The sequence below is a fragment of the Dryas octopetala genome, chromosome 6, assembly GCF_963921425.1.
Source record: "Dryas octopetala chromosome 6, drDryOcto1.1, whole genome shotgun sequence".
Taxonomy (NCBI): Eukaryota; Viridiplantae; Streptophyta; class Magnoliopsida; order Rosales; family Rosaceae; genus Dryas; species Dryas octopetala.
The window spans coordinates 17,473,619-17,528,577 of record NC_141371.1 but is presented as its reverse complement, the minus strand read 5'-3'; the positions used below and the strand labels follow the sequence as shown (position 1 = coordinate 17,528,577).

Here is a 54,959-nt window from a genome sequence, read left to right as displayed (position 1 = left end):
TGGTCTACTTAATGTCTGTGGGTACCTTTTGTAGCTTTACGAAAAATTTGATACACCTAATTTTAATAATAGTGCTACACATAGTAGATTAACATTCATCGTGTCAAAAACTTAAGTGTATCAGATAATTGATACACCTAAATTTAGATACCTTAAAATAAAGACATATTCAAAATTACGTATATAACATAATCTACGAATTTTTTATTTTTGTATGAATTAAAATGAAAATACTCAAAATATTGCTAGCGAGCATAACTAATATTATAGAATTGAGTGTGGCTTTGGGTTTTGGTGAGGGAGTGATTTTCTCAATGATGTTAGAACATCTCCAACAGACTTTAACAAATTTACTATTCAATGAGCCAATGACACCTAACAGAAGGAGAAAATAACATAAATGCTATTAAAATAAGCAATCACAAGCTAATAAATAGGGTTTGAAAGGCTATCGCGAGAGAATCGAGACAAAAAATGTTGGAGTACAGTTCATTTTTTGTTGGTAAAACAACTTAAACAATGAAATTTAATGCATAAGTTGACTTATTGATAAAGTCCAAAAAGCTACAAATTTTCATGAAAGAAGCTTATGAATTCTGCCTTCTGTATATATGACTAGGTAGAGGTAGGTAAGTTATGAATTCTAATAGTCTGTCGATATCGTTGTAATTATAAAAAAAATATATATTTATATATTTATATATATAGCCCATTTTATTGAAGGATCGCTTAAATAAATTTATTTTAAAAAAAATTTGTGAAATTCTTTATATTGTGTTTTAATAATCGAAATCGTTTATTTATTGTTTTGGTTAAATAAAAAGAGCTAATCCATTATTTCAGATTGATGGAAGACTCTCTTTATGACTTGTCTCCCCCTTTTGCCCCTTCTGTTAGGCTAAGGGCTGTTAAGTGTTTTTTTTTTTTTTTTTGACTCTCATTGGCCCAGTTTTAATTTGTCCTGTTTGTTTGTCTGGGCCTCAAACCGCTCTTTGTCTGGAAGAGTTCATGATCGAGTTCATCCACCTGGCCACTGCATGCATTAACAGGGAGTAATTTATTTCAAGCTTCCACGTTTCTCTCATGCCACCATCTCTCTCTGCACCACCTTTTCTCTTTGGCCACGTTCTATACATCTTGGCATTTACTAATCATGCAATATTATCTCCATCACCACCATTACTTTATATATATCATGTTCACCCAGAAACAAACTATGAGGTAGGCTATAACCAAACAATCGATTTCAAGAAAATAATGGATTCTAGACATAAGAAAATAAGTGTTCTGATGCTTCCATGGTTAGCTCATGGTCACATATCTCCCTTCCTAGAGCTAGCCAAGAAGCTCTCTACCAGAAACTTTCACATCTATTTTTGTTCCACACCTGTAAACCTCATCTCCATCAAACAAAAGCTCTCTCAAAAATACTCTCATTCCATTGAATTTGTGGAGCTACATCTTCCACACTTGCCTGAACTCCCTCCTCACTACCACGCATGCACACCACCAGTGGCCTCCCACCCCATCTCATGTCCACTCTCAAGAAGACCTTTGACATGTCCAGCCTCAACATCTCCAAAATCCTCAAAACCCTAAACCCAGATTTGGTCATATATGATTTTCTTCTACCATGGGCAGCCTCTCTGGGTTCCCTGCAAAACATTCCAGCCATCAAGTTCTTCACCACCAGTGCTGCCATGATTTCATTTTCTAATCATCATCTCAAGATCCCCAGTGTCAAATTTCCTTTCCCAACACTCTATCTTCGGGATTACGAGATTAGTAAGTTCAACAATCTGTTACAATCTTCGCCATCTTGCCATGGCCCCAGCAGTGATCGATCGTGTAACATCATTTTTATAAAGACTTTCAGAGAGATTGAGTCAAAATATGTTGATTATCTCTCTGATTTACTGGATAAGAAGATTGTGCCTGTCGGTCCACTTGTTCAGGACCCCATAGCTCAAGAAGATAATGAGGAAGCAGAGATCAACAAGTGGCTGAACACAAGGGAAAGATCTTCGGTTGTGTTTGTTTCGTTTGGGAGTGAGTACTTTTTGTCAAAGGAGGATATAAAAGACATAGCTCATGGGTTAGAGCTTAGCAGGGTGAGTTTTATATGGGTTATTAGGTTTCCTGTGGGTGAGGAAATTGGGGTTGAAGAAGTACTACCACTAGGGTTTGTAGAGAGAGTAGGAGATAGGGGATTGATAGTGGAGGGTTGGGCCCCACAGGCAAAAATATTGCAGCACTCTAGCATTGGAGGGTTCGTGAGTCACTGTGGATGGAGCTCTGTGATGGAGAGCATGAAGGTTGGTGTTCCAATTGTAGCCATGCCTATGCATCTTGACCAGCCATTGAATGCTAGACTAGTAGAGGAGGTCGGTGTTGGTGTGGAGGTTAAGAGAATGGGAGTAGATGGGAGGCTGCAACAAGAAGAGATAGCAAAAGTGATTAGGGATGTGGTGGTGGAGAAAATTGGAGAGGGTGTGAGAAGAAAGGCAATGGAATTGAGAGAGAACATGAAAAGGAAAGAGGATGAAGAGATAGATGGGGTTGTAGAGGAGTTGTGCAATTTTGAAGGACAAGGAATTAAGTAGCTTGCAAAAAAATAAAATAAATAAATAAATAAATAAGGAGAGCATCCGAATCCCACGTACTGTAATATATATAAGATGTTTCTCCCTTTTTTTTTCTGTATTTTCTTTTTGTACTTTTTCAGAATTTTCTATTAGAATTTATGTTATTTTTATCATTTAAAAAGATTTTTGAGTGATAAAATAGGCCAACAGTCCAGTCTGGATTGATTAATTAATTTGCATCGAGAGAGTTTTCGAATGCTTGATGCGAGTGTTAAACCCCTGAACATTGTAACTGCATGTATATATATATATATATAATATATATAACAAAAATGCTCTAAAATTAACTAATTAGTAAGTTAATACAAAACTAACCACCATGTTGGGTCCACGCACAATGTAATCTCAAAATCCGAACCATTTATTTTTTAGGCCCTACTTCAAAGATCATTCATGTAAAAAATCTCCAAAATCGATCAGAAGTCATTTAGTCATTTGATTATAATAACAACTATTTCGATGCTTTTATCGAAAATACTAATCATTTATTTGATTTCAATTAGATGACTACATGATTTTTGATTTAGTTGATTTTTTGCAATGATGATCTTTGAAGTAGGGCCTAAATAATTGATAGTTCAGATTATGAAATTAGTGATGTGGTGGGCCCAAAAGCATGGTTAGCTTCGTATTAACTTGCTAACTGGTTGGTTTTAGAGCACTCTTATATATATATATATATATATATATCCATCATGCCAAAATAATATAATTGATATATGTTAATAATAAATTCAAGAGTGTATGAACATTCTTTTTATCTTGCGTCGGAGAGATTCGAATTTGATCAAGAATTCTATAATATTGTGAAAGAAATAGCACTAAGCTAATCACTATTATTATAAAGCCATATAGGCAAGAATGCTCTAAAACTAACTTATTAGTAAATTAATACAAAACTAACTATCATGTTGGGCTCACTGCACAATGTAATCTTAAAATCTGAACCGTCTATTTTTTAGGCCCTACTTCAAAGATCATCCCTGTAAAAAATCTCCACAATCGGAAGTCATATTTAGTCATTTGATTATAACAACAACTATTCTTATGCTTTTATCGAAAACACTGATCGTCTATTTATTTGATCTGAATTAGACGACTACATAATTTCCGATTTAGTTGATTTTTTGCAATGATGATCTTTGAAATATGAACTAAAAAATGAATGGTTCGGATTATAAGATTAGTTATGTGGTGGGCCCAAAAGCATAGTTAGTTTTGTATTAACTTACTAACTAGTTAGTTTTGTATTAACTTACTAACTAGTTAGTTTTAAAGCACTCTTCAGTTATAGGATCGATATCCTATGGTGTTACAGGTTTCATCAAAAATAGATTTACTTGATATACCATTAACTTCTTAAAACAATTCATTTACCAATTAAATTAAACAACTATATTTGGTAAGGATAAAACTATAGAATAAAACAATGAGATTCAAAAAAAAAAAAAAAAAACGAGTGAAATAAAATAGCAATAGTTATCAAAGCACCACGCATGTAGCCCACTCTTAGCTCTAAGCTTTAGAAACATAATGGTACCCCCTTTTGACACTACTCACTATAGAATTGAAGCTTAGTTAGGATCCTGATTAGGGATGACCATTTTACCCGTGGGTTTGGGTACCTGCAAGTACCTACTCTATTAGGGTAGTGTGGGTATGGGTAATTGGGTAATGGGATGGGTATGGGTATATATGCATGTTAATACCTGTATAAAAAATGGGCGGGTATGGATAATATTTTTGATTTACCCAAACCATCTATTTTTTATTTTTTTTTTATCATTAAATTCAAGTATAATGAACCTAAAATTTAAATTTAAATTGCAATTAAACTAATGAATGAAAAAAAAATAGGAAAACAGAAAAAACACACTACAACAAATACCCCCCTTATATATTATTGAATAACTGATGTCTTTTCATATTTTCGGGCGATATCTAATGTACTTACTTAAGATATCGGTTTTACACTGATATCTACAATGAGGTTAGACATATTTTTTGTTTAAATTCTGATGTTCAATGGGCCCTTTAGATATCAGTTCTCCAATTTTCTGGTACATTAAGATTCTGAAACTGATATTAAAGAGAATAAAGACATCGTTAATTACTATGTAAATAATCTAAATTCTGATTTAGACATCCGTTCTCATATATTTATCGATATGAAAAACCCATTAAATGTATTTTTTTATATGCTTAACAGGGTTGGGAAGACTACAACTTAGATTGATAGATTGATTTTTATAATTGTAATTTCCACATTAAAAGAGAATTTTTTAATAGCATCGATAATTAATGATTTTATTCCTGTAAAGAAACACACAACACAACTTTGTTCAATTGTTGTATTTCTATAAAGAAAATTTTGATTATAAAAAAGAAAATAGTTCGTAAGCTAAGTATAGCCACCTCACTTTGAAATTCTAGATACGTCCCTATTGGATCGTACTTTCAAAATAAAACAGAGAATTTGATCACCAAAATAAAAAATAAAACAGAGAATTTGAATCCGTCTCGATATACAATAATTTTTGCAGTAGTGGCATTAACAATCGATAATTTGTTATTATACAACATGACAATTAATTCATGCATGCATGAATATGAATGTAACAAAATTAAACAGATCGACGAAGGTGTCATTAGATATCAATCAAGAATAATATATTATATTTGTGCAAATAACATGACAACAATTAAAGCAGCTTCTGAAAGGCAATTCAAATTGCCCTACATAATTCTTCTTGTTATACATTAATTAATGGACTAAATAAAATTAAAAACGATATAATTAAATGTGTTTTGGTGTACTATGCATGTGGATCGATTAAGCTACAATTGCTATGACTGCAACAATGGCGGCCACGAAGAATTGGTATCCAGAGAATGCGATCCCAGCTGCGCGAACTGCAGAGGATGGAGCTTGTGCAGGTTCCTCGGCCATGACTGTAATGGAAAGTTTCTGGCCCAAGTCAGCACAATGGTTGGCAGCAGTACAAATGTACCATTTGTTTCCTGGTGTCTTCAACTCTATTATGTCGTTTCCAGTGGTCAGTGGTGCTTCGAGTCCTGATGGTTTAGTGCAGTCCTTGAACCCAGTTCCATTCACCTTGAACACATTGTGGGGAGGATTATTATAGTTGAACACTGTAAATCAAATGTACAAGAATAAGCCACTCATATCCATCAAAATTTGCTTGTTATATATATATATAAGCAAAAAAAAAAAAAAAATATCTACTACAAGCTAACATTTTCATTATTTAATCACATAACGGCCGGACATATGTATGTTTGATTAGATTTTCCGTTTAGGGTTTAGATTTGTAGCTAGGTTGGTAACCTAAAATCTTAGCAATTGATAAACGGATGTCAATATTAATAAACGCTTTGAAAACCATACAAATTTTAATTAATGTGCAGATCGACCAGTATGTGAGATTATTTGAAAATGCAATTAAACATACCGGAGAAATGTCTTATAAATAGAACATACAATATGATATAGTATAAATTAAGGGTGTTTTTTTTTTTTTTTAAATGAATAGTCTAAGTTTAAGGTAAATTAATTACTAAGCATGCAGTGGCATGTATATATAATAAATCAATTATTAATTAAGCTAATTAACAAATAATCAATGAAAATGTGTATACGTACCAAATGTATCACCAACACGAAATACTTTGTCTTTGGCCCAAGCTTGGTAATCAAAGTTAGTTTTCCAGACACCATCTCCGACAATGAATTCTTTTGCCATGGCGATTGTGGGAAGAAGAATCACAAAAATGGTAATGAGGGTGACAAATGTATTCGAACCCATGGGAGCTGATTAATTGTATATGATATGATATTAAAATCTTAATTATGATTAAGAAACTTTTGCTTTCAGTGGGTATAACATTATTGAGGGATGCAAAGGGTCTATTTATAACATTTTTTGTTGAAAAATTCATCGAACGGCTTGAATTAAAGACAAAGTTGAAGACCGCCTATGGCCGGCTTATTATGTTTGACTAATTAATAGGTTCGGAGAATGAAGGGAAAGAGCTGGGAATATTGATCTTTTGGTCTATTCTTCATATTCTCTATTTTTTATTATGTGCTTCCCTGTATAACAACCAGTGTTTTCAAAGGCGATCTTCAGGCGTGCCTCAAGGCGCGAGTCATGGCGAGGCGGCGGCCGATTGCGCACGACGTCGCTGGACTGTGTAAAAGGACTGAAAGGCGACGGCAAGGCGTTGAAGGCGTACGCCTCGCGACGGCAAGGCGTTGAAGGCGTTGAAGGCGGACGCCTCGCAACCACCTCTGCGGGATTTTTTTTTTCAAAAACTCAGTCCCAAAATGACCTTGTTTTGGGCTGAGAGTTTAATAAACCCCTTCAGTCCATCAGACCTTGCCCTATCAGCCATTCTCTCAACTTCTCTGTTCTAGGTTCTCTCTTCACGACGACAAGGCGGCTGGGTGGTCTCGGACGGCGGCCGATCGAGTCATCTCTATTCTGCGCAGCTAGCCAGCAAGGGGTCTCCGCCTCTTACACAGTCCGGCGAGTCGGCGACAGAGGCAAGCGATCTCCGCCTCTTACACAGTCCGGCGACAGAGGCAAGGGGTCTCCAGCTAGCCGGCCAATCAAGTTTCAATCTCTCTAACAGAGTCTCTGTGCTCAGCAAGAGGTCTCCGCCTCTTACACAGTCCGGCGACATTCATCTCTGTGGCACAGCTATCATGTATGTTTGTTTTAACTTTCTTGATTTCTTCTCATCTGTGATCTGTAATATTGAATTGAATTTGTGATTATGTGATTATGTGAATAACTGAATATTGTGAAATTCACAGAATTGTGAAGTGCAGTGAATTGTGATGTGTTTTGGGCAGAGTATTATGAATAGTGAAAACTGAGTATTGTGAATTGTTGTGAATAATGAATATTGGGAATTTTTGCTGGTATTATATTTGTGATTCTGTGAATATTGTGTGTATTCGCAGATTAATATGCTGGAATTTTTGCTGGTTTTTGTGAATGATCTTGTTAGATCAATATGCTTGTTTGGATTTCTATTTAATTTGAACAATATTATTGAATTTGATATGTAATATGGATGATTTTTATTTATGAATGACAATTAATGCTATTTTTAGTTATATAATTGTTTTTATAATTTTTTTATTATTATATTTTTTTATGCCCGAAAGGCTTACGCTATACGCGTCAAGGCTTACGCCTCGCCTTGCGAGACTGCAAACGCCTCGTGTGACGCTTTTGCGTCTAAAAACACTGATAACAACATATGGAGAAACTATGGTTCACAGTTACAGTCCGATTCATAAGATCATAGTATACCAAAGTTCATTAGTGGCAAGCTTTCTCTTTTTTTTTTTTTTTTTTTGTCAGTTTATTGGCAAATTTTAAGAGAACTACAAATTTACTTCTTTGGAAGTATAAATCTTGCCGGCTTGGTTGATTGGGCAACATGCCAAAGAATATATTATATATATTTTTTGCAACCTGCAGGGGATCTAATTAAGGTCTGCATAACAAATCTGACCCAAATTAACCTAGACCTGTTATACCTAGCATGGCCTAATTTAACTTAACCAAATTTCATATTAAGAGATACATGCTAATTGATATATATATTGTGGCATTGTGCTCATTCTCACCCAACTAAACAAAAATAGCGGGACAGTAGTCCAAATTGTTGAATTCTAGCTCTGTAATTGTAAGGGAATTAAAAAAATGGAAGAAAAATGAAATGAAGAGAAAGCAGAATTTTCGTGGGACACCAATAGTGCCTCTCACTGTATATTCATCATTGTATATCAGTTATGCGTAATAACAAAGCTTTGTAGCTGTTTCAACCAAAAAGGTGTGAGCTATGACCTCACTACACACATTTAATAGCCTATTAGACATTGACATCTGTCAACTCATTTATTAAAAGCTAACAAACTTAACACACCTACCAGCTTATTAACACTTCTAATTATCAGACAAATGCCTTAATTAATCTCAACACTCCCTTCTAAGGCTTTGGCTGATTGAACTCCAAGCATGTTTCTCAAATAGTTGAACCTGTCCTTTGCTAAGGCCTTGGTGAAGATATCTGCAATCGGATCCTCACTCTTACAGTACAACAAGTCAAGCACACCATCTTGTATAGCATTTCGAATAAAATGGAACTTCCTCTTTATGTTCTTGGATCTTTGATGAAAAACAGGGTTCTTGGACATAGAAATGGCTGATGTGTTGTCACACATTAAAGTGGCTGGTTCCACCTGCTCCTCTCCAAAGTCTTGTAACACAAATCTAAGCCAGATTGCTTGAGTTGTGGCTTCAGATGCACTCATGTATTCTGCCTCAGCTGTGGAAAGTGCTACACTCTATTGTTTTACAGAAGCCCAAGAGAATGCTCCACTTCCAAAAGAAAAAGCATACCCTGAAGTAGATTTCATATCATCTTCATTTCCACTCCAGTCACTATCACAGTAACCAATTAGAATAGCTGAGTCTCCTTTCTTGTATTGAATTCCATAATCAATGGTTCCCTGGATATATCTCAGCACCCTCTTGGCTGTTCCAAGGTGTTTGACAGATGGACAATGCATAAACCTTGCAAGAAGGCTTGCAGCAAACATTATATCTAGCCTTGTTGCAGTTAAGTATAGGAGACTGCCAACAATTTTTTTGAATTGTTCCTCATCTGCAGCTCTACTTCCATCATCTTTCCTCAGCTTGTCAGTTGTTGCAAGTGGTGTAGACACAGGTTTACAATCCTTCAGTCCAAATTTCTCAAGTAGACTTAGAGCATATTTCCTTTGATGTATGAAAATACTCCCTTCTTGCTGGATTACCCCCATTCCAAGGAAATGATGCAATAAACCAAGGTCTGTCATCTCATACTTCTTCATCATCTCACATTTGAACTCTTCAATCATTCTATCACAACTTCCTGTGTATACTATGTCATCTACATAGATAGACACAATGAGTGTCCTTTGGCCTTCCTTGTTCTTCACATATAGAGTGGCTTCACTAGGACTCTTCTTAAAACCACACTGCAACAGATATGCATCAATATTCTCATACCAAGCTCTTGGGGCTTGCTTCAGGCCATAGAGTGCCTTTTTCAGTTTATACACTTTGTGCTCTTGGTTTTCAACTATAAATCCATCAGGCTGGTCAACATACACTTCTTCTTCAAGAACTCCATTTAGAAATGCTGACTTAACATCAAGTTGATACATCTTCCAACCTCTTTTAGCTGCCAATGCAATCAGTGTCCTTATTGTATCCAATTTGGCCACATGAGCAAATGTCTCACTAAAATCCACTTCTGGCTTTTGAGTGTAGCCTTTAGCTACCAACCTTGCTTTGTGCTTCTGAATAGTGCCATTAAGGTTGAGTTTAGTCTTATAGATCCATTTCACACCAACAATAGGTTTATTACTTGGCCTATCAACCAATTCCCATGTTTGGTTCTTTTCAATCATCATAATCTCATCATTCATGGCCTTCTGCCATACTTGATCCTTAGCAGCCTCAGAATAATTTCCTGGCTCTACAACACTAAGTTTACAATGTGCAAACACTTCATTCAAACTCTTCCACTTCTTTGGAGTGTAGTCGAAAGTATCTGCCAACACGATCTCACCGCCAGTTTTAAGAGTTGAAGGATCAACATCTTGATCATATTCCTCATCCTCAATCCTCATATTATGTGAACTTGAACAAGATCCAGGTGTGCTGGATGTATCACAGGAATTTTGTGCAGTCTGAACAGGAGAAGCAGGCACAAATTCATTTCCAATATCATTAACTTCATCTTCATTATCCCAAGGTACAGATATATGAACTGTTTCCTTGGTTTCCCAATTCCACATACCAGATTCTTCAAATATAACACTTCTTGAAACAATGACTTTGTTGCTTTTCAAATCAAAAACCATGTACCCCTTCTCTCTTGTTCCATAACCCACAAATACTCCTTTCTGGCCTGTTTCATCCAGCTTGTGTCTTTGTTGAGATGAGATATGTGTATAACACACAGACCCAAAAATCCTCAAATGCTTTACACCTGGTTTTCTCCCACTGAATTCCTCAAATGGAGTCTTGTTCTTCAAAGCACGAGTAGGACACATGTTCAATAAATGTACTGCAGTATTAACTGCCTCACCCCAAAACTGCAGTGGCATCTTCTTTTCATGTAGCATTGTTCTTGCCATTTCCACAATAGTCCTATTCTTCCTTTCTGCAGTACCATTTTGCTGTGGTGAGTATGCAACAGTGAGTTGCTTCTCAATTCCAACATCTTCACAGAATTTTTCAAACTCAAGTGAAGTGTGTTCACCCCCTCTGTCACTCCTAAGCCTCTTCAATTTGAAACCACATTGCAATTCCACCATGGCTTTAAATTTCTTAAACACAGTGAACACATCTGACTTGTACTTCAGAAAATACACCCAACACATCCTGGTTTTATCATCAATGAAGGTAAGCAAATATCTGTTACCTCCAAGAGTTTCATTCATTGGTCCACAAACATCTGTGTGAACCAATTCCAAAGGATCTGTAGCTCTGCTGACTTTGCCTTTGTCAAATGCTTCCCTGTGAGCTTTTCCAGTAGCACACCCTTCACACACATGTTCACCTCCAGTAAGTTTTGGCAGCCCAAGCACCATCTCTATGTCCTGTAACATCTGCAGGCTTTCAAAATTTAGATGCCCAAACCTTTTGTGCCATTTCCAGGAGGATCCAACAACTGTGACTCTGTTGGCCATCACAGGATTTACACTTTCAAATGAAAATGGAAAACACCTATTTCCTCTCATTTGTACTGTAACAATATGTTCCTGCATGCTCCTATCTCCATATATGCAGGCCATAAAGTTTCCAAACACCAGCCAATATCCATGCTCAATCATTTGGCCTACACTGAGTAAATTTTCATCCAACCTAGGTACTATCATAACTTCTGAGATGTACCTAATTCCTCCTCTTGTCTTAACAGGTAAAGTTCCCTTCCCTGTTGATTCCACAAGGTCACCAGTTCCCATTTTCACCCTGCACTTCACACTTCGATCAATATTGATAAGAAGGGATTCATAACTGGTCATGTGGTTACTGCAGCCACTGTCCAGATACCATACATCTTGATTCTTTTCAACTGATGCCTTGTGACAGGCATAAAACATGGTGGCAATTTCTTGAACTTGATTGGCATAGTTCACAACCTGTCCTTTCCTGTTAGGTTGATGACAATCCTTCATCATATGCCCAAACTTATCACAGTTATGGCATTTAACTTTCCCTTTGAACCAGCATTCACCATAGTGAGTTTTATCACACACTTTACACTTTGGTTTTCCAACATCATTTCCATTTCCCTGTTTCATATTTGTCTGAGGCTTGTTTTCCCACTTCTTGGATTTATTTTTCCATTTCTTCTGATTTCGTTTTCCTCCATCATAACCACAGTTCCTGTTTTGATTATTTTGAGTCTTTGGTGTAACACTCATGCTTGCAAAAGCCTTCTCAGAGTGCTCAACCTCTTCTTCATGTCTATTCACCCTCAGCTCATAGCTCTTCAGTGAACCAACAATCTCATGTACAGACACAGTATTTAAATCAGAAGTCCTCTCAAGAACCACACAAATAGGATCATAGACCTTAGTTAAGCTAATTAGCACTTTCTGTACCATTCTCTGATGACCCAAAATTTCACCATACTTCTCCATCTGATTAGTTAAATCAAAAAATCTAGAAAAGTATTCAGCTAGAGACTCATTCTCTCTCATTCTCATGTACTCAAATTCACGACGCAAGCTTTGTAGCTTCACTGACCTTGCCTGCTCGTCTCCATGGTATTCCTCTTGAAGCAGATCCCAGGCACCTTTGGCTGTGTCCTGGTTTACAATTCTAGAGAAAATGACTTTCGAAACAGCTCCTTGGATAATACCAAGAGCTTTGGCATCTTTCATCATCTGTTCTTCGAGGTAAGCATCTATTTCTTCATCAACATCAGTACCAGCAGATTCACCATATGTCTTCAATTTCTCCTTCTTTTTCTTTGATTATGGAATTGAGATCCCTTTGTCAACCAGCTTCCAAATTCCATAGGACTTGAAGATGGTGACCATCCGCACCTTCCAGAACTCAAATTCCGTGCCATCGAAGATGGGAGCCCGTAGCTCACCACTTCCAGATCCTGCCATGGCTGGATTGAGAGCTTTCTCGTTGGATTTCTCTCACACCTCACACAATAAGCAACGCCCAGTTCAAGATTCGAGCCTATAGCTCTGATACCATGTTGAATTCTAGCTCTGTAATTGTAAGGGAATTAAAAAAATGGAAGAAAAATGGAATGAAGAGAAAGCAGAATTTTCGTGGGACACCAGTAGTGCCTCTCACTGTATATTCATCATTGTATATCAGTTATGCGTAATAACAAAGCTTTGTAGCTGTTTCAACCAAAAAGGTGTGAGGCTATGACCTCACTACATCCACACATTTAATAGCCTATTAGACATTGACATCTGTCAACTCATTTATTAAAAGCTAACAAACTTAACACACCTACCAGCTCATTAAAACTTCTAATTATCAGACAAATGCCTTAATTAATCTCAACACAAATGATATCCACTATATATTTAGAGATAATTAATACAAGAAGAATTACGGATTCAATCATCACTAAAGTGTCAAACTGTCAATCTAGTCTCAAGCTATTCCATTAATTTTCACAGTGATTAATCCTCAAGGTACGTACGTTCTTCCTTTAGTGGCACAATTAATCTCTAATTAACAATAACTTAAATATCGAACTAACCTAACATGTTCATTTCAATCTCATCAGTGACGAGGCACAAGACATTCCAACTTAATATGAATATAAATGAATACACTGTGTTTGGTAACTAAAATGGAACAATTTTGTAAAAGATAAAACAGCCAAAATACTCCCCAAACTTTTCAACTTTTGTAATGTCATGTACAGCCAAATTTCAGCAGATACATTGGGGTTTGGGAAACATTGACCGGAGTAAACATGAGTTATATGTGTATTACACTTGATTCTTTAATTTTGAATTGATTAATTTTTTAATTAGATTATTTGTTCCAATCTATTATTGTGTTAATTGTTGTTTGCATATTTTAAGTTTCTAAAGTTTTCAATTTAAGGATTTAATGGTAGTGGTATTCATCCTTGAATTATAAGATAGCTGAAAGAGTGAGAGGGAGATATAGCTGATGCCGGCGGTGGTGGGCCGCCGATGACAACGCTGCTGGTGAGGAAGGGTGGGTGGAGGAGTGTTGTTGAAAGAGAAGATATTCTCCTCCTCATCCCTATGGCATAAAGTGCTATATTATGTGATGTTAGGATGGGACTTATATATGCCTTAATAAGTTTCGTGAAGGACAATCTCCCACAAGGTATAGGTCACATGTACTCTTGGAGAACTCACCTAAGTAAGAGAAGTTGTGAGGCTACAACTATGAGAATTGGGTTATTTACTAAAATCTCTCATGAATATCAAGATCAAGTGCATGGCCATAGATAACGCTAACCTGCGCCAAGTTTATGTATAGGTACTGTGACGTCCCAATCTAGAATCGTCATAGTGGCACCTGTTCTAAGGATTCTCAAAAATATAATACACGTACCTCGAGCATTATATTTCAGAGATTCTCTAAAACGAGTTAAGTCCGTTTGTTTGATAGAATACGAGTTAGATCAGAATTAAACTGCACATAGGATCTGATATAAATGCACGTTGAAATATTTAATAATAAAAGCAACCCATTAGAGTGACGAGCTTTACAAACGACCCTAACAAACAAGATGTCTTCAAAGATCATGTTTAAGAATATTTTACAAAGTAACCAACCAAGAGTACTAAAGATGTTTGAAATATATTACAATTTAACACGAAGTAATAAACAACAAAAGAAGCGAAAGTGAGGACCCAATAATAGCAGCAAAAGGATATGATAAAGGACCTAGAAACCTTGTAGAGGCCAGACAAGATGTGAGAATGTCGCGCCTAGACAGATCGATCTAGATCGTCAACCAAAGGGAGACCGGCCTACAAGAAAGCAGGTAGCGGATAAGCATCACATACATTCATAGTTTTCCTTTAATTGAGAGACCCTGGCTACGTTTGAAAATAGTAAGTTGAAATATTTACTGGATATATACGTATGGCCAATTAATAAAATAATTAGAAAATATTCACCACAAAAATCAACAACAATAATGATAGTTGAATTCTTTGCGTGCATGATTTAATGCTTTTACATGCTCACATTGATTATTAGCTTTGATATCCATATTTAGGTATGTTGCTCTAAAATGCCATGATATCAATTATGCAGTTTATACTATTTTATATGCTAACTATGTTGCTCTGAGCTTGTGTTGTGAATTTTGAGTTTTTTCAAGAATTGTCGGATGAGATGAGTTTTTTTTTTTTTTTAGTCTATTCTAGGCTTTCATTTCCTTGTACTTCATTTATATGAGGTTTTTTTTTCTTTATTTATTTATTTTTTTTTTATGGAATGCCATAGGGGAAGAATGTAAGTGTCAACAATTTGTGATTGGCATCTCCCAATTCCAAAATGCTCTTTATGTGTATGGAATTAGACTAGGTACCAGTCTTGGGTTTGAGATTATGTGTATGGAATTAGACTAGGTCTTGGGTTTGGGATTATAGGCATGAGCGAGTAAAGTGTTGTTGTAAAGAAAGAAGAATATGAAATTACTCACAAGAAGATCAGGTGTAAGTCTTGCATATCTTACATCTCATTCCATATTGCATGCCACTATTTTATTCAGGTTAAACCCTAATATGTGCGTATGCTCAATCAATAGAACTAGTCCTCTATTGATTGACACTTTGTATTTGCCTCAGTCTTTATTAAGTACATATGTTCAGTTGATAAAGTTCATCTTGCTCTATAGATCGAAGTAAGCTGAGATGAGCAGTTTATACAACGACTATCGATTTCTAAGTTTTTGTCTTTTCCCAATAGTCCTTTTTTTTGCTAATGTGTCGTGCTCAAGATCTGTAATCTCACACACTTGAACACGTAATTCTTAGGTCTTCCAGCTTGCTCTTGAACCTATATATACATCATTATAGTAATTGAAAGCCCTTGAGTTCCAAGATTAGGTTTTGCCACCAAAAATCCAATCACAATGAGAGTATCTCTCGAGTAGTAGCCTTTATCAATCTATTTAGTTTATACTAATATTCATATATGTTTATGCATTGTGCTTGATTAATTCATTTATATTATACTTGCATATTCATTGGTCAATCGAACACCCTCACTTAAGGAACAAATCAATAAATCTCCCACACTTGGGATTCGAACGGCAAACATATTTCCTGACATCAAAACATCTAAGCTACAACCAAATTTGATATTTCGATGGCATTATACTTATAGCAAAAGCAAACTCAGTAAGGGTTGTTTTATCACCAATGTTTTCTCGACACATGTTTCTTAAATCATTTTATAAAGTAAATGTCATCGTAAAAACTCTCTCAAACCTTTGTATCTTAAAATAAACAAATTAATCACTAACTAGCTGTTAGTCAAGTGGTATTTCTCTCTCCAATGTTGACAGAAATCTCAAGTTCGAATCTCCCCTTGCCCCAAATAAATAAATAAAATAAAAAGAAAAAAATTTAATCTTTGTTTATATTTACAAGATTTACTACATTGATTACATAAAAATATCAATAGACTAGCAACTACAATGTTAGTACAATCACATGTATCTCACAAATAATATATTAAATTAATAGTAAATGCACCATTGGTCTACATACTTTTAACTTTTTCCCATGTTGGTCAACCATCTAATTTTTGTCTCACTCCAGTCCAGTTTGTAATTGGTGTGTCCCAATATAGTCCATTCCGTTACTTCTGGGCTAACATCTATCTATTTTCGTCACGTGCCACATATGTGGGCTTTTTAGGGCAAAAAAGTCTTTTCCTACGAGAATAACCTAATCTCACCTAAAACAATTTTCCTCCCTCCATTCCTCTGAGATCGAGAAGAGTAAAAGAGACACAGAGAGGGGAAGAAAAAATAGAGAGAAAGAAGGACGGAAAAAGGAAGAATATGGTAAACTTAGTTTTCATGCACCCTCTGTTTTTCTTTGGAAATTAACTTAATGGTCATTTATGATTTTGGTGAATTTCACTTAGTGATTAGAGAGGTTCTTGTGACCAAAACAACCTAGGAATTAAGTGAGAATTGATAGAGATTTCAGGTAGGGTGTAAAGAGTAATTTTTAGTTTTGGGGTTTCTAAGTTTCAATCCATTTGGTTGTGTTTTTTCGATTTAAGTTGAAGTACAAGTTATAATTCATCATTTCTTAGTCATAGGAACTGATTTGGAGTGTTAGAATTGAAGAAAATTGAAGTTGGGTGGAGTTTGGAAAATCTCGAAATTTTTTGGGAAAAATGGTAGTTTTCGAATACCCTACTTTGGGGCCAATTATCTAGAGTTTTATAGTTTCGTTTTGAATGATCTTTATATGATTGTAAAGAGAAGATGCATAACTTCAAAACAAGTATAAGATTGATAAATTAGGTGGAGATTTGATAGTTTAAACGTCGGGTCGAATTTGAGAAGAAAAACTGAAATTCTAGAAAACAGAGGGCTGAGTGGGGAACATGATGAACAGTACCACCAGCCACCCCCACTCAGCCCACGTGTGGAATAGACTTTTTTGCCCTATTAAAAAGCCCACATGTGCAGCACGTGACGGAAATAGACGATTGTTAGCCCAAAAGTGACAGAATTGACTATATTGGGACCCGTCAATTACAAATTGGACTGGAGTGAGACAAAAATTAGATCATGGGCCAACATGGGAAAATATTAAAAGTATATGGACCAATGATGCATTTTACTCTTAAATTAATTTTATTACTTTTATTGTAAAACATATCAAATAGAATAAAATGCATTTCAATCAAAATAGTCTTTACACATACATGCACTTTCTTTCTTTTGATGATTATTTTGGGATTTATTATTTTATGATTATTTTTTGCAATACACCTACTTTACTCATAGAGACTATGAACATTTTGAACCTTATTGAAGCACTATGTGATACTAAGTTACTCATGTAATTCATCATGCAATATTAAGTGCAAAAAGTTTTAGTAAAATTGAAACATGTTGAATCATATTTTAATAACTAGTGAACATTTTCTAACTAACCGTGTATGTCAGCATGCATTATATTTAGAGATAATTAGGTTTATGTCCTTTAGAAAAATAGTTTTTAGATGGAGACCGGGAGTGTTTTAAAATTTATAAGAAAATCTTTTTAATTCATAATAATTTATAAGAAAATTCTTTTAATTCATAATAAAATCTTTCCCCGATTTGAAGGGTATTTCCCCTTCTAGGGTGTAGAATGGGCTTTGTAGAAGCTGTATGTTAGGTTTTAATTCCAAGATTTTGGGCTGAAGAAGAAAAATAAGAGGACTTAATTAAAAACCCTAAATCACTACCGGTCTTAGTCTAAGAAAGACTCATAAAATGGACTGGACTCTAAGTCTCCTTTATATTTATCTCATATCACACAAAATTCATTGTATTTAAATTTCTTCAATTTTTTTTTTAGAAAATTAAGATTAAATATCAAATATCAATAGTTTTTCAGAAAAACAGCAATACACTAATTTTTTTTAGTTTAGGTACTAACCTAGAGCAAGACATTTTGAATTAGGTCACAAATCTGTACGAAAGATGAATTTTCAAATTTGTACGAAACGTGAACTTTTTTGACACCGAGGAGTGCCGAGCCCTTGATGGTTTTCAATTGGTTTTTTTTTTTCGGTTTGCAATATAGCTGTGATTGTCGAACAGTCACAGCTATCACTGTATAAAATTCATAAAAAATAATCTTTAGAAGGGTTTAATATTTTTTATTTAGGTTTGAAGGATAATTAAATTCCTACAATTTAGAAACTAAACATTAAATTCAAGGCTCGCAAACACTGAAAAACAACAAATCAGTAAAAAAGTTGTGACTGTTGGATAGTCACAGTTAAGTTTGTAAAAAAAATAAAACATTTCTCCCGAGCGCTTCATGAACAGTATCGAGGGCTCGGTAGAATCATTTTTTTTTTTCAAGTTAGTACTTAAATTGAAATTTAATATCTAAAGTGAAATGACATAAACATTTTTGTAGTTAAAATGAAAAAAACATTGAAATTTGGAACTTCAATTCAACGAACCTTTTTTTTTTTTTTGTCAAAGCAGTTTGGATAAAAAAATATTCAAAATTTTCTTACTTTTCTTACAATTATTATCGTGTCTATGTAATTTTTAACAAAATCGATATTTTTCAAAATCTCCATGTTTTGAGACCTTTGATAGTTTCTTCAGGACCAAAATTTAACACCTATTTGGGCCTAAAATTTGCACCATACACAAATTGGCCAGAGTGAAGGAATTTGGGCAAAGGAGGTTAAAAATAGGCTGTGATCAAGAAATCCATAGTTTGAAGCCTAATCGAACAAAGATCCGGATTCAAGAGGGCCAAACAACCGAAATTGGGAAGATCAAGAGTCATAACTCTTAATGATTCTTACCTGTTACAACCTTTCAAGAGATCAGGACTCTTGGTTTCCAAGGCACCCATTAGGGTTTTATCACTATAAATAGGAGTCTTCTGCTTCTACAAAGGCATCTCCCCAAGAAGAATTCCCATAAATCACAAGCAAATCCCTATTATTTTCAATTCATAGATAGTTTTTATGTTTTTGTTTTAGGCTTGTTCTTGAGAAAATCTCATGGTTTTTCTCAAGAACGTAGGATCAAACCTCTCATGTTCTTTGGTTTTTACTAGTTTTAATATGAGTATGTCACTTTGATTCGCATATTTTTAGTTTCGATTCAGTTTCTTGCTATTTTAATTCTTGCATAAGTAGTTAATATATTGCTTTATTACCGCTTTCTTAGTTTAAAGTAGTTTATATTATGCGTTTTACAGTTTATACTCGTATTACTACTATCAACACCGAAGAGCATCTTTGTTTTAATTTTGTTTTTACTATTTCTTGCTATTGACTTGATCCTGATTTCACGCTAGTCACTCGCACTTTCACATTTACATACCATGCATTTACCCTAAGTCATTGCTATCAAGACATTGAACTTTTGCGACCGAAGGGTGTTCCTTCCTCAGTCCACGGTCGCCTAACCGAAAGTTAGAATCGCGCATCATCATCTTTGTATTCGGCCTCTCTGCCGTGTATTGGCATGCCCAAACACGAAATATAAGGACGTGGTTTCTTTGATCTACGGCCTAGACAACACATGGCCGGAGAGATTTTGAGACAAACAACACCTTGTGTATATCTTTAAGAAAGATGATATATCAAAAGTAAAACCAAATATTATTGAAGATACTTTTCTAGAAAAGTACAAAGCCCCTGTATCGTTTGTTTTGAACGCTAGAAAAAAGGGTAAAGTATTTTTGGCACTCTCAAATAGAGATTTATTACAATAGTGAAAGTTCGGACCTGCAGTACAACCCAAAAGCATGAGAACCACCGACAAAAATTAAAGTTATCTATTGTCACATGTGTAACCGTTGCCGTTTTGACAACAGTCGGCACTTGAGACAAAAGTTAATGTGTGATTATGAACTAAGGCAATTTGCTAGTGTCTATGGAATTAAATTTCGAAAATTTGCTCTTCTACTCTTTTGAGGTTTTAAAATATTACCAAATTGAAATTGTCGCAATTTTGTTAAAAGTTTTAATTGTTTTCGTCTAAATTTGCAACGAAATTAAAATTCTGTCAAAATTTCCATATTTTTTAACCTAAAAATTTTTTCAAAATCCAAAATTTAATTCGTTGCTAGTGTCTCATGTTTTACTTATTTCTATCAATGAAAAGCTTTAGTTATTGGAAACACAAGAAGCTCCCTTTATGTTTTATGCTGGGCTGTGCGGCCTGTGCCTTCTGAACTCTCCCAAGTCCTGATCTTTAGGCCATGCGGCGCATGTTGTATATTTTGTGTGCCAATTGAGAGGCATCAATGAATCCATCTTTGAGAAAGAAAATGCAGAGCCTTTGGTTGGAAAAATTCAATCAAAATAAACATGTAATTTTCGCAATGGTTACTCTGATGTTGCAGGCACATCAAGGGGTTGATACCAAAATAGGGGAATAGGTTTGGAACGCAAAATTAGTAATGACATTTCTTCATTTATCATTCACTGAAATACACCAAGCAGTTTGATGCCTTTGAAAATGATAGGAGGCAGGGCCTCAAAAAAACAAAATATGAGGAAAAGTACAAAAAATATAAAATAAAAAGATAAAATGCCCACAAGAGCACATCAAGCCTACTAAACATTTCATCACACAGTTATTAAACCATTAAAACATGATTTTGTTTATCCGTTGTAAAATCCAAGATGCAATAGAATCTCCAGATTCGAGCTCCCGTTCTCAAACTATTCACTTAGCACTGGCAAGCTGGGTGCGGAGTTGCTTGGCAGCAGCAACCATGGCTTTGAGGGCTGGCTTCACCTCAGTATACTTGCGGGTCTTCAGCCCACAGTCGGGGTTCACCCACAAAATGTTTGTCTCAAGCACCGCAAGCATCTTGTTGATCCTGTCAGCAATCTCTTCAGTTGATGGTATTCTTGGAGAGTGGATGTCATAAACACCAGGGCCAATTCCAGCACCATACTTCACTCCCTCGCGGAACACCGACAGGAGCTTCTCATCAGAACGAGAATTCTCAATGGTGATCACATCAGCATCCATGTCAATGATTGAGTGGATGATGTCGTTGAAGTTGGAGTAGCACATGTGAGTGTGGATCTGTACATTGTTAAAAGAAAGAATCAGTTTCAGAAAATTGGATAAATCAAATACTTGAAAACAAATATGTAGAATTCCAGAGTGAAGTGAAAAAAGACCTGGGTAGTGTCCTGGACACCACAGTTGGTGATCCTGAAGGAGTGCACAGCCCAATCCAAGTAGAAAGCTTGCTCAGACTTCCTAAGAGGCAACCCCTCTCTCAAAGCAGCCTCGTCAATTTGAATAACATTGATACCAGCCTTCTCAAGATCCTCCACTTCATCCTTGATGGCCAAAGCAATCTGGTAGGTAGTCTCGAATCTGGGCAAGGTATGTATGACTGTCAGAAATAGAGTCTAAAAGAGATCACAACCTAAAGAAGTCATTTCGACTCCTTTTCTATTTTGGGTCTTAGATCTTGATTAATACCTGGGTTGGTCATTACGAACAAAAGACCAGTTAAGGATGGTGACAGGGCCTGTAAGCATTCCCTTCATTGGGCGGGCAGTCATACTCTGAGCAGCAGATGACCAGAACACAGTCATTGGCTTGGGGCGGCTCACATCACCGTAGATGATTGGTGGCTTCACACATCGAGATCCATAAGATTGCACCCACCCATTGACTGTAAAGGCAAAGCCTGACAATTGCTCTCCAAAGTACTCAACCATATCATTCCTCTGCCATGAGAAAAATTACAAGAATAAATTTGGGGCACACAAAGCGCAGGAATCCACAAATAAACAATTTAAACAAGTACAATTTTTCTAGTGTTCTTTAATTCATAAAATAGTAAAAATATCTCTCTTTGCTTTTCTTGAACAGACTTTCATAAAGGAAAGCTCACCTCAGGTTCTCCATGAACAAGGACATCAATGTCAAGCTCCTCCTGAAGCTTGACAACTTTGTTAATTTCCTCCTTAATGGCCTTGACATACTCCTCCTCAGAAATCCTAAGAACAGCACGCATCGGCACAGTTACTAAAGAACTTGTCATAACAGTATAAGACGTTGAGAAAAACAAAAGGAGCTTTTTAGCGTCACTCACTTTTTGGCCTTGTATTCACGACGAACTCTTCTGAGTTCAATGGTCTGAGGGAATGATCCAATAGTGGTGGTAGGGAGAATCGGAAGGTTAAGCTTCTTCTGTTGAGCATCAAGTCTGGCACTTACATTAGTAGCACGGCGGTGGTCAGAGCCCTTCAAAGCAGCAGCCTGAGAAGCAAAATAAAAAAAGGTAAACCCCAAGTACAAAAGGGTTCTAGCAGCATATCTATTCAAAAGGCACAAGAATGGAAAAATAAGGAACTCACAGCCTTCTGAACAGCCTCGTTGGTCACCCTTGGGGAGGATTTCCTTGAAGCCAGAGCTGCGGCATTCGCAGAGAAAAATGCCTGATGACAGAAAAACAAATGGTGAGTTATTCTTCGGTATCAGTATCAATCCCACCTGAAAAAAAACCTAGAAAGAACCTTGAGAAACCAATGCTGAAGTGAACATGCTTAAAAGCCAAAACGATACAATTTACTACAAATCTAACATAGGCCAAGTTGCCTTGAAGGTTGTGAAAACAGAATATAAAGAGATTTCCTTCAGTTTTTGGCCATTGGAGCCATTGGAAAAAGAGATTTCCGAGAAATTTTGATTTCAAACTTAAGACTCCCACATCTAAATGATAAAAGAATACTACCCTGTGAACTCTTCTAGCTTTATGACTTTTACACAGATGTAACACCAAGATCAATAAGGTACAAAAACCATGCAACAGTTTGTGCTTAAAAACATATCTGATTCACTTGTAACATGGGGAGGAAAAGGCTATACCTCATCCTTGTGACCAGCAAATGCCTTGGCCAAAGCATTCACTTCAACAATTTTCTGGGCAGCAAAAGCTAGCCATGATTTGATTTCCTGGTCCAGCTTAGTCTCATTAACAAGATCAACAGCAGTGTGAAGAAGAGAGCAGGAGGTGGAGACAACAAGTTTATCTGCACAGGACAATTAAATAATCAATGAAATGCCAACTTCAAGAAATGGAATTACATTTTATCATTCACCAAAATTTGCAGAAAAACTGGATACCTTTTCCGACAACGCCTTCAAGAGTCTCCAATGTACTAAGGGAAGCAGCAAGATCATTGGCCCAAATGTTCCTTCCATCAACCAAGCCAGCAAAGAGGTATTTTCCCTTAGGGAAGTCACTCTTAATCAAATCAAGGGTCTTGCTACCACGTACTAAATCAAAACCATATGCGGTGACACCCTTCAATGAAGTGAGGGTCTTGTATGCCTCAGCAGGAACATCAGCAAAGTAGGTCTCAATAAGAACATTCAAGCCAGACAGTGTTGATTCTAGTTGAGAGTAGGCATCAGTGAATGCACGCAACTTGTGAGAATCAAGATCCTTGACAAGTGTGGGTTCATCAAACTGGATCCAGGAAGCACCAGCTGCCTTAAGCTCAGATACAACTTCCCTGAAGAGATATATTCATAGTTAGAACAATAAAATGGACAAGCCGCACTACCAAAAGCAGAGCCAATAGATCTGATTAATCTATATATATATATATATATACGTATAAAGAGGCCAACAATCTTACTTGTAGATAGGAAGGATTTTCCCAAGAAGAGAGAGAAGATCAAAGGTCTTCTCAACACCCTTTGCAGGTTTGGACAGCAACAAGTACGACACTGGCCCAACAAGAACTGGAATAGTATCCAGTCCAAGCTGCATAAGGGAGATTGAAATGAAGAATTAATAAACTTTTACACAAAGTTAAGCAAACAAATACATTTAAAAATCAAATAAAACCATCTTGGGTATGTAAAAACTGTATTACATTTAAACCTAGCCCATATAGCATCAAGCTATCAACCAATATATGAATAAACAAATACATACCGCCTTAGCCTCCTTGTATTCATCAACAGCCTTGTGAGAAGAGTAGGAGAAGTTCACATCAGGTCCCAACTCAGGAACAATGAAATGGCTGGATCAATACATTAATCAAAGTTAGTATACAACCAGACCCATTCATCATATTCAGAAAGCTTAAATCAACAGAGTGCACAAGGAGAAGAGGGGAGTTCACGTACTAGTTGGTATCGAACCACTTGGTCATTTCCATAGCAGGAACTGAGGCATTTCCTCTGGCCATGGAGAAGTACGTGTCAAATCCAATTTCACCACCATTCCAACCATATCTTGGTGGAACAGCCCCGAGCAAAGCAGTGGTGTCGAGCACCTGATCGTAGTAAGAGAAAGTGTTGCTGGGAATGTGCTTGATTTCAGCATCAGCCATCTGCTTCCAGATGGAATTCCTGAGATCAGCGGACACCTTCTGCAAATCTTCGGCACTGCTCTTACCATCCCAGAATGATTCCAAAGCGAACTTGAGCTCTCTCTTGGGGCCCATACGAGGGTATCCAACAATGTGAGACGCCATTGCTCTGTTTCATCGGATCAACATGAAACACAATTTAATTTCCTCAATTAACAACTAGAAGAAAACATACTGCATCAGTGATAAAAGCTGAAGCAAATTTTATGATGACTAAGCAAAAAGAAGCAGAACATAAGAAACAATAAACTTCAAACTTAAAATTAACTCATGCCAACCATTGAACATACCACAACAGATATGATTTAAACTTTAAATATGTGTCAGTGCACCAACCAAATGAGTTCAAAACCCACAAAACAAATCAACAAAAGAGTTATTTAAAACTAAGAACTAAAATTTTAAACCCCATATAAATTGAAATCACAATGTAATTACAAAAGAATGTCTTCATTTATGATTATGTAACTAAATCAGATCAGAAACGACTTCAAATTTAAAACAATCAACAGTTGATTCAAAACATCTTAATCAAATCCAATCAGAGAATCATCGACCTTAAAAAGAAAAACTTGGGACTCATAGATCTGGTTTTTAAAACAGGGGATTCAATCTGACATCGTCGTATAGTATAGAAATGGTTCAAAGAGAAACTCCTCCCACTTATAGATCTAATGCTCAAAGCAGGGAATTTCATCTGAAAACGCAAGTATAGGATAGAAACGTCTGAAGGAGAAATGCTTTATATCTGGACCACTCTAACCAAATCTCTTTCTTTCTTTTTCTTTTCTTTTTTTAGTTTTGGACCGACACTTAAACACTCAAAATAAGCTACTTAACTCAGATCTAGTGCAAAACCCAAAGACCCAATAGCAGATCTACGAATACCAAAACCGCAATACACTCAGATCTACAACCCACAATTCACAACCACCAAAAACCCAATGCCACCACATATCCCTCCAATCAAAGCAAAAGGGTATCCGAAATTTTCAAAAAAAAAAACCAACAAAGAATCACCAGCATGCACACTAACCAGTATAGATCTCAGTGAAAAACAAAACAAACCCAAATCTTGGACAAAAGAGAGTGAAAAAGGGTCAGAAGCAGGAAGGGTCTAGATCACGTTGGCATGGCCAAAAGAATGGAAATAGAGAGAAAAGCATTAATGGGTCTGAATGAGAAAGAGAGCAACAGAGACACAATAAGAAGAGCAATTGAGCAAATGAAGGAGAGGGTCTTCGAACCTTTCGGAGGTAGAAGACTTGACTGGTTCTTCTTCTTCTCTTTGTTTCAGTTACAAGCGGAGGAGAAGAGAACGGAGCGAGTTCGAATGGCTGACTCTCGCTATATTTATAGCCAAATGTACTTGCGTGGCTAGATCTGAGATTCTGCTATACCACTCTTTTCCGTGCCCAATTATTTTTTAGTGTTTTTTTTTTATTATTTGTTTTCTGGAAGTTTTTTATTTCTGCTGAAATTATTTTTGGAGTTTACGCGCTTGTTTTGAGGCGCGTGAGGGGTTTTGGCGACGCGGTAGGTGAATGCTTTGGGTGGGTTCCCACCCCTGCATGTTCGGGGGTGGGTAGAGACTATAGAGTTTGTGTGCTGCCGCTGCTGCGTTGTAGATGATTATGCCTAATGCTCTTGCTTGCTTTGAATGAACTCTTTATATTTATTAAGGATGAATGCTTCTGAATTTTTGGTACAAACTCTTTGTACCAACCATTGTACTGATTTTACAACTCTCTTGATAGTTGGACCAACTTTATCAGTCAAATACAAAATTATATAAACTCTTATTTGAATTTATTTCATATATGGAATAAAAACATTTCTAACCAAGTTTTTCATATTAAAATGGGGTGATCTACAATAATCCTTGCTCAAAATCTTATCATTTCTATTCAAATTTTCATTCACTCTTTCATCTCATCATTTTTAATAGGGAAAATAACTAATTTGGTCAACTTTGACCCTTATTTCATTTGAGTTCCCGTAATTTTAATTTTTTCAATCAAGTCTCTATATTTTATATTTTATTATAATTCAGTCCAAAATTTAAATTTTGACACCCTTGCATTTGTCAACGCATGAATACTACTATTGAATTTTATGATTGTTTTGCCCATAAACTCACAAAGGGTAATGTTGCAAATAATTTCTACATGAAAATTTCTTTTATAAATATGACAATATTTTACTTATAGGTTTGATTGTAACAAAATGCAAACTATAGGAACTTAATTGAAAAATTAAAACTATATGAACTCAATTCAAATAAAAACCAACCTACATATATCAAATCGGTGATTTTCTTTTTCTAATAAGTAAATAGTCGATATCCATCTCCACACAAAAGAAAACACCTCCCAACATAGATCAGACTAATGAGCTTGTGGAACTCTAGTTGTTATCCAAAATTGATTAAGGGTCAGTTTGGTATTGCTGTGAAGTAAAACAGCTATAAAGTAAAACAATTAAGTGTTTGGTAAACTATGTTTTCAAAAGTGTTGTAAGTGCAAAAAAACAATATCAAAGTATTTAGTAAATGTTAATGTAAAAGTGTTGTGCCTGTATATAATAGGTAAAATTAAAAATTAATTGTTGTTTTAATTCATTGCAGTTTTTAAAAGCAACTTTTTGTTTTTACTTTGGGAAGTTGAGAATTATGGGGAAAAATAATTTTTAATTTTTTTACCAAATATCAAAATTATTGTAAGTGATTGAGAATTGTCATCCACAACAGCTTTTGTGTCATCCACCGTAATTCTAAACGGGGCCTAACTACTATTTGGTCAAAACCATATTTTCACGGGTATGATAAATGACTTAACTAGGCCTAGCATACATAATACTTTAGGCAAAAATTTCAGCTTACTCGTTAAGATGCAATTAAGACTATATTAATGAGTAATACAATGACTATTTGTAGACAGCATTGCAAGAATGCAAGTCATGTTGGATATCCAACACCACCTACTCTACTACTCAATTGGGTTGCATTGATATTGTAGTGAAAATGGAACACATCTCAATGTAAAATCCTAGCCCCAAATACTATCACGCGCCTCAAGAGCGATTTGACCTACCACCATTTTCCAACAAATTTTGTGGTGCTTTTCCCAAATAGAGAAATTAAAATCAAACCTTGGAAAATATTTTTGTTAAGAAAAAAACTTGGAAAGTTGGTGACTGAAGTTTGTGGGGGTTGGTGAGGGGCCCACTTGTCTGCACTGTGGTTGGGAGATAACAATTATTTATTTCACTAAATATTAGGTCAAATGCCTAATGTACCCTTTGATTAGTATGAAAACTATGAGGCGGAGACATGTTTTGTTGTTGAGTGAGTTGGTGGGATGGGACCAAATTTTATACTTAAGAGTAAGACACACGATGGTGGCTAGTTTACATGATGATGATGGCAGCCATGAGAGTGCCATATGATTCTGATTTTTTTGGGGAACTAAGGTTTTCTTTTTAATTTATTTAAATATTCTATTTATATCTAAAAATTATTCCTTGTTGGTTAAAAAAAGGTTTTAGTTTTAATGACTAAATAAAAAAAAATAGAGTGATACATAAGGGTAGATACAATACAACTTAAAGATCGAGTAAACCTTATAAAAATATCTTTTGTTTTTCTTGAAACATATGCAAGTAAAAAATTAATAAACTAACATAAAAGCAAGATTACAAGTTTATGATCACATCCACCCTAATTTGTAACTTGCTATTAGTCCGTTACAACATGTTATTAACTGACAATTTCAACCATTGTAACTATTTGACACTTGCATCCATTGGAACTTTTTGGTAGTTACAACCATTGTAACGTTTTGACCCTTTTTTTAACCGTCACAATTATTGTAGTTTTTTGACAATTGCAACAATTATAACGTTTTGACAATTACAATAATTTTAATTATCTTTGAATGATAGTTACAATAAACTTGACTCTTGGAAAATGAACATCAATCGATATACTAAGCAAAACGGTGGAAAAAGTTTATTTGGAATCAAGTGATATTTGTTTATCTCTTAGGATTTAGGGTCAGCTTCATGGTTTTGGACTCTATATCAAAAATGACAAATCTACACTTTATAATATACCGCTCTCTCGAGTAAGGGATCAAAATAACCATAGAAAAAAGAGTATGTCGATCAATCAGCCCTGCATAAATGTGCCTTTTATATTTGTGAAGTGCGCCTATTTAGCAGAAAAAAAAAATAGTAGCTAATCGTTTTTACATAAAACAAATTAGGAGGATTAATGATACCATGAAAAGTTAAAGTGGATATAGCATAAAAAAAAAAAAAATTACTCTTTTTTTCTACTATTTTCATTTTTTATAAATTTTCAAACCAATATAAAAAGGCAGTCTAGTCCAAAAACAAAATAATAATAATATAAAAAAAAAAAATCAGTCAAGTGCCCTGACCATTGATCCCCGACTAACCATCTTGTTTATAAAAGCTTTGTGACTGTGCTGCAAAAATGATGGAAGAGAGAAGGTAAGGAAAGGGAAAGGGGAGGTACAACCGTACAAGAGTGTCTTTTTATTTATTTTTAATAGGGGAAGTAGAAGAGTTTTATATCCCTTATAATTGTTTTTTCACTTTTAAAGGATAAAATTACATTAAAAGAGTTAAAAAAAATTATTAGAAAATTAGGATTAAATATCTAATACCCAATAGTTTTTTAGCAAAACATTAAAACAGTAAAACACTAATTTTGTTTTTATTTAGGTACTAACTTAGACTAAGACATTTTAGATTAAGTTACAAATTTATATGAAACGTAAATTTTTAGATACCAATTGCTCGATCAAATTACTGAGCACTAAGTGGTTTTCAATTAGTTTTTTTTTTTTTTTTTTGATCAATTTGCTATATAGATGTGACTGTCGAATTGTCACAGTTGTGACTGTATGAAATTCATAAAAATTTCAAAATATATAAGGATTTAATACTTTTGATTTAAGATTGGGTGATGAAGTCCTACAACCTAGAGACTAAAAAAAAAAAAAAAAAAAAACAAATCAGTAAAAAAGTTGTGTTGGTTAAAAAAAAAAAAATTTCTCCCAAGCCCTCGGTGAATAGTGTCGAGTGCTCAGTAGAATCACGTTTTTTAAAATTGTACCTAAACTAAAATTTAATATCTAAAGTGAAATGACATAAAAATTTTAATACTTAAAATAAAAAGACATTAAAATTTGGTACATGACGCAGCGTAACACGCAGTTAAGAAATATTAGGGAAAACCAGCGTTAATCCCTAAGAAAGAATCTGGAATCCACCAGAGAAATGAGAGAAATCTCAAGGTTTTTCTGATTGAAAAATAATAAAAACTGAAACTTACAAACAGCCAAAAGGTTCCTTAAATACGTTCAGAACCCTAGACGTTCGAAATTCAAAACGGAAATAAAAATGGAAATAAAGTGCAATTTAGGAAATTTATTCTAAAACACTAAATTGCTTATTTGAGGCCCTAAACGAAGGAATTTGTCTCGTCGTTCCCTTCGAATCGGTATATCATGGGCCCATTTCTGACACCGGGCCGGGCTGAAGCTTGTTTCTTTTCTTGGGCTTCTGGCGGTCAAGTTGTTGCATGAACCGTTCTGCCATTTGTTCTACATCAGTCTCCTCCACTTCAGAAGAACTCGACCCCGAGTTATCTTCAGGATACAAAGGCTCTGTGTCGGCATGGAAAGCATGCAAGTCCGCCACATTAAAAGTGCTAGAAATTCCCATTGACTCCGGCAAGTCCACTACATAAGCATTGTCATTAATCCGATGGAGAATTTTGTAAGGACCATACTTGCGTGGTTTCAGTTTGTTGTAGGTACCCACTGGGAATCTATCTTTCCTCAAGAAAATCATCACTGAATCACCTTCTTTAAACACCTTCACTCGCCTATGTTTGTCTGCAGCAGCCTTGTACTTGGCATTTGTGGCCTCTAACTTTTTCCGGACCTCAGCCTGCATAGTTTGAACCTCTTCCGCCATATTTTCAGCTGCCACACTTACCCCATGTCCCTTGGGAAGTTTCACTAGATCAACCACATGCTTAGGAGTCGCAGTGTAAACCAGAGAGAACGGCGACTGTCCAGTTGCACTATGGGCAGCACTGTTGTATGCAAATTCTGCCTGGGGCAAAGCAAAGTCCCACTGTTTTGGTTTGTCTCCACAAATGCTGCGAATCATATTGCCCAAGGATCTGTTCGTCACCTCTGTTTGTCCATCAGTTTGGGGATGGGCTGTGCTGCTACGATTCAAGGTTGTCCCAAACATCCTCCACAAAGTGATCCAAAAATGGCTGAGGAACTTGGTGTCACGATCAGAGGTAATAGACTGGGGCACTCCATGCAATCTGACAACCTCCCGAAAGAACAATTTGGCTATGTTGGATGCATCAGATGTCTTCCGGCATGGAATAAAGTGCGCCATCTTTGAGAACCTGTCAACAACAACAAAAACAGAATCCACTCCCCTTTGGGTTCGTGGAAGGCCCAGCACAAAATCCATAGAGAGGTCCTGCCAAATATCGTTAGGAACAGGCAAAGGCATATAAAGTCCAGTGTTTTGAGACTGACCCTTGGCCACCTGGCAGGTGTAACATTTTCTCACAATATTTCCCACATCCCTCTTCAGTTGTGGCCAAAAGTAACGCTCCTCCAAGCTAGCAATAGTCTTGTCTCGGCCCAAATGCGCACTTAATCCTCCACCATGTAGGTCTCGGATCAATTTCTCCCTTAAAGAAGAGATGGGGATGCACAACTTGTTGCCCTTAAACAAATACCCATCACTAACATGGAAATCCATGACGGGTTGGTTTTGGACACACTTGTCCCACAGGTCTTTGAAATCATCGTCTGCAACATACAAGTCTCTCAGAAACTGGAACCCAACTATTTCTTGAGAAAGAGTGATAAGCAAAGTGGCTCGTCTACTCAATGCATCTGCCACTCGGTTCAAGGCTCCAGCCTTGTGTTTAATCACAAAAGGAAACTTCTGTAGAAAGGTGGCCCATCGGACATGCATTTTATTAACCTGCTTCTGACTATTAATAAATTTCAGGGCTTGGTGATCAGTATACAGTACAAACTCCCGTTGTATCAAGTAATGCTCCCACTGCTTCAACGCTCTCACAACGGCATAGAACTCCTGGTCATAAGTACTCCATTTCTGGCGAGCTTCACTCAGTTTCTCACTGAAAAATGCTACTGGCCTCTTTTCTTGTGACAACACAGCACCGACTCCCACTCCACTAGCATCACATTCGACCTCGAATATCTTCTCAAAATTGGGAAGTGCCAACACTGGGGTAGTACAAAGTTTCTCCTTGATTAAAGCAAAACTTCTCTCCTGTTCTTCTCCCCAATGAAATCGGCCTTGCTTCAAACACTCAGTAATAGGAGCAGTAATAACACTAAAATTTCGCACAAACCTCCGATAAAATGTAGCTAACCCATGGAAACTTCTTACCTCACCTACTGTTTTTGGAGTAGGCCACTCCCTGATAGCTCGAATCTTCTCCTCATCCACATGAATTCCTTCCGCACTAATTACAAAACCCAGAAACAAGAGCTTGCTGGTGAGGAAGGAGCACTTCTTCAAGTTAACAAAGAGCTGGTTGTCCTTTAGCACCATTAGAACCTGCCGCAAGTGAGCTAAGTGCTCCTCCTTGGTCTTGCTGTAGATAAGGATATCATCAAAATAAACTACAACAAATGAACCAATAAAAGGGCGTAGAACCTGGTTCATGAGGCGCATAAAAGTACTCGGAGCATTAGACAAGCCAAATGGCATCACCAGCCACTCGTACAATCCATCCTTGTTTTTGAAAGCTGTCTTCCACTCATCCCCTGGTTTGATCCGAATTTGGTGGTAGCCACTGCGGAGATCAATCTTAGAGAACAACTTTGATCCATCTAGCACATCCAGCATGTCATCCAGGCGCGGTATAGGGAACCGATATTTGATAGTGATCTTGTTAATCGCCCTACTGTCAACACACATGCGCCAGCTACCATCCTTCTTTGGAACTAACAAAACAGGCACTGCACACGGGCTCATACTCTCACGAATAAACCCTTTTTTCAACAGCTCTTCAATCTTCTCCTTCAATATCTCATTCTCTTTCGGGCTCATTCTGTAGTGAGGAAGGTTGGGTAAACTAGCTCCTGGCACCAAGTCAATGTGGTGCTGTATATCTCTCATAGGAGGAAGTTGATCTGGCAGGTCATCAGAAACCAACTCTTGAAAATCTCCCAAAATTTTGTGCACTTCTGTGGGAATCGTCGCCCCTTTTGTCTCGGCTGTCAGCAAACCTTTAACTACTAACGGATAAATTGCATGGGCCTCCTCTGCAGCTTTCACAAGTTCATGTTCACTGCTAGAAATAGCCAGAAAATTCGAACTCTCTATCCTTGGTCGTTCAGTCTTCCCTGTCTGACTTATTGGTGCCATTGCAATCTTGTGAGAACCCCAAGCAAACAAGTAGACATTATCTCGACCTCTATGGGTGACATCAACGTCAAACTGCCATGGTCGACCCAAGAGAATATGACACGCATCCATATCAATGACATCACACAAAATTTCTTCTTTATAGTGCTTACCGATGGAGAGAGGAACTCGACAAACTTCGGTTACTTGCACTGAAGGGCCTTTCTTGACCCACCCTAGGGAATATGGGGCTGCATGCTTCTCTGTTGGTAACTGCAAATAATCCACCAGTCTTTTAGCTACAAAGTTTTCACAGCTGCCGCCATCCACAATCAGGTTGCAAACTTTGTTTCTAATGGAACAAAGTGAGCGGAATATGTTATGACGTTGCCCCTCCTGCTTGGGTGAAAAGAGAATTCGCTGCAAGACAAAATTAACATGTTCTCCGCCTTCCTCTTGCGCAAACTCAACCCCTTCATATTCATCTTCAAGTTGGGTTTCTTCAGTGTCATCCTCAAACCCCTCAGCTTCCGCAAGGTTTGCAGTTCGTCTTTCTGGACACACATTTGATCGATGACCCGGTTTATTGCATCTATAACAGATGTCCGTTGTTGGTTTAGCATACGGATTCGACCTTTGGTTCTGAGCCCGAGTCTGGTTTCTATCTGGGAATCTGCTACCGCTCTCGGTGGGTTTGAAAGGTTGGCCCTGAACCTTTGGAGGGATCGCAGGGCTAGGTAGAATCCCCTTTCCTTTATCAGTAGTACTAGAGGTTGACACCTCTGGTGTGTTCCTTCGATAGGTGTTATTCCCAAATCCAGGTCGTCTCTCTCTTTCCATGAGTTCGGCTTTCAAGGCCATATTGTGAGCCTCGTGAACGCTCCAGAGAGTTTGCAATCCAATTTTTTCTTGGATCGATGGCTTCAGACCACTCATATATCTTGCCACAGTTTGATGTTCCGACTCCGCCAGATTGTTGCGTTCTGCTAGTCGCAAAAACTCATCCGTATAATCCGCAACAGATCTCACACCCTGGGTACAGTTCAGATAGAGGCGGTAAAGATATTGCTCGTAGTCCTGGGGTAGGAATCTATCCATCATCAATTGTTTCATTCTCCGCCAAGTTCTGACAGGATTTTTCCCTTGTCTGTTTCGACTTTTCTATAACTGATCCCACCAAACAGCCGCGCTGGCTTTCAGACGAAAAGCAGCCATCCTCACCATCTTTCCCTCGGGAACCTCCATGATATCAAAGAACCTTTCCACTTCTGTAAGCCAATCTAGGAAATCCTCGACCTGCATATGCCCATTGAAATAGGGAATATCAGCTTTTAACCTGTAGTCATCAAAGTTCTGGTTGTGGTTGTATCGCGGCCGTTCGTTATTGCGAATATTCGGGACTTCTTCTTCTTCATCGGATTCATCGTCACTCTCAGGTTGTTGTCGCCGGTTGTTACCACGGGCAAATCCCATGGGTAGTCTTCCGTCAACTGGTTGTTGTCTGAAATTACCCTGTCCGTTAGGGTTAGGGTTAGGGTTAGGATTACCCTGAAGATTCAAACCCACTAACAACTGTCGAATCTGTTCTAGTTGAGTCGATAGCTGAGTAGTCTCCGTGGTTTGTTTGTTCACAGCCTCCCATAGGGCATCAAGTCCGCGATCTCTTTCTTTGGGATGATCACCCATCGAGCCAGGTAACTCCTTGCTCTGATACCACTTGACGCAGCGTAACACGCAGTTAAGAAATATTAGGGAAAACCAGCGTTAATCCCTAAGAAAGAATCTGGAATCCACCAGAGAAATGAGAGAAATCTCAAGATTTTTCTGATTGAAAAATAATAAAAACTGAAACTTACAAACAGCCAAAAGGTTCCTTAAATACGTTCAGAACCCTAGACGTTCGAAATTCAAAACGGAAATAAAAATGGAAATAAAGTGCAATTTAGGAAATTTATTCTAAAACACTAAATTGCTTATTTGAGGCCCTAAACGAAGGAATTTGGCCAAAATTTGAAAGTATTAAACAAAACCATTGTCGTTTAAGTCTATGTAACATACCAAATCGATAAGCTCAGCCAGATAAAAAGCATAACAAAAATACCATATAAAATGCACACAGAAGTAAATGAACAAACACAACTTCATGCCCAGTAAAGCCTACATTATTTTTACTCTTCATCACCTTCTTTAAAACAAGAAAGAATTACACAGTAAACCAAACCATTATCAGCTAGCTTAGTAGAAATTGGAGGAAAAAATAAACTTTCATGTATCATGAGTGAATAATCTCAGAAAATAATGACAGCCCCTCAACTGTGTTAAGTGTTAACATGGAAGTATGGAACTCATCCTAACCTCACTCCCAAAAAATAAATAAATAAATAAATCCAAACCAAATCATATAATTTAAACAGAAAATTAATTAAATAATTAGTTTAAATATTGAGTAATTTAATTAAATGACCTATTTTCATACACATTAAGCTTTGTTACCCCCTCTCGAAAATAAGCTTTTCTAAACATTTTTCATGTAAAATATCCATAATACCTGTCACACTCCGAATCTCGGGTTTGCAACAGAGGCACCTATCTTGAATGCCCCAAGAGATTAATATTACTAAATCAAATATTAATCCCCTAAGATACTCAAGGTGGGTTAGGCCTTTTGGGTTTAGTATGATCGAGTTGGATCAGAGATAATAAATAATGGAAAACATATGAAGTAAATATAAAACTTTTTTATAAAACTAACCCCCAAAGTTACGGTAGTTCATTGCAACTTTGAAGAATTAAATAAATTCGAAATACATAACAAACATAGAATAAAGGTTTTAAAACTACGTAAACGATAATCAAAGTAAATAATTCAAAATCATCTCCAATCAATGGAAGAAAAATTAAAAAAACATACTCGATACGAGATAACAATTAAATAACAACGCCAATTGAATCCAGGACGTTGACAAGTCTCAAGTTGCTGCTCTGCTCGACCATCTTCCAAGTTCGTCTCTTTACCATGCTCGTACATATAAAAACATCCAATAAACAAAGAACACAAAAACAATGTAGGGAGTAAGCATCTCATACGATCATAGCTTCCCTCAGGGAACCCTGGCTAGTTTGAAAACCACGAAACATTTTCAGTAAAAATCATAGTGGAAATCATTTTCTGTTGGATCCTCAAATCATCAAAATAAGTTCTTCAAATCTTTCCTTTGAAATCATTTCGAAACATTTATGACTCGGCTGTACAATAATATGATTATAAACATGCAATTTCAGAATAAATCATTTATACCTGATGGTCGATATGCAATGGTACAACTACGGTCATCTATTAAAAGAAATAACATCTATAGTGAGAGTGCTATGATAAACAGAAATATGAACTTGTAATTGAGAAACCGTATTACTGCTATCTGATTAATCATGGGCCCTCGTTTCGCACAAACCCACGTAGCCACGTATTAGCTTGGCGAAACTCCTCATAATATACAGATCAATTCTTCTAGAAGGTTTAGGGGCTTGAACCCAAGGTCATCGACTAGGCTACTTCAACTCTCAAACCAATCATAATAATAGCATGTTATAATAATTTAAAAATACAAACACACACAAAGTCCATAGTTAGGAATGTAGGATAAATCCCCTTACCTGGAATCCAATGCTCTTCACGTATTCTCTTACATAGCCTATGCATCCCCATTTGTCTCGAATCCATCGTCCTCTTGTCACGTCATAATGAAATCCTTCGGTAACTGATATTCCTAGTGTCTGACAATACGACAACTTAATCAAAAGTTAATTTCAACACAATCTCGTTATGACCCATTCTTTTAGATCATATGTCCCTAAAGACTCTAGTCCTAAGTAGACTAAACTCTCATCTTTAGGGTTTCTAAGTTTCAAGTTAATTTTAAAGTCAAACCACTTGACTAATTGCTTTTTTTTCTCTCTCGATCTCTCCATCATCTGACCTCTCCCCCTCCCTCTCGACGATGTGCCACTCGCACATCCTCCCTTCCTCATTCCTCCTTCCTCCTTCCTTCCTCCTGGTGAAACCCTCCGTCCGGTGAAACCCTCAGCGGATCCTCCCTCCCTCCTCCCTAGTTGTATTGGATTTGGGTTTGCTGGGTTTTTTTTTTCTTTCTTGGTTTGCTGGGTCTTCTCGAGGAAAAGGTGGGAGTGTTTGTGAGGATGAGCTTGCTTCTTTGTCGAACACCATGGCTTTGTTGGACCTTTGGGTGACCAGTCACTATATTGTAGAATAACCCATAATTACATTTTGATATATGAGAAATCGGGAAACAAAAATGGGAAGACCAAAATTACATGTTGTCAAGTTGTTGAAATGCTGAATCTGGTTCTTTTGGAATGATTTATTTGTTTATTTGTTTGGGAATGATTTTATTGTTCATAAAATGATTTTATTTGTTTGCTTTGAACAATTTTTTTTTACAAATGGTCTTGTTTGTCTCTCTCCCTCCCTCCCTCTGCTATTACATAAAACTCAACACCCAAACCCACCAACAACCCCAACACCCAAAACCCATCACCACCCCGTGCCTCCCAGATCTTGCACCACCAGCACAGTTCTTGGGTGGAGCCTCGCACAGATCTCGCACCATTGCACAGCCTCGCACCACCACCACCTCACTCCCTCGCTCACTCGCTCGCTTGTTATTAATCTCTATTTCCTTTATCAGCCTCACACCATTGCAGATGTGAACTTTTCGGTGGACTTTCAGGTCGACAGGTGCTATAGCACTCGACCATTTAGTGCTATAGAACCTGTCCACCACTTAGTCCACCACTTTTTGTCCATCACTTTGTCGACCACTTTTTCAATTATGGGTATTTTGGTCTCAAAAAATGAAAAAGGATTAGAAAAGTAAGTTTTTGAGAAAGGGGTCAAAAAAACTTAAATTGTATGAAAATAGGTCATTTAATTAAATTCCCCTTAAATATTTATGTGGTCAGTTGCTTCCTTCATTCCTTTGACCCATATATTTACCATCTCCTTTTGGATTCTTTGTCTTGGGTGTCAAGTAGATAGCTAAAACCCCATCCTCCTAACTCCCAACAAGAACAGCCACTGTACCATGGTGAACCTCTACCGTAGAAACATGTTAGAAAAGGCTTACTAGTGATTTTGTCCCTCATAATTAAAAAATTGGGTAAATTAAGAGATTAATGTGGGTAAAGTTTCTAGGCTTTCATCCAAATATTTGTCCAAAAGATGTCACTCGCTCTTCGTTTGAGGATAAAATAAACCAAATTAATTTTATGAGTATGTTCCAATTCAATTCTAATTCGACCAAATTTTGTTGCTTTTCATGCCCTATTTATTTTACCTTCACGTGTACTTTTCAATGCATGAGTATGTAAATTAGTGATATAAAAATGAAATGAGTACGTGAGATGAGATAGAAATGAGAATGAGCTAGTATGTGACGTAGACTGGAAATAGGAATAAGCATATGGAAATGGAAATGTGTACTCTCACATTGAAAAACTTATAAAATTCTGAAGAGTTTATAAGAGTATAGTTCGGATTTATGGGTTGGAATGGGAGACGACCTTAGATGAAGTCCACACTGATAATTTTTTTTAATTTTTTATATAGAATGAAAAGATAAAAAAGACGTGATTATGAGGAATAAAGTTTTCATGCAACGGATATATATATATATATTTATTGTTTTTATCTCTCTCAATCATATGACATAATATATGACAAGAAAAATAGAGACAGCAATGTATACATGTAAGTTTTCCTAATTGGACTAATCCTATATGGAGTAGGAAACAACAATACAGCATACTTGTAGTCCAAGTTAAGGGCCACAATAGATCAATATCAGTTGTCCTAGTCTAATTCTGATTCAACTTAGACAAGGACTAAGAGTCTGCCATGGTAGGGTGATCGAATCCTATATGAACATAAATTAGAAGTTCTATTCTACAGCTATGTGTATGTTGTGATCAAGTAGTTCCTTTATGGGAGGACTTTTGATTTGCAGCAGTGCATATAAATAGGACCAAGTCCCTGCTTTCACTGATACGTTTTTGCATTAAGGACTCAGCCCCATATTGAGTAAGCTATTAAGGAAATCAGTTGGAAGGAGAAGACTTGGCATACTGCAGAAGGCTTGATATCCAGGAGTAGGCTTGACATCCATGGTTGCGTGTATGTTTCTTTCTTTTCCTTACTGGTTGTTAGTCTGCAGTAATTAATAAACTTGTGTTTCATTATGTATGTGAACTTAAGTATAACATGTGGTATCAGAGCAACCTCACACACGTTTTGAAATCCTTTTATGACATTACTGATTGACTGACTTCCATGATAATAAGGCATTAATTCACTGCTATGTAATATATTGCTATTGTTATTCATGTTCATATAGATAAGACTCTTGTAGCATACTGCAAACTATATGCAAGTTTTTAATTAATTTTGATTCTGGGATTCCGCTGTTTTTTGTTTTAATTAATTACTTGTATGAATGGTTAGAATGCATGAGATTCCTGTTTCATATTGTGTATCAACTTCTGGTATATTAAAACTTGTCATATGCTAATTATTATTAGTCTTCTGCATACTTAGCATATTATCCCATCAGACCAACATTCAACAATATACTGCAACATAATACTCGATCAAAGAACAAATGTCTAGAAAATTTAGTAACTTGTATTACCAAAGTAATAATTTTATTCAAACTTTCTAGACAATAAGGAAAAGATCAAATTGTAATTCTTCCTTGATCATGTAAATGGTTCTCCCAAAGGAGGTTTAAACTTTACTTGAATTCTTGGATAGAATTAGCATATTACAGTCCAAACAAACATATTATTTTCTTTATAAGTCTTTGCTACTGCCTAAAGGTGTTGAAAGAATTATAATGCTAGATATGTCTGTTGAAACTGGTTTTATGGTTTATCTTTCTTTGTGGTCTCTGCCCAAAGGTGAGATACAATGACAGTTTTAAAGGTTAGAATATGGGATTTTGTTCTACTTGTTTCATTTTTCAAAACATTAAAATTCAAGTTTACTTTACTGCAGCATCTTTTAGCCTTGCTAGCATAGAACCACTCAATGGAACTAACTTTAAGAAGTGGAAACAAGACTTGGAGATTTATCTAGGCTTAGCTGAAATCGATTTAGCTCTAAGGGAGGATTGTCCTGTGATAACTGATGACAGTACAGCAGAACTGAGATCTAAGTATGAGAAATGGCAGAAGTGCAATAGGCTTTCTTTGTTGATAATGAAGAGGGCCATGAGTGAGACCATTAGAGGGGGAATTCCAGAGTCTGAGATTGCTAGAGACTTCATGCAATCCATCACTGAAAAATTTATGGAATCTGAAAAGGCAGAGACTGGGAGCCTTTTGCACATGTTCACCAACATGAAGTTTGATGGCACTGGAAGTGTAAGGGAATTCATCTTGAAGATGGTTGATGTAGCTGCTAGACTGACAAGCTTAGACATGCCAATTTCTGATGGCTATTTGGTGTGGACTGCACTGAATGCCTTGCCTCCTAAGTATGGTCAGATTCAACACACTTATAATACTCAAAGGGATAAGTGGACTGTGAATGAGTTGATTGGCTACTGTGTTCTGGAAGAAGAAAGGCTGAAAAAGGAGACAGACCACACAGTAAACCTTATGGTAAAAGCAAACCCGAGAAGAAATTTTGACAAAAATGCCAAGCAAGGATTTAAGAAGGATCATCATACTGCCAAAGCCTCCACCTCTAACAATCCTACACCATCCAACCTTAAGGTCAACCAAAGCAATGTTTTCAAGTGTTATTTTTGCAATAAGGAGGGTCATATGAAGAAGGACTGCCATAGGTACAAGAAATGGAAAACTAAAAGAGGTAAAACTGTCTTTACAATGCTAGAATCAAATTTAGTTAACTTACCTGTGTTTTCTTGGTGGTTAGACACTGCCTCACCTGTGCACATTGCCAACTCTATGCAGGGGCTGGAAAGAAGGAGGAGTCCAAGTAAAGAGGAAGCAAAGCTCTGCGTTGGCAATGGAGCACCAGTAGAAGTTCAAGCCATAGGAATTATTAGGCTTAGGTTGGATTTAGGTTTCATTTTGGAATTAGACAATGTTTTGGTTGTGCCTTCTATAAGAAGGAATTTGATTTCCCTTTCAAAGTTGATTAAGTGTGGAATGACATCTAGTATTGACATTAATAAATTCTCCTTGTTTGATAATTCTGTTTATGTTGGATGTGCCATACTTGTGGATGATTATTGGCAATTACAGTGCACCTACTTAACTGAAACCTTTTTAGTTGAGAACAATGTGGGGACTAAAAGAACCAAATTTAATGTTAAATCATCCATGTTGTGGCATAAGAGACTAGGTCACATCTCACAAGAGAGATTGCTTAAACTAGCTAAAGATAAACTGCTACCAGACCTTGACTTTACTGATTTTCAAACTTGTGTAGCTTGTATCAAGGGAAAAATGACTAACTCCAAAAAGAAAGGTTCAACCCGAAGTGGACAACTCTTAGAAATCATACATACTGATATTTGTGGCCCTTTCCCCATTAAAACCATATGTGGAAACAACTATTTCATCACTTTTATAGATGACCACTCTAGGTACTGCTACATATACCTCATTTCAGAAAAATCAAAGGCACTTGAAACCTTCAAAATTTTTAAAACTGAGGTGGAAAACCAATTAGGAAAAACCATTAAGGTTGTGAGGTCAGATCGTGGAGGAGAGTACTATGGCAAGTATGATGAGAAGGGTCAACACAAGGGTCCTTTTGCACTTTTTCTTGAATCTTGTGGCATTGTTGCTCAATACACGACTCCAGGAACACCAGAACAAAATGGTGTTGCTGAGAGAAAGAATAGGACACTGCTGAATATGGTGAGAAGCATGATGAGCACTTGCACTTTGCCTAATTTTTTATGGGGGGAAGCATTGAAGACTGCTAACTACATTTGCAATCGAGTGCCTAGCAAGTCTGTTCCCAAGACACCTTATGAACTTTGGACTAACAGGAAGCCTAGCTTATCACACTTACTTATTTGGGGTTGTAATGCAGAGGCTAAGGTCTATAATCCTCAATTAGGCAAACTAGATCCAAAGACTGTCAGTGGCTATTTCATTGGTTTTCCAGAACACTCAAAAGGCTACAAATTCTACTGCCCTCATTATCATACTAGAATCTTAGAAACCAATAAAGCCAAGTTCATTGAGGATGGTGAACCACGGCAAAGTGAGGATTATAATGGTTCCTTCCTTGAAGAATTGGTAGAAGAAGTTGTAGAGGAACCTATAAATGTAACTGGTTTAGTGACAGAACCCTTATCCATTTCAGATCAGCCATTACCCTTCCAGGTTCAGGATGAAAATCTTGATATTGATGTGATGAATAACCAGGATCATCAAGAACTCAATCTTGACAATGCTCAAGTTGATCCAGCAGGTGAGGAAATGCCAAGAAGACAGTCAAAAAGACAAAGGAGACCTGCAATATCTGAGGATTATGTGGTTTATTTGCAGGAAATAAACTACAATGTTGGAGAAAATGAAAATGATCCTTTAACTTATAAGGAGGCTGTCAGTAGTGCAAATGCAGTCAGTTGGCTGGCTGCTATGGAATCTGAAATTCAATCAATGAGCAACAATTCTGTTTGGGAACTCACTGATCTACCTCAAGGTTCGAAGCCAATAGGCTGCAAATGGGTATTTAAGACTAAGAGGGGGGCAGATGGGAAAGTGGAAAGACATAAGGCTCGGCTAGTGGCAAAGGGGTTTACACAGAAGTTTGGTACTGACTACAATGAGACATTCTCACCAGTCTCTACTAAGGACTCATTTAGAATCATCATGGCCTTAGTAGCTCATTTTGATCTGGAATTACATCAAATGGATGTAAAAACTGCCTTCTTAAATGGCAATTTACAGGAAGATATCTACATGACACAACCTGAGGGTTTTGTATCTCAAGGCCATGAAAATAAAGTCTGCAAACTTCAAAAGTCCATTTATGGACTGAAGCAAGCCTCTAGACAATGGTATCTAAAATTTGATATTGTCATAACATCTTTTGGATTTGCAGAAAATAAGCTTGATGAATGTATTTATCTTAAGGTGTGTGGGAGCAGGTTTATTTTTCTGGTTTTGTATGTTGATGACATATTGTTGGCAAGTAGTGATATGAACCTACTTCTAGAAACCAAGGATTTCTTGTCAAGAAAATTCGAGATGAAGGACTTAGGTGAAGCTGGTTTTGTGCTTGGTATTGAGATTAAAAGAGATAGAGAAAAGGGCCTTTTAGGTTTGTCACAAAGGAATTACATCGATAGAGTTCTTAAGAGGTTTTCTATGGAACATTGCAAACCTGGAGAAGCACCAATGCAGAAGGGAGACCTGTTTCATAAGGGACAATGTCCTAGAACTAGTTTGGAAAAGGAACAGATGCATGACAAGCCTTATGCTTCATTGGTGGGCAGCCTGATGTATGCAATGGTGTGTACCAGACCAGACTTGGGTTATGCAGTAGGAATATTAGGAAGGTATCAAACCAATCCTGGTTTGGCACACTGGATTGCAGGAAAGAAGGTGTTAAGATACCTGCAGAAGACTAAAGATTATATGCTGATTTATAAGAGAACAAGTGAACTTGAAATCATTGGCTACTCAGATTCTGATTTTGCTAGAAGTAAAGAAGAAGGGAAATCGACTTCAGGTTACTTGTTCATGCTGGCTGGTGCAGCAGTGGCATGGAGAAGTGGAAAACAAACACTAACAACCACTTCAACCATGCAGGCTGAATTTGTGGCACTCTATGAAGCAGGGACACAGGCTGTGTGGTTGAGAAATTTCATCCTAGCAACTCAAGTAGTGGATTCTGCAGCAAAACCAATGACACTTTACTGCGATAATGAAGCTGCAGTTTTCTTTGCTAAGAATAATAGAAGGTCAACCAAGTCAAGGCACATTGACCCCAAGTACTTTTGGCTGAGAGATAAGGTTAGAGAGGAAGAGATTAATGTGGCCAATATCGACACACACAACATGTTGGCTGATTCCTTTACTAAAGCTATGCCTATAAGTACTTTTAAAGAACATGTAGTCAGAATGGGGGTCTTAGAGTCTTTTGATGCAGTAGACTAGTGGGAGTTTTGTCTCATTTTGTTTCAAATTTGTTTTTGGTTGATTCGAGTTGTGAACTCATCAGGTTGTTGAGAATTGCAGAAATGATGTATAGTGCACTTCCAGTTATTGCATCATTTATCAACTTACTGTTTTCCATCATTTTAATTCTGTCATTTCGAGAACCTTAATTATATTGAGTTTTCAGTTTCAATTTGTGTTGATAAATTTAATGAATTGACAGATAAGGAATGTGTTTTCTTTTGAATGCATAAGCTTTATTGAAGCATATAGTTAGATTCTGTTTTGAATCATTAAAGAGGACTGTTGTGCTTATAGTTTTTGAATCATCTTAAGGTCAGCACATTGTGTTATGTTCTTACAGATGACTAGTGGAATTATTCAATATGCATTGGTAGTCATGGGATGCTTGCTTTTTCTGTACTGCAAGATTTTTCTATGGTTCCATGTGTTTTGATAATTACTCGAGTCATGTTGCAGATTTGATCTAGTGTGAGCTTATGTGATCACTAAGGAAGGCTTAGACTGCTTGCATAATGTCTTGTTGTTTATCAATGGTTAGTCCAAGTGGGAGAATGTAAGTTTTCCTAATTGGACTAATCCTATATGGAGTAGGAAACAACAATACAGCATACTTGTAGTCCAAGTTAAGGGCCACAATAGATCAATATCAGTTGTCCTAGTCTAATTCTGATTCAACTTAGACAAGGACTAAGAGTCTGCCATGGTAGGGTGATCGAATCCTATATGAACATAAATTAGAAGTTCTATTCTACAGCTATGTGTATGTTGTGATCAAGTAGTTCCTTTATGGGAGGACTTTTGATTTGCAGCAGTGCATATAAATAGGACCAAGTCCCTGCTTTCACTGATACGTTTTTGCATTAAGGACTCAGCCCCATATTGAGTAAGCTATTAAGGAAATCAGTTGGAAGGAGAAGACTTGGCATACTGCAGAAGGCTTGATATCCAGGAGTAGGCTTGACATCCATGGCTGCGTGTATGTTTCTTTCTTTTCCTTACTGGTTGTTAGTCTGCAGTAATTAATAAACTTGTGTTTCATTATGTATGTGAACTTAAGTATAACAATACATCCTTGATAAAAAAAAATTAAAAAAATCTTTTTGAAATAGGATGGATCGAGCTAGGAGGTGCTTTAAAAAAATAAAGAAGCCAAGCATTGTGGTTGTACAACAGAATGAAGAGTTTACTTTTTTTTTTTTTTTTTCCTTTGTAGTTGCAGAGGAGCAGAGGACTTTCCATAGAATAGAGCCGCAAACCTCGTCTTAAGCTAAATGTCGGTGGGTATTCTGTTAAGAGTAAGGCACGCACGAGCAGTGTCGGTGGTACAGTGAGTGAGTTTTTGCCCCATTAATCACCTCCATCTCTCTCTATCAGATTCAGAACGCACACACCCACTTGCATTTTGGACTGTTTGAAAATCAAATTTATTGCTCATGCCACGCTCCTATTCTGGAGAGTGTGAAATTACATGTTTAGTCCGTGTTTGGTGGTAAGAATGCAGTGTCCTGGGATCTGGATGAGGAGGACAGATATATATATATATATATATATATATATAATATGACAGTGTGAAAGTGACGATTTCATTAAGGTTGATGTGTTAAATAACTTAAATCCAACTATTTTAAAAAATCATGTGCCAATATTTATAAATAGATAATCATGTATAATATCATGTCAATGACCATTTTTCCGTGTAATTGTGGTTTGTGACCTCAGCCTCCAAAATTTATATACACCTCATATAATTGTTTTAGGTTTAAATACTGAAAAAAATAAAATAAATAAACTTTGTTTATGTTTGGGTTGACATTTTATTTGTTGTTGGTTATGTTATAATTTTAATTCTTAGTTATTATAATGATTACAGTTTGTAGTTGACTAATAGTTTCAAGTTGAGTATATGAATGAACTCTAGCATCAAGCGGTCCAACCATGCAAATACTAAAAAGTGAACCAATTCCAATTTTAAATGGCACTATATTATATCCCCCTATTTAATTAAAAGCTAAAGTACCCATAGGTATTTCAAGTATATACCTCATTTCAAGTTAGTACCTTAAATTTCAAAAGTTACTTGTCAGTATCTCAACTCTCATTTCGTGACAATTATATACCTCCGTCAACTTTTTCATTTGTCAGGTTGGTTAACCACCTACGTGGCACACTGACATGACTTTAAAAAACGTTACATAGACAAAAAAAAAATGAAATAAACTTTTGAAAAATGAAATAATAATTATAAAAAAACAAAAAAATTGAAATACCAAATAATTAAATAAAAAAAAAACAAAAACAAAAAACTCAATCTTAAGATCAAACAAGTTAATCAATTGTCCACTCATATTATAGCACGTGGATTGATTACACTATGAGGCAGTATATCGATTATACATGATAATTTCTTTCATTAGTGTTGAGATTGAAAAACTCTTAACACATGATTTTTTATTAGTTTAATTACTTTCCCAATATTACAAAATATAGGGATGAAAATCTTAAATTTCATTTTCCAAGAAATCAATTTCGCAAACCAAACATGCCTTTAATACTATATTATTATGGTACAATAAGTCTAACAATTCATAAAAATATTTTCTACTAAAATAATGAAATTTGAAATTTTAAGCATTTCCAATGCATGTTCTATTGGAAATGAAAAAGTTCTTTTTATGTAAAGGTGATTAAAACCTGCAACCTTAGTGTGATGATATAGAACGAAGATCACTTTGTATGTTACCAAAAAAGCTCGGTCAGCTAGCTAAACCAATAGTAGGTATTTTCAAGGGTTTAGATATCACTCCAGCACCTGATACATATTAACATTTTTGTACTAATTAATTAGTTATAGTAGGTATGGACTAGAAGTACATACAATACCTAAAATCACCAACCCACCTTATAGGAAAATTTATGGTTGGTCATCTATATAAAAAAAAACTATGACATTGTGCCTTTCCATCACCAACCACTGATTGCTCCCTTTTACTACTTAATCATACAATACCCACAGAAACTTCCAGCCTCCAAACTCGACCCCATCAAAAGTTTCCTTCTCTCTTTCTGTCACTGTTTTTTTTTTTCTTTGTATGAATGATATTAGTATTGGAGAAAAGTGGCTAAATAACAGCATTGGCACAATTTGACATCGGAAAAATGTTTTTGGACTAGGCCTGTGCTTTGATGGTGGAATCTGCTTCTCTTTCAGGATTTTGGTTTGGCTAAGGTTCATGCAAATGTTCTTGAGAATTTTGTGTTTTGATCTTTTTTGATCTTTGTACTTTTTCTGTTTTGTGTTTGTTGGGCTTGGGCCTTTATGATTGTAATATTTTACCTTTTGGGCTTCTTTAATGAAATATTACTTTCTCACAAAAAAAAAAAAAAAAAAAATCACACACACAGTACACACTAATACAGTAATACGGATTGCCTTCATGGTAAAATCTTAAACTTGTTTGACAACTTTAGTTTCTAATTTGAAAAGAATATATGTATGTGTGGTGTGTGTAAATTTGCAAAGTGTGTGGTAGAACTCATCCACAGTTTATTTCATTTTACTTTGAGAAATTTCTATTGTTTTATGATACATTTTTCCATATATTTTTGAAGTTCATGATTTTTCTTTATATGTTGAAACATAGTACTGTATAGACAATCAAACTATGAAATCTACAAAAATGCATCTAGCTAGACGTGTACAATAGCATTGCATTATTTTGTAACAAGTAACACAAGTTAGTATTATGCATTACTTTTTTTTTTGACTTTTGGTCACTTTTCAGACTAAAATACCTCTAAAGTCGATTGATTGGTCGAGTGAATCAACCAAAGAGTCGACTTCAACCAAAATATGTAAATGATAGGTCGACAAGAAGCATGTGCTAGAACACTTTATTGTGTTGCAGCACCACAGGTGTAAATCCAAATATGCTCAATCGATTGTGAATATCAACTTTAACAAGAAGAACAAGATGTACAGTGATGAGATGCAGAAAAGTTATGAAAATTAAGGTTAATGTTTCTTGCAAAAGTTGAAAAAACAAAATCTCAAATTACATCATCTTTTGATTTTGATGAAGTTGAAAACATTGAAAATCTGAGTTATTTTCATGAGGTAGTTTCGTTGAAGCCCAAAAAAAGGGGATACAAAGCAGATGGTAAAAGGCTCAAGCAAATCTCATCTAATGTTTAAAGTACAAAGGAATAAATTAAGCATAGCCCATCTCAAGCCCAAAAATAGCTCATCCTACGTGCCACACCACCCAAACAAGATAAACAAATAAAGATGTATAAGTAGGATTTTAAAGGAGCAGATCTGATGCAAACAAAATAAACAAATAAAGATGTAGAAGTAGGATTTTCAAGGAGTAGATCTGATGCAGTGTATGTCAGAAAATTGACAAGTGGATCTGCATATTCCTACATCTATCATACAAACACTCCAGAGGAACAATATTCTCAAAAAAATCCAAAGTACCCACATTATGTATTTATGTGCATGGATGCGAATAGCCACAATGACAACAGAGGAACATGAATACAAAAGATCTGAAGTATTAAATAAAACCATTGTTTAAGTCTGTGCAACATACCAAATCAATAAGCTCAGCCAGATAAAAAGCATAACAAAAAAAAAAAAAAAACATATAAAATGCACACACAAGCAAATGAACAAACACAACTGCACGCATGCCCAGTAAAGGCCTACATTATTTATACTTTGCATCACCTTCTTTAAAACAAGAAAGAATTACACAGTAAACCAAAACTACAAGAAATTAAAGCAATGTTCACCATCATTAGTTGCACAGAAAGGGGTGGTTATTGAGAAATAGGGACTAAAGTGCCTCGATTTTAACAAAAGTAGGTGGTAATTGAACAATAGGGGCTAAAGTTCCTTATTGCCACCCCTTCCTGTGCAACCAAATGATAGTGAGTTTTGCTCACATTTCTTGTAGTGCAAACCATTATCAGCTTAATAGAAATTGGAGAAACAAATAACTTTCATGTATCATGTGTGAATAATCTCAGAAAATAATAACAGCCCCTCAACTGTGTTGACATGGAAAAAAACAGAAAAAGTGATTAAAAAATGAAATGATCGAGTACGTGAGATGAGATGGAAATGAGAATGAGTATGTGACGTGAGATGGAATTAATGAACATGAGCATATGGAAATGGAAATGTGTACTCTCACATTGAAAAACTTATAAAATTCTGAAGAGTTTATAAGAGTATAATTTAGATTTATGGGTTGGGGTCTAAGGATTACTCACGTTTGTGCAATACATGGGAGATGGCCTTAGATGAAGTCCACACTAAATAAATAATTAATTAATTTTTACGTATATAGAATGAAAAGATAAAAAAGACGTGTTTATGAGAAATAAAACTTTCATGGAGCGAATGTATACATTTATTATTTTCATCTATCTCTCTCATCACATAATATAGAGATACAAAAATGTATACATTTTTAATAAAAAGAAATCTTTTAATTTTTGAAGTAGGATTAGAATTTGGAGGAGGTTCTTTAAAAAATAAAGCAAAACATTGTGGTTGTACAACAGAAGCAAGAGTTTACTTGAGTTTTTTACTTTGTAGTTGCAGAGGATTTCACATAGAATAGACAGAAATTGAATGGCTAAAAATGGAGATGGTGGTGATGATGATGTGAAGCAAAGCATTGTTGCTGAGGTAGAAGCTGTTTCCGATCGAGGACATTGGGGACAAGTCGTCCAGAGGTTTCAAATGCAGGTTGATGACTCATTTGCGTGACAAGGGGTTTTGATGCTGGTGAGTGAATTCAAATTTGCCTTCTTTTAATTGCTTGTAATTTAGAATATTCTGGTTAGTTCAATTAGAATCCAAGATTGAACAACTATAGTTCCATCTTCTTGACTACAAAAAGGTCACAAATTTGAAAGGTATAAACTAGTTGATCAGGAGGGTTATACCCAAAAAAGCAAAACTAGTTCACTTACTTATCAAAAGGGGTATTCAATTTGTGAAAGTTGTTTGTATGTTAGAAAAATCCCAACTTCCCAATTGGGTTTCAATATCATATTGCCTATAATTCAGTCCCTGAGTAATGGTACTTTTTTGAATGACTGTTTCAACATAAATTTAGGCACCATTACTAGTAGTCCTTGAATAACAGCTGCAAAAGAATTGAGAATTGTTGAGATTTGTTACTAATATTATGCATCCAAATTAATGTCCAGGCCTGTGCAAATCAAAGTGGGTGAAATCCAGTCGTTTTCCAACAGGGGACTATGAAGTCATTGATGTCAATGTCAAAGGGACTCGTTTTTACATTGTCGAACCATTCTTTGTTGGTCAATTTGAAATCGCTCGTCCCACGAATCGATACGCAACATTACTCAACTGTCAACATCTTCCCAACGATATTTGTTGGAGAAGTCGAGGAGTTGAAGAAGATTGTGAGGCTGATGTGCACAGCCATCAAGAAGTCCATGAAGAGCATGGACATGCCAATGCCTCCATGGAGAAGAAATGGATACATGCAGGCCAAGTGGTTTGGTTCCTACAAGCACACAACCAATGTAGTTCTAGCCAACAAGGCCTTGGAATTCAATAGTTTTGGTGTGAAGACATCACTTGGGTTTGAGGCTTTGCCTACAAAGTAGTTACTATTGTAGAGATGATTTTGCTGCCAAGAATGGTTTGAGAATTGGGCATTTGACTGCTGCTTTTCAGGGCAAAGGCATAGGCATAGGCATAGGCATATAGACATCATGCACTTGTTGTGTAATTGCTCTTCCTCTTGTAGAAATTAAAAGCAATATCATAACATTCATCGACTGGACCATCCAATATGCGAGTATGCGAGTGAAGTCCATATAATCGATGGCTTGGAATGTTTGCATGACCTTCATAAGTCAAAACATAGATACTGTCAGAAGAATAGTTATACTAGTTACTTGAAAAACTTATATGTAATGGATCTATACAACTTTTCTTTCACATATTATTCATAACTTTTCTTTCACAATAAATAGTCATATGACTAACATGTGAGGAGTTGTGAGAGAGTGAGTGTATAAACTCGTTATATTTTAGCATAAACCTCTCTTCTTTATGCGTACCTTGTTATAATTATACATTATAATTTGAGTGATATGCTACACTAATATTTATACACGTATTATAATTTGAGTAGATTTATAATACTACATCAATACTACATAATATGATCACCTGTTACCGTGACAATAATTTTTTGGCCAGTAGTGTTTTTTTTAACTAACTAATATGGAGAAAACATGAAGATATATAATGAAAAAGATGATATGGCAAAAAAAAATAAAAAATAAACAAGATGATGAGTTTAAAATAATATCCAGCAAACCCAACAAATGCAACAGCAAACCCAGCAGATGCAACAGCAAACCCAGCAAAATCCAATGAAAAAAAAAAAAAAAACTCACGTCACCCAAAAAAACCACAAAAAAAAAAACCTCTCGCCCCCTTTCGTCGCCTACCAAAACCCACAAAAAAGCCAAGAAAATGGTTGATTATGTGATAGATCATACCCATCAAAACCCAACAATGGAGAAGAAGAAGATGCAAGATTTTAAGAACCGGTCGAATTTGTGGTCATCATTCGGTGGAATTTCTGGTCGCTACATGGTCGATTTTTTGTCGACATATGTGTTGACCATGTGGCAACCACAAATTCGACCATCTTTTCTCCTCTTCTTGCTATAGCGCATTTCTTCTCTCTGGATATAGCGCATTCTACCAGATGATGGCTTTTAGGAGAGAAGGAGAGAGAGATATAGAGAGAAGATGATGGCTTGCTGGTCGGTGCCCATCACCATCCTCCACCTCCTCCACCGACCTCTCATCTCAGTCTCTCTCTCCCTTTCTCCCCTTCTCTTCCAACCCATTTAGAGAAAACATCCAGATCTAGGTTTTCAAATTTTTTTTATTTTTTTGTTTTTTCAGATTTGGCTTGGGAGCAAGGAGTAAAATTTTGGATTTCGCATAAATTTCGATGGAAATTTCGACGGACATTTCGATGAATTTTAAATTTCGACAAAAATTAGACAGAAACAACAGAAATTGCTATCAAAATACGGAATTTTGAATGAAACTTTACCATATGTTATTTAACATATTATCTACTACATTTGTAAAAAATATTGAAGAAACCAAATTATATAGTAGGTTTCATGTGATATAAGATTAATATCATGCGCGTTAGAGGCAAATACTGTTAAAAAAACGGTTCACTAATTAATAATTACATAAATTTGATTGAATAAACACCTTAGAGTTTGTGTACTTTATTTTCTAGTTTTTCATAAATGAAAAGAACTTTTCAGAGCTTTGGATTGTTGTTGTTTGTGCTTGTTTGAAGTTGTTCCATTATTACTTTCCTTGAGAATTTCGAGGACGAAATTCTTTTAAGAGGGGTAGATTGTGAGACCCTGTATTTTTTCAAGTATTTTAAATATGTTAGAAATTCATTTGAGAAATAAAATATTTTGGGTTAATTTTATAATTTTTGTTTTAAATTAGTTTGATCAACCCATTCTTTGACTTTTTGAACTATTGGGCTTTTGACTTCGATTTGTGGCTTGTTGAAAAGGTCTTGAACACACGAATATGTGGGCGCAAACTGTGCATTGATCGGAGCTAAGGTTTAAGAGATACGAGCATTTGAAGCGAGAGACATTTTTGTAAATCTGTAAATGTGAGTTTTAAAAACCCAAAATCAGATTTTTTATCTTCATTTCTCTCTCCTCATTGGCTCATTCACGCAACCTCCCTAACAGGCTGACACACTCTCATTCTCTCTCCTCCCTCTTTTTTATTTTTTTATCTTCTTCTCCTTTCTATCATTTCTCTCCATCAGTCCATCCCTAGTGCCTCTCTCTCTCTCTCTCTCTCTCTCTCTCTCTCTCTCTCTCTCTCTCTCTTTGTGGCATCTCCATCCCCAGACCAGCTCACCGGCGCCGACCACCAACTCACCCTCATATCTTTCTCCCTCTCGCCCCCTACCGCCGCCCCTTGCTGCTGAAACCCACCGAAAACCCAGCCCCTCCTTTCTTTCTCCTCCACGGCCTCAGCTCCTCCCAAACCTAGCCTCCCCAAAACCCAGTCCCTCTCTTTGTCCCTCGATCTCCCAAAACCCATAAATCCTACCCAGTTGAAAACTTGGTCAAATTTTCAAGAATTTTGGCGAAAATATGAAAATTTCGACGAAATTATCGAAATCTTGTTGGTTTAGTGTTAAAATTTCCATACCCCAAAAAAATGAAAAATTTCAATGAAATTTTTAAAATTTAACTCCTTGGTTGGGAGAGAAGGGGGAGACAGATAAAGAGAGGAGATGATGGGTCGTTGGCCAGTGAGGGAGGTCGCTTTCCATGGTTGCTGCAGGAAGAAGCTAGGTGCAGCAACTTGTCAAATTTTTGGTCGACACATGGTGGACCGTGACGACATTTTCATATATAAAGGGATATTTTGGTCTTTAAAAATATAAAAAGGTCATTATTGTTAGTTTTGGGGCTAGGGGGTCAAAAAAATTTAAGGGATATTTAAAAGGCTCAAGTACATTTATATCCACTAACTATAGAGTTCATTTCAAGTTCGTCCACGAAATATAAAATATTTTAAATTTCTCCATTAACTATAGGGTTCACTTCAAGTTGGTCCACGAACTCTAAAACATTTCAAATTTCTCCATTAACTATAAGATTCATTTCAAGTTGGTCCATGAACTAACAAAAAATATACAGAATGGTAGATAAAACCGAGTTGACAAAAAAACCGAACCGAACCGGATTATTTATATATATTTTTTATTTTTTATTTATTAAATAAAGGTTAAATATTTTGAATAAAAAAGGTATAAGGTGTTTTTGGAACATGCTGAATTCGAACCCATGACCACTTGAGGAGAGTGAAAGTGTGAATGCCCACTACAACATTTAGTCACTTATAATATTTAAGTATATGCAATATATTTATAGGCATACTGATACTTGAAATATAATAATTTATAAAATTATAATTGGTATTCTACACCATAACTTTATACACTAAACCATAAAACTTGAAACCTTATACCTTAAAAATTAACCCTATACTCTAATAATTTTAGTATATAAATTATAAGTTATAGTTTTGGAATTTTAGTAATATGTTTACAATATAGAAACTATAAATGATATAAAATATAAACTAGTAAAATTTTTTGACTTTTTTCAATGATAATATTTAAACAGAGACCTAAAATAATATCTTAAAAAAATGGAATGATATATAAAATATATTTAATTTTATAAATTATTATATCTCAAGTATCAGTATGCCTATAAATATATTGCATGTATTTGAATTTTATAAGTGGTTAAGTGGTGTAGTAGTAATTCATACTTTGACTCTCCTCACAAGGTCATGGGTTCGAACTCAAACATATATGTGCAAAAAACACCTTAC

At 36.1% G+C, this 54,959-nt stretch overlaps 3 protein-coding genes and 2 pseudogenes across 4 annotated transcripts; 3 read left to right on the top strand and 2 right to left on the bottom strand.

Annotated features, from left to right (window-relative positions):
• The first annotated feature begins 1,257 nt into the window (after positions 1 to 1,257).
• Positions 1,258 to 2,603, top strand: LOC147282942 (UDP-glucosyltransferase 29 pseudogene; annotated as a pseudogene).
• Positions 2,604 to 5,478: 2,875 nt separating this feature from the next.
• Positions 5,479 to 6,472, bottom strand: LOC147282941 (blue copper protein 1a-like). The gene is made up of 2 exons (XM_086249270.1): positions 6,310 to 6,472; positions 5,479 to 5,798 (listed from the first exon to the last, which is right to left on the bottom strand). The coding sequence occupies exons 1-2, from the start codon at positions 6,470 to 6,472 to the stop codon at positions 5,479 to 5,481; spliced, it is 483 nt and encodes a 160-aa protein (XP_086105396.1).
• A 14,411-nt stretch (positions 6,473 to 20,883) lies between these two features.
• On the bottom strand, positions 20,884 to 26,253 carry LOC147282940 (5-methyltetrahydropteroyltriglutamate--homocysteine methyltransferase). 2 transcript variants are annotated; one of them, XM_086246233.1, is made up of 12 exons: positions 26,095 to 26,253; positions 24,603 to 24,956; positions 24,409 to 24,496; positions 24,107 to 24,234; positions 23,589 to 23,980; positions 23,331 to 23,494; positions 22,820 to 22,900; positions 22,555 to 22,721; positions 22,354 to 22,459; positions 21,936 to 22,186; positions 21,626 to 21,827; positions 20,884 to 21,527 (listed from the first exon to the last, which is right to left on the bottom strand). In XM_086246233.1, the coding sequence occupies exons 2-12, from the start codon at positions 24,950 to 24,952 to the stop codon at positions 21,159 to 21,161; spliced, it is 2,298 nt and encodes a 765-aa protein (XP_086102359.1). In that variant the 5' UTR covers positions 24,953 to 24,956; positions 26,095 to 26,253; the 3' UTR covers positions 20,884 to 21,158. The 2 variants fall into 2 exon arrangements, with proteins under 2 accessions (XP_086102359.1, XP_086102358.1); XM_086246232.1 differs by lacking the exon at positions 26,095 to 26,253 and adding an exon at positions 25,405 to 25,420.
• Positions 26,254 to 40,215: 13,962 nt separating this feature from the next.
• Positions 40,216 to 41,506, top strand: LOC147282939 (uncharacterized). Its single transcript, XM_086248314.1, has 3 exons — positions 40,216 to 40,270; positions 40,368 to 41,186; positions 41,291 to 41,506. The coding sequence occupies exons 1-3, from the start codon at positions 40,216 to 40,218 to the stop codon at positions 41,317 to 41,319; spliced, it is 903 nt and encodes a 300-aa protein (XP_086104440.1). The 3' UTR covers positions 41,320 to 41,506.
• An 8,620-nt stretch (positions 41,507 to 50,126) lies between these two features.
• Positions 50,127 to 51,239, top strand: LOC147282938 (uncharacterized; annotated as a pseudogene).
• The last annotated feature ends 3,720 nt before the right edge of the window (positions 51,240 to 54,959 follow it).

Excerpts from the sequence above, each read along its gene's own strand:
- LOC147282939 (XM_086248314.1), top strand. The coding sequence starts at position 40,216 with ATGTCTGTTGAAACTGGTTTTATGGTTTATCTTTCTTTGTGGTCTCTG. Across the intron at positions 40,271-40,367 it reads TTTGTGGTCTCTGCCCAAAG|CATCTTTTAGCCTTGCTAGC; the intron begins GTGAGATACAAT and ends ACTTTACTGCAG. Across the intron at positions 41,187-41,290 it reads GAAATGGAAAACTAAAAGAG|GGGCTGGAAAGAAGGAGGAG; the intron begins GTAAAACTGTCT and ends AACTCTATGCAG.
- LOC147282941 (XM_086249270.1), bottom strand. The coding sequence starts at position 6,472 with ATGGGTTCGAATACATTTGTCACCCTCATTACCATTTTTGTGATTCTT. Across the intron at positions 5,799-6,309 it reads TCGTGTTGGTGATACATTTG|TGTTCAACTATAATAATCCT; the intron begins GTACGTATACAC and ends TTTGATTTACAG.
- LOC147282940 (XM_086246233.1), bottom strand. The coding sequence starts at position 24,952 with ATGGCGTCTCACATTGTTGGATACCCTCGTATGGGCCCCAAGAGAGAG. Across the intron at positions 24,497-24,602 it reads AAGTGGTTCGATACCAACTA|CCATTTCATTGTTCCTGAGT; the intron begins GTACGTGAACTC and ends GTATTGATCCAG. Across the intron at positions 22,187-22,353 it reads TTGTTCATGGAGAACCTGAG|AGGAATGATATGGTTGAGTA; the intron begins GTGAGCTTTCCT and ends TTCTCATGGCAG.